Genomic DNA, 72,089 nt, shown 5'->3' on the forward strand with positions numbered 1-72,089 from the left:
TGAAAAGGAAAATATAGTGGTGTTTCATTAAGCTAAATTATTTAAATACAATTAATTAAATGACTAGATAGTAGAGCTAAAAAATAGGGAAATACATGGACATGATCTACTACAAACTCTCCTAGAAGTCACTCACTGCACCACAAAGTAAAATGAAATGCATAAAATAAGGAGAAATAACAGCAATTTCAAATAAATTTCAACAAATTATGTGAATGAGATTATTGGTTGATTGAAGTGATGGTAAAAGGTTGGTAATTATGAGATAGGTGCAAAAGGTAATTTTCGCTGATCTAACAGCTAGTTTTCACTTATATTTGAGTGGTTCTATTGGGTGATGGGATTTCTAGGCAATTTCAACAACAGTGGCCCTGTAATGCCAAATCATCACATAAAATAGATAATTACAGAAGTACATCATGGGGAACAAATCTTTTTAATAATGATTATGTGTATATCGCTAATCTCCATTTACATCTTTAGTAGTTGCTACATTGTCACCTCATAGTCATCTATCTATCTACATAATTTTATTATTCAAAATATAATATGTCTGGTTCTTGTCCTTCTCTCTAGCAGAATTCTAAGTTAACCAATCGTTAAAATCACCAACAAGATCGCAATAGCGAGCACCTGTAATCAGAATGTAATATTTTAAGGAGTAATGAAGTTGTATCTTAAACATTTTTATACACAAGTAGTTTTAAAGCATAAATCCATCCTGATCCCACATCAAAATATTAAAATAGAAGAAGCTCTATATGGTTAAACACGATGCTAAATGATTTCACTGGGCTCGGTAGCGTAAGCCTGTAACCCATTGCTGGGAGTATTAAGGTGACTGAACTTGTGCTTAAACTGAAAAGATGATGTGGGCTTTGCGGGGTTACGTATTATTTCTTGTCCATTTCTGGTACGGAATGGGTTAGACAATTTAACACACCCGTTATTGAAAACGTGTTTGTTATTAAGTGGCTTCTTCAAATGAACCACTAAGCGTAAAGCCTATATCTTGGTTCAAGAACACTTACCTTTTAATGCAATTATATAATTTTATTTTGAGGTATATTGGTTGACCATTGAAGAAGGAGGCGAACAGAACACCATTTCATTCATAAGAATTATAACACGTGTTGTTTTTGTTATAAAGTTAAATTCAATATATAAAAATACGTTACAACAAAATAATGATAATATATCGATTTTTTTATTTATACCTAAAAAGTTGGTAAGTATGAATATGATACTGATATCAAAGGTACCAGTTTTTCAAAATTTGAATGTAGTGGTATGTACAGAAATTATGTTATAAATTAAATATATATATAATATTTATAAGTACATAAATAATGACAAATAAAATTATAAATAACTAAGTTATAATTTTTATTTTTTGGAATTAGATTCATAAATTTTAACAATTTTTTAATATATTAGAAATTCAACTCTTAAATTTTTTATCTTATTTTTAAACGAGTAAATTCATTTTTTCCAAGGAACAGATTTGAAGTTAAAATCTCAAAATATTTTCTTTCTCAGGAGAGATTGTACTCAACTCTCAATGTATCTGTTTTCTTACTTTTATAATTTATTTTTACGTTTTTGTGCTCGAAAAACGATTTTTTGAATTTAAAAAAAATAAAATCTAACATTTAAATCTTTTTGAAAATTTTAGAATAAAATTAAATCAAAACAGGAAATAGTCTAAAAAACCAGTTTGTAACGAAAGAGTCCCTATCTAAATTTTCTTACAAAATTAGGAAAATAAATAAATTATTTGCGTGTAGAACAATGTTGGAGAAATCGAATAATAGCACCTGTTTAGCAATTCAGAAATAAACAAGCTACAACAAGGCCTAATAATTCTTTTTCCCTTTTGTGTAATCAAATAGGCAGCCAAAACAATTGAGCATCAAACAATCAAAAAACAGAGAGCAGGACACCAAGATTTTACGTGGAAAACCCAAAATAGGTAAAACCACGGGACACTTCGGCCACTTAAATCATCCACTATATCAAATGGGTATACAATGTAGTTCAATACAAGCCTAGAGGTAATCTAACAAAAGTTATCAATTGACCTCATCCTAACTTGTCATTCACATACATTATCATCATCACTAAAGATGGTTAACCAAATGGAGAAGAGATAAAGGAAATCAGAAGAAGAACCTGCTGCTGCAATGGAGGAATTGCTGCTTCAATGGAGGAAGAACTGCTGGAAGAGAGAGAGAGAAAAATCAACCCAAAAAAACTGCTGTGTTTTTTTCCCTTAATTAAATATGCCCTAATGGGCTTTATTAATTTGTTAGGCCCAGCTACCAAATGAGCTGACCCAACAAATCTCCCCCGTCAGCGCAACTTCGCGGGCTCCAATAAACCCGCTCTCTCCCGACAATCTTCAAACTTGTCCTTAGGCAAGGATTTCGTAAACATATCGGCACCATTCTCACTTGTATGAATCTTCTCCAAGTTCAGCTCTTTTGCCTCAAGCACATCACGTATCCAATGATATCTCACGTCGATGTGTTTGGATCTCGAATGAAAAGCTGAATTCTTTGAGAGATGAATGGCACTTTGACTGTCGCAAAACAAAGTAAACTTCTCTTGCTTTTGGCCCAACTCTTGTAGGAACTTCTTCATCCATAACACCTCTTTGCATGCCTCGGTAGCTGCAATATACTCAGCTTTTTTAGTAGACAAAGCAACACACTTTTGTAACCTTGACTGCCACGAAATAGCACCGCCTGCAAAGGTAACCAAAAAACCTGATACAGATTTTCTTGAATCAACATCACCTGCCATATCCGAATCTGTAAAACCTTCCAAAATAGGAGTATCACTTCCGAAGCATAAACGTGATTTCGAAGAGCCTCGAAGATATATGAGAATCCACTTAACAGCCAACCAATGTTCTTCTCCAGGGTTGGAGAGGTACTGACTAACAACACCAACTGCGTGTGCTATGTCCGGTCTTGTACATACTATGGCATACATAAGACTACCAACTGCAGAGGCATAAGGTACATTCTTCATTTCATCTTTCTCTTTCTCACTTGTAGGACATTGTTTAGAACTCAACTTAAAATGACCTGCAAGTGGAACTGAAACCGATTTTGCATTTTTCATTGCAAACCTCTCAAGTACCTTCTCAATGTACTTCTCTTGTGATAGCCAAAGTGTTCTGTTCTTTCTGTCTCTTATGATTTCCATGCCTAGGATCTGTTTCACTGAACCCAAATCTTTCATTGCAAAAGACTTGTTCAAATCCCTTTTGAGCTTTTCAATTTTCGCAATATCTTGCCCAACAATCAGCATATCATCAACATAGAGTAGAAGAATAACATAATCATCAACACCGTATCTCTTGATGAAAACACAATGATCAGAAGTGGTCTTACTGTACCCATTTACTTCCATGAAGGAGTCAAATTTCCTGTACCATTGTCTAGGCGCTTGCTTGAGCCCATACAAGCTTTTCCTCAACCTGCAGACAAGATCTTCTTTACCTTTAACTTTGAAACCCTCGGATTGTTCCATATAGATCTCTTCCTCCAAGTCACCATTGAGAAATGCAGTCTTCACATCCAGTTGTTCAATTTCCAAATCTTGACTAGCAGCCAATGCTAACACAACTCTGATGGATGACCTTCACAACCGGTGATAAGATCTCTTCAAAATCAATCCCCTTTTTCTGTCCAAAGCCCTTCACAACCAGTCTAGCTTTATATCGAGGTTGTGAGCTATTCTCTTGGTGCTTCAAATTGAATACCCACTTGTTCTTCAAAGTCTTCTTTCCTTTTGGAATTTTCACCAAGTCATAAGTTTCGTTCTCTTGCAAGGAATTTATCTCTTCTTGCATTGCCACCGACCACTTGTTCTTGTTTTCATGAGACAATGCTTCTTGATAGGTTTCTGGTTCTCCCCCGTCAGTCAACATCACATACTCATTGGGAGGATACCTACTAGAAGGTTGTCTCTGCCTACTAGATCTTCTAATATGCTGATCATCAGGTGGCTCTAGAGAACTATCATCATCTTGTTCAGCTTCCTCTGTTGGCTCAGCATCAACTAAAGGAGTCTCATCAACCTCAACTTGGGCATTCTCCACATCATTGGGCTGTGATTGTGGTGTACGAATCCTATCATTGTCAGGCAATTCATTCTCTGTAGACTTCGGCTTTTCCTTTTTCTCAAAGTCTTCAATGGTCTGATCTTCAAAGAATACCACATCTCTACTTCTATTGAGTTTCTTGTTAACCGGATCCCAACATCGGTACCCAAATTCTCCGTGGCCATACCCAATAAAGATACACTGTCTCGTCTTGCTATCAAGCTTAGCTCTCTCATCTCGAGGAACATGAACAAACACTTTACAACCAAAAACTCTCAAGTGATCATAAGAGACGTCTTTACCTCTCCAAACTCTTTCTGGAACGTCTCCATCTAAAGGACTTGAGGGTGAAAGATTTATCAAATCAACCGCTGTCTTCATTGCCTCTCCCCAAAAGGATTTTGGCAACTTAGCATGAGACAACATACACAAAATTCTCTCATTGATAGACCTATTCATCCTCTCTGCAACTCCATTCTGTTGAGGTGTTTTTGGCACAATCTTCATAAGCTTGATCCCATGACTTTTACAGTATTCCACAAATGGTCCTCTGTATTCGCCACCATTGTCCGAACGAACACATTTCAACTTCTTCCCAGTTTCTCTCTCCACTTCAGCATGAAAAAACTTGAAGTAATTCAATGCTTGATCCTTAGTCTTCAAGCAATATGCCCACACCTTCCTTGAGCAATCATCGATAAAAGTGATGTAATAATGAGCACCACCTAAAGTCAAGGAATCCATAAAACATATGTCTGTGTGAACCATATCTAGGATATTGGGCTTCCTAGATGGAGAGAAACTTTTGAAGGAAACTTTATGTTGCTTACCAACTAAGCAATCTGTGCATGTCTTCAAATCTGTGGACTTTAAGCTTTGAAGATCGATTGTCTTGGAGAGAACTCGCATGCCATTTTGACTTAAGTGACCAAGTCTCTTATGCCAAAGTTGTGCTGAACAATCATTAACTGCATTTGCTTCTCCCCCGTAAGACTTAGTCTCTGTCACATAAAGAGAACCGACCTTCTTTCCTTTAGCTATCACTAAAGATCCCTTAGTGAGTTTCCATTTTCCTTCACCAAAGTAACTATGATAGCCCTCATCATCAAGAATACCAGTAGAGATCAAATTCATCCGAATATCAGGAACATGTCGAACATTCTTCAAAAGTAGCTTGCACGAAGTGTTAGTATCCAAACAGACATCTCCTTTTCCAACAATCTTACACGTAACATGGTTTTCCAACGTCACTGAACCAAATTGTCCACTAGTGTAAGAAGCAAATATATCACAGCGATTGGTGACATGATAAGAAGCACCTGAGTCTACCACCCATTGTGTATCTTGAGAAACAAGGTTGATACTATCATTGTCGTAAACAATATCGATGTCGTTACCACCCACATCTGCAACCTTACTACTTCCATCTTGCTTATTCTCCTTTTGTTCCCGCTTCAAAGATCTGCACTGATACTTCTTGTGTCCTGGCTTGCCACAATGATAACATGTTATCTCTTTTCTCGAGCTGGATGTTCCCCGTGACCTGTCTGAACTGCCACTGCGATTCTTTAGAGTTTTACTTTTACTTCTACCCATTTTCTCAGTCACGAACACCTGACTTGGAGTCGAGAAGCCCTGTTCTTTTCTTCTAGCCTCTTCATTCAGCACGCTCTCTTGCATCATTTTCAAAGTGAGCTTACCTTGTGGAACAGAATTGGTAATTAAAACCACAAGTGTTTCCCAACTATCAGGCATAGAATTAATCAAACACATAGCATGAAGCTCATCATCAAATTTCATTCCTATCGCAGCCAACTCATTTAGAATCCCCTGAAAAGCATTTAGATGCTCAGACATAGAAGACCCATCTTGATATTTCAACGAGCAAAGCTTCCTAAATAGAAATGCTCTGTTTTGAGTGTTGTTCTTCTCATACAACTCACTCAAAATAGTCCACACCTTATAAGCATTAACTTCAGTAGCCACATGCTGATACACACTGTTGTCAACCCATTGCCTAATTTTACCAACTGCCTTTCTGTTCAGCTTCTTCCAATCTCCATCTATCATAGCCTCTGGTTTGCCTTTATCACCCAAAATAGTATCTTCATAATCATAATTACACAATAAGTCCTCCATCCGTGACTTCTAGATTGTGTAATTGGTAGCTGTGAGTTTGATCATCGTTCCATTACTGCTCAACGATTCTTCCATTTGAATTATACAAGAATCACCACCAAACGAACTCAACTCTGATACCACTTGTTGGAGAAATCGAATAATAGCACCTGTTTAGCAATTCAGAAATAAACAAGCTACAACAAGGCCTAACAATTCTTTTTCCCTTTTGTGTAATCAAATAGGCAGCCAAAACAGTTGAGCATCAAACAATCAAAAAACAGAGAGCAGGACACCAAGATTTTACGTGGAAAACCCAAATTAGGTAAAAACCACGGGACACTTCGGCCACTTAAATCATCCACTATATCAAATGGATATACAATGTAGTTCAATACAAGCCTAGAGGTAATCTAACAAAAGTTATCAATTGACATCATCCTAACTTGTCATTCACATACATTATCATCATCACTAAAGATGGTTAACCAAATGGAGAAGAGATAAAGGAAATCAGAAGAAGAACCTGCTGCTGCAATGGAGGAATTGCTGCTTCAATGGAGGAAGAACTGCTGGAAGAGAGAGAGAGAAAAATCAACCCAAAAAAACTGCTGTGTTTTTTTCTCTTAATTAAATATGCCCTAATGGGCTTTATTAATTTGTTAGGCCCAGCTACCAAATGAGCTGACCCAACAAACAATAACACATTTAGAGAAGAGAATTTTTAAAAGTTCGGTGACTAGTTACACAAAAAAAGAAATAAAAACGACAAACCCATTTTCCCAATTTCAAAATTTAAATTTGTATGTTTTCAATATAAAGTTCAACTAATAAATTTAATTCAACCAAAAAACTTTTATTTTTTTTAAATTATATTAGTAGTGAATAACAATCAACAATTTAAATTTACAAAAATTAAACCGTAAATGAAATATACCAAACTCAAATATTCTTCTTAACTTTATTTTTTAAAAACAACCACTACAAAAAAAAACTGTTCATTTGCAACAGGTGCCCCGCAACCATCTTTGCATTAAAAACGGTCTTTAGCATATGTCTTCGCATGATTTCGGAATTTCTCAACCACATTTGCAATAACCGAAAATCATTGCAAATCTAATGTTGCAAATTTACATTGGTGTTTACACTACTGTTTTAACAAAATTTCTACTAAATAGAGATATTGCAGAAAATCCATTTTTTCTGAAACTGTAACCAACCATATAGTTAAAGTATATTTTCCATAAGATTTGCAATATATGTTTTAATAATAAATTTAATGTTTTTCAATTGAAATTCCAATAAATAAATTTATTTAATAATAAAAATATATTCAACATAAACTGCACTATCGTATAAAATTATGAACTGAAATATGTTTCGCAATAACCAATATAACAAATATATAAAAATGAAGCAATAAAATTTGCATCTTTTTATAAAAGTATATTTAACAAATACTGCAATAACTACACATTTTATACGAAAACTTACATTCAATTAAAACTGCATTAACTTATAATATTATGTTACGCAATACTCTTTGCAATAATATATTAAATTTCTTACTGCAATAATCTTCACAATATCTATATTTATAATTTGCATAACAATTACAAATATGTGTGCCATTTGATTTGTATTATTTCATTTGAAATTCTATTTATATTACCCAAATTATATTTTCGTATATTATAGCATTATTATTTGCATTATACATATCTGTAACTTTCTTTGCATTATCACAAATACAATTATATTATTAATAAAACTGCAACTATTCCTGCAATTACCTTATTCAAAACTTGCATTAATATTAACAATAATCTATACAACTTTATTTGCATTATTTGTAATGCACGATCTGCATAATTCTATATAATATATTTGCAAAATTTGCAAAAAACAATACCAGCTTATATTCATCAATGATTCTTGTATCAATTCTTAGTACACCAACATAAACTCATTAAGAATTTGCAAAACACATTTGCAAATAAAATTTATCAACTATTTATGCATGTTCCATAAATATGGCCAAAAATTTAACAAAAACATGCCAAATTTTACATAAAATGGCATTTCTAAATAGCTCCTAATAATGTTAGCTTCAATCCATCCATTCTCCATTTCTGCAAACCTGTATCAATTCAACAAAATGAACGATTAGATTGACTAATTAGTTTATATATTGAATAATATACAATTCTAATTTTCTTACAGCTTTTGAAGACCAAGACCCATCACACTCATCATGGTGCATTCTCCAATAACATTTGACAATATTATACAACACATAAATTGGTTATAAAAGTAAACTATTTGAAAATATAAACATGAATTTAAATAACTTAACAACATTAAAAGAACTCATGTATTGAACATAAAAATTAATTATTTGAAACTTACTAAATATATTTTATAAAACACTAACCTATTAATTATACAACATTAAAAACCTCATATATTGAACATAAAACTAAATTATTTGAAATCTTACTAAATAAATTCCATAAAACACTAACCTATTAATTAGACAATATTAAACATAAAACTAAATCACTTGAAAATATTAAAAAACTCATATATTGAACATAATAGAAAATCATTTGAAAACTTACTAAATAAAACACTAACCCTTCAATGCAAACTTCTTAAATCTACCTATTAAATTTTCAAACCTATAATTCAACATACTTAAAACTATTATTATAACTAACATTAATAGCATTATGATAATAGAATATGAATTTTATTTGAATATCAAACATATTACCAAATTAAAGGTTGAATCACTAACCTTCTTTATCAGTCGTCATGAGTGGGAACCTTTGGGATCGTGTCTTGCCCTTTCTTATTCCATACTTCTAGGAAATTGTCAAAATTTTCATTTAAAGACCGCACTTGAGTTTGAAGAAGAATTTGTCCTGAACTAGTTCAACTTGGTTGGACTCTAATAGTTTAATTCTCTCTTGTTGTTCTACATATTATGCCTTTACATCTCTCCACTTCTTTTTGTTGTGTAATCTCTTTCTCTTTCTCAGAATTTATAACTTATAAAGTAGTAACAGTTTCTTTAAGTGTATTTAACTCAAAAGAAAATTGTGTTCTAGATTGTCCATTTTCGAATACCTGTTTTCGATATAACCTATTCCAAACACACGTCCGCTCTTGGAACACCCTGCTACCTCCATCCACAACTCTGTTTCAGATTTCTGTTCATTTGGATCCAAAGTTTCTTGAGTTTGATGGAGTTGTGTAAAAGATTGTTGCATAATAAAACAAATATAGTTAGTTGTGTATAAAAAATAAAACTCAACCTTTTAATGAACATAAAACATTAGTATTACCACAACATCTGCTGCCTTGTTTCCACTCCATGTACCATCCCTCTTTTTATGTGTCTTCTCAAATGTTTGAAGAAGGGAAGGGTGTCTTCCAAGTTCCTTTGCCTATTATAAATTATAAATGTAGGTGTTAGTAATATAAATTTCAATCAATTAAATACAACTTAAATAAATAAATTACTTAATTACCAATCTTCTTTGATGTTCTATAGCCGAGATTGAACCCCCACAATATGTGACACCACCATATTCTTTGTATTTATATCGATTTCCTCTGGCCTTGGTGCACTTCTGATAATACTTTAGCTCATCAAATTTGATTTTCATTTCGTTACAGTCTTCAATGGTAACATGTGAGGGTTTTTTCATACTGAATTTTACCATAGTAACAAAGTTTCTTATCTTGGCACCACCCTTCTTCTAGAAAAGCTTATTCACATTCGCCTCCTTAATGAGATCCCACTCAAATGTCTCATACAACCAATTATATAAATTAGTTAAAGACTTAGAACAATGAATTGATAATGAAAATCAATTAGAGTAATAAAACAAAACATACCGTGAATTGTTCCCACCAAACGTTCTTCAAAATATCCGGATAGAAAATGCAAAAACATACAAGGGTTAAAAATGAAGTCATTTTATATATCTAAAGTACAATATACACATAACTTAAAATTAATAAACTTACTTCTCTCCAACAATTTCTATGTAGGTTTTTGATGATTTTGAAAGATCGGCTAGGACATATGTGTGAGAAACTAATGTTTCTTTGCTGGTCATGAATCTCTTTGAAACACCACTTCCACGTCCTAGGTAATTGAAAATAGAAATTAGTTGTTGATTTTTGTTCAATGACCCTTCTGTGTTCCTTTGAGGTTGTCTTAGTTTGCAATTTATATTCGATTCAAAATAATACGAAGCAAATGTTGATATTTCTTCACGAATATAGGCATTGCATATGGATGCTTCAATTCTAGAATTGTTTTTCACCTTATTTTTCACACTCTTTAGAAACCTAAATTGAAAAGGGTACAAATTATATAGTATCTGTAATTATTTTGTATAGAGATAATACAAAATATGTATATACCTCTCGAAGGGATACATCTATCTGTGTTGTACTAGACCTCCTATTTTTGCTTCATATGGTAAATATATCAAAAGATGTTCCATTAAATCAAAAAAAGTTGGTGGAAAAATCTTCTCTAGGTTGCATACAATTACTGGAATTTGAGCTTGTAAGTTATCCACTTTGTCTTGGCTCAAAGTTGAACAATTAAGGTCATGCATGAAATTACTTAAATCAGTCAAGGTTCTCCAAACGAATTTAGGTAATACTTTCTTGAATGCAATTGGAAATAACCTTTCTAAAAAAACATGATAATCATGACTTTTGAATCCGATCAACCTAGATTCAGTTATGTCAGTGCATCTTGACAAATTGGAATCATAACCATCTGGGAATTTCAACGTCTTCAGCCATTTACAAATTATGATATTTTTTTCCATTGTCAAGGTATAAGAATCCTTCTTAGGCTTACGAGACATTGTATCAGGATCAACATGTAGATGTGGACGATTGCAAACAACAAACATATCCTTCATAGCGTTAAGGTTATCCTTCGTCTTAGGATTCACATTCATAATGGTATTTATAATGTTTTCAAACACATTCTTTTCAATATTCATAAAATACAAGTTATGTCGAATAAGAAGTTTTGACCAATACGGAAGCTCCGAGAAAATACTTCTCTTAGTCCACTTGTGATGATCACCAAAACCATGAGGATACTCATTGGGAGATTCACTTGCAAGCTTGTAATGTAAGATTTGTTGGTCAAAATGAGCAGCATTGCATTAAATGCGGTGGAAGCTTCCCAAGGCATGAGACAGCCGACCTAGTTTGTCTTTACTTGATTTAATCATTCTTGCGGGTTTGACAGTTACCTGCTCCTAGGGTTTGACAGTTACCCATTAAGGCATGGATAACTGCACACTTGACAGTCTTCTGCTGCCTACAATCTGATCAACAGACTTGTTCAAAATGACAATAACATAGTCTGAACCATTGAGATCTTCCTTCTGCACATTCCCAAAGAGATCTGTTTGCACCAAAATGTCAACTACCTTTATTTCCATATCTTTGATTTTTTCTTTGAATAATCTGCCCGTTGGAAATATACGTTGGTTTATGATTTTTAAGAAGTTGCACCAACCGGAAATCATCGGTTGACGTCCTATCGAAGAGTAGCGACCGATCAAAGATTAAGTTGAGCCGAGCCGATCTTCTAAGAAGATTTGTCAATAGTTTGTGCCGCTTCTAAGGAGATCGGTTTGACCGGCCAATTGAAAATATGACCGTTCCTTGTTTTTTCCTGCACAAAAGGTTGAATTTAATTAAGTTCTTTAGATAGTTAATTACTTATTAATTAACTATCTAATTTATCTAACAATTTCTCCCTTTTTGATTATTTAAGTTAAATATTCAAAGCCCTATAATCGTTGGTCGATTTTAAAATACTTATATTAATTGGTCGTTTAACAGAAAACTGTTTGATTTGAAGATAAAATTTTGTATATCTACCAATTTCTCTCTTTTTAATATTTTTAATTAAAAGTATCAAAACCAATAATTTGAAACTGAAACCGAAAAACTTGAATTTCCAAAATATTTCATAAGTTTCCAAAAATATTCATAATTCAAAATAAATATAAGTAAAATCATAAAGGTTGAGGTTTAGAGACCCCCTTCATCCAGCTCAGTGAAGTAGCGAATTTCGAAACCCTTTCCCGGTGCAAGAGGATCAAAGTTTGTTCGGGAGCCGCTTGCCGGTTGACTAGAGAATCCGCTCGACCGTGGGGGTCTTGTTGGTTGGACAGGAACATGAAAAGAAGGCATTCTTTGACTCTGGACGAAATTTTCAACCGAATCTACACGAGTTCCTCGGCCTGATCTGGCACTTAAGGGGATAGACTGAATTTGTTCTGCGTAGATCGGTTTGCGTTTTCTTGGGTTCAACTGTTCACCATCCTCTTCTTCTTCTTCTTCAAGATTCAAGTTTTCTAAGCCAACGACTGGAGTTAGGACCGGTGGAATAGTTTCTGGTTCGGAACAAGTTGTTTTCGCTGCTTCTTGAGCCCGTTTTCTTTTATTAACTTGTGCCTTTGTCTTCTTAGCGATTGGTGAAGAAGGCTTCTCTCTTCCTTCATCGATTTCCTCTTGTATTAATTCTTGCTAAAGTTTCTGATCCGCATCCGCGTTAGACCGCTCAATTACTTTGGGTTTTGCAAATTCATCGGCTTGAATTATCCGAGCGAGTTCTACATCTTTACGTTCAGCCACTTTGGCTCGAAGAGCCCTTTCGTCTTCATCGGCTTGAAGTTGCCGAGTAGCCTCTTCATCTTTTCTTATTCTTTCTTCGTCGGCAAATTCTTTGGTCTTCGCCAACTCTAATAATTGTACCAATATGGCATGCACCGATTCAAGGGTTTGTGAGGTTAACTCATCAACATGTGTCAGTTTGAGGTCAATGGAAGTAGCCAGATCCCTTAAGTCATCTACCTTGACCTCCATGATTGTCTTTCATGAGGTTATGGATTCTTGAATCGTTTCCTTAATGAAGATCTTCATTTCATCCAAAAGAGGAACCAGTGGTTCAACCGATTGATGTTGTACCAGAGGTTGAGAGTGAACCGGGAACGATACTTCAGTTCCGATCGGTTTAAGAAGACAATCTTCTTTGGATCTGCTTCGGTCGGAATGCTTAGTTGGTGGAGTTTTGACCGATGAATCGATTGATGAAGAAGCTGTTACCCCCATCTCGTTTTTCTTTATTTTCCGGAGATTTAGAATGGGATTCCGGTTGACTGACTTCAGATTGATCCCATGCCGGTCTGGAAGATTGACTGAGCTCAAAGTTGGATTTTTCAGACTGTTTTCCATTCCGGTCATCATCTTTTTCTTTAGCCGAAGGAGGAGTAAGCATTGCAGCATTCCCTTCGATTGCATATTCATACTTTGAAATTTCGGCTAGAAGATCTACTTCAACCGTTTTCAAAGTTTCCAGCACAATTTTATCCACGCCGGTTACATGGCCTGTTACAAGTTATCTTTGATGTATGTTGTTAATGGCCGAGGACAACACTTTCAACTTTGCGTTTGTTTCGACCAAATTTGGTCTAGTTATGACGATTGATACGTAAGATGTTTTGGCGAGATCAAACACAGTTTCTTCTAATGAAATCATCGTCGCTCACTTTCTCTCTTCAGGACATTCTGAGAGCATGTCCTTAAAGTTGACTACCTTCCTTATGTTTTCCCATTCATAGTAGTGGTCGAATAGTACATATACCTTTTCTGTAATCATCTTGAGAAAATTATCCACAACCTTTTTGTCCTCAACATCGGCCATGTGAGAATCCGGAATTTCAGCATCCGGAATTACATTATCATCTGCCTCCTTAAGAGTCGGATTTTGATTAGTTTCGGTTGAAGGGATTTCCTCATTAACCGAATATGTTGAGTCTTTTCTGGTATGATCGCTCTCATGCACCAGAGGTTGTTCGTTCAGTCTTTCTTCTTTGTTTTTCTCGGCCGACTTATCGGCCTCATTCGCAGAACATGCTCGGTCAGTTTCAGCAATTTTACTCGTCACATCGGTTTCAGCAAATCGATTGACCTCATTCACAACATCGTCAATTATTTCTGAAGTTCTCAGTTGTACCTCTAAAGCCGCAGGCCCAACCGGTTTTACAACAGAATCCCTAGGTGCAAGAGTAATAGTGGAATTAGGAGTATTTACCTTAGATTTTGATTGGCCAGTCGCGCTAGCCGTAGACTTGGCACGAGTTAGAGGAAGAATCGGAGAAGGGACTAACTCAGCATGAGTTCGATCATCGACCGGAGTAGGGATGTAAGAGGCCTCGCGGTTATCCGGTATTGAGGTTTCCATTTTCTCGCTGCCAGTTACTTCGCTAGCCGGTTTCTCAAGCACCCGTCTTTTTCCCATCTTGATTGTTTCCTTGGTTTCCTTAACCTTTGGCTTATTAGCCTTTGATTCCTTTTCCTTTGTCACTTTAACCTTACCGGCTCTAACAAGACTCTTCCCAATATTGACCGAATTTAAAATCTTACTCTTGGGCAGAATAATACCTGGACCGATCGGAATATTGAGATGAAGCAGAATCTTTCCGATCTGCATAGCATAGCTCAGATACGGGTCTTTCTTTGTAGATACCATCTCGCACAAGATTTCAAAGAGTATGCCGGGCCAGTTTATTTGATCACCGAGAAGGATGCCGACCATCATTTCGAACTTTGACCGTGTGATGCTACCAAAGTTACCGCCTCAAGCCTAGAGCGACTTGGACACAATATCGTATAGTAGCCGATATTCAAACCTCATATCCCTTTTCTTACCGACGAGATCCACCGGTTCACTGGTGTTAGAAATCATCAACTGGATTTCTGCTGTTGTTTCTTCAGTTAATTGGTCGAGAAGTCGCGCCCCTCTGTTGGAAGACGAAGAGCCTTGGCGAAGACTTCCTTTGATATTTCAACATTTTTACCGCCCACCGCCGAATAAGTTACTTTCTTCTTGATTTTGGCGTTCTCAAAGAACACCGTAATCGCATCATAATACATGATGAATCGACCGTCAAGGAAGAATTCCATTCCCGAATCCTTGAAATAATCCATCAGCTTCTAGACATCAGTCGTTCCGTTTTTCTTGATTTCCTCAAAATCCACCTGCACGATATGAACGATGTGTGCGTTATCACGTCCCATAGTGAAATCTGAAAGATTTAGAGATATTCGTAGAGAGAGAGAGAGTGCAAAAGTAAAGACAAATTTGGGAAAATGAGAAGTTGTGAAAAAAAAAGAGCATATGTCCTTATATATGTGATGAGTGTGGCAGTTGAGTCACTGAACCTTCGCATCTCTTAATAAAAAGGGCGTCAATTTTTCCCTCCAAAAGTTACGGCAGTAACTTTTTGGCGGTAAATTTTGAGCGGTAAATTTGAGTGGTAAATTTGAAGCGGTAGGTTAATAATATTGGTTTCAAGTATTTTGTAGCGGTGTAAATTTGAACCGAATAAAAGAAATGTGTATTTATAAGAGTCATTTAAAAATGAGAACATAATCATTGATCGGTTAAGATAAATAGATGCAGTACAGAAAAACCTAAAACAACCGGTACAGAAAGTGAGCCGGTTTGTTCATGAAATGCAAATACAAAGAAAAATTAATTTAAAGGCCTATCCTCCGCCCTACTGATCTAGTTCTCAACCAATGCCTTGGTGAGGAGGTGGGCCGGGAACATTGGAGATCCCGGTCCAAGATTTGGGTTGATGCTTGTAAGAAGTCGGCTTAGTTGATGAATGTAACCAATCCTTCTTCGAGAGGCCTGAATCATCATCTTCAAGTTGTTGAAGATGATCGAAGACCAGTTGATGGGAGTGTTTCTGCTGCAAGTTGAGATCATCATCTCATAGACCTTCCTAGTGTAGAACTAGTTAAGTATCTGACACAGGATGAATCTTTGGATGATATCATGAAGAAGTTGGATGTGGGGAGCGAGGTTGGATTTGAGTCTGTGGATGTTGACCGGACTCAAAGTGTCAGAGAAGAAGTATAAAAATTCCTTACTTACATGAGAGAGAGGAGGGGGAATATCCGAAAAACCTTCTCCCTGAAAGTGTGCCCGGTTTAAAGAACAGATTTCAAGGATAATCATTTTAAAAACTTGACCGAAATTTCATTAAACCGATGAATCATAAAGCCGATAAATCATAACCGATATTGAAATAAAATAATCGGTATGAACTTGAAATACATAGATTTTAAAGAGGAAAGCAGATAGACCCTAGGACTAATAATGAGATGCCCCAATAGCCTGAATTCTTCTAGTTCTTGCTCTATCTATCCGGTAGATGTATGCTTGGATCCTTTTCTTCGTCAGCAGCTGATTAGTGAAAGTGTGGCTCCTCGACCGAGGTAGACGTTAATGCCAAAGAACAAACCGCATAGCTGAGGAGCAAATCCTCTTTTATTGGAAAATATCATCTTCTTTAGGTTGTTAAAGATGATCCTGGACCAGTTGACCGGAGTGCCTTCGATGATGGTAACCATCATTTCGAAGACCTTCTGGGTGTAGGATTGAGTGTTTGCCTTGGCAAGAATATTCTTACTTAGGATCTCACTCATAATCTGAAATTCATTTTGGAGGGAACTTTTGGCTCCATAAGTGTTGACCGGAGTCATGGAAATAGAAAAGTGATGTTGCATCTCATTGATGACCATCGGTGAGAAGTTGAAGCCAGTGAGACCTTTAATAGGTAGTCCGCAACTAAGTGCGAAGTCTACCTCACTAAAGATGAAGGATTTTCCTTGGACTTCGGCAAGGATGAGATCCTCCCGAATAACCCTAGCGGTGTTGAAAAATTCAGTGATTACATCATAGTCAATGATATATCTATCTTCCAAAGATGGTTTTAAACCGGAACGTTCAATGAACCGAAAAAGGACTTCAATTTCAACATCTTCGGAATGCGAGACCGATTCAAAATCGGCAAGAAGATATTTGTTGGTAAGGAAGTTAGACATTTTTGCTTGAGGATTTTATTTTGTTTGATAGAGAGTGTGATTTAAAATGAGAGTGGATGAGTTATTATATAGCCAAGGAATCGGTTAGAGTATCTAGTTTCATTCTAAATGTAGTTAGATATGAATAATGGTCATTTCCAAGACAACTAATGATGAAAAAGCAAATATGGATTATATTTTCAAGAAATGCTATTTTGGTGAAATGTTAGTCTTTCCTTCAAACGATGATAGACATAAGTCTTCACGTTCTTTGAGGTTAGACTATTTTACTTGTTCGCAGGATTTTGTTCAAACATATATGACAAACATTGTCCAGTTGTCCCATGTTGACTAGAAAATGAAATCACCGGAATAAAATTGTAAATAATCAGCTGGTTTTTTATTGATCGGTTTATCGAAATAGGTTATTCTGTTCTGAAGAGGTACCGCTTTTGCTCAAAGCCGGCAACTGTTCAGTTTATAGAGCAATCCATTTGTTTTATCCGATTCACTTAGACTGCTTGATTTGTTTACAGATATTTCGGTGAAGTGATTTAGCCGACTTCAACAGGAGAAAACTGTCCAATTTTACATACTTGAGTCCTTATTCCTTTATGCACATAACAAATGCATGTACGTGCTTGACCGGTTTTTAAATAAGATGCATACATTTTGAAAGATTGAATTAGTTTTATAAAAATATCGAAAACATGATTTGAGAAGCGCGAGCTTCTCCCTAAGATCATACCCGATTTTTCATGAGAAAATGCGTTTAAGAAATAAGTTGACTGCTATCAGCAAGTTCCAAAATAGTTCTAAAATAAGAGAACTTAGCTTCCTGTAATTGCTTTGTGAAAATGTCGGTCACTTACTATTCGGTGGAAACATATTTCAGCCTGATGTGTTTCTGCTGCACATGCTCCCGAATGAAATGATGCCTAATGTCAATGTGTTTGGTTCTCGAATGCAACACCGGATTGTATGTTATTGTTATTACACTGGTATTGTCACGGAAAATTGGAGATTCATCAACCGTAATGTCGAAGTCCCTCAGTTGCTGTTGAATCTATAGAAGCTGAGCACAACAGCTTCCGGCTGCAAGATACTCTGCTTCCGCTGTTGAGGTTGTAACCGAAGTCTGCTTCTTGCTATACCAGGAAACAAGCTGGTCACCTAAGAACTGGCATGTCCCACTAGTACTCTTACGGTCGATTTTACAACCTGTATAGTCTACATCAGAGTAACTCGTTAGATTGAAACTGGAAACCTTCGGATATCATAGTCTCACATCTTGAGTGCCCTTTAAATATTTTAAGATTCTTTTAGCAGCAGTATAGTGAGATTTTTTAGGATTAGCCTGATATCTCCCGCACACTCCAACCGCAAACAGAATGTCCGGTCGGCTAACTGTCAGGTACAAAAGTGAACCGATAATCCCACGATAGGCAATTAATTCCACTCCTTGACCATCTTCATCTTTATCTAGCTTGATTGATGAACTCATTGGAGTGGAGACTGCGGAACAGTTCTTCATTCCAAACTTCTTTAGCAACTCTTTTGTGTATTTGGATTGATTGATAAATGTTCCTCCTTCGATCTGCCGAACTTGGAGACCTAGAAAGAAACTCAACTCCTCCATCATTCTCATCTCAAATTTTTTCAATAATAATTTTAGAAAATTTATCACATAGCTTAGTGTCGGTTGACCAGAAAATAATATCATCCACATAAATTTGAACAAGTAAGATATGTCCATTTTTCTCAAATTTAAATAGAGTCTTATTTACCGATCCTATAGTGAAATCATGTTTGAACAAATTTTTTGTCAAATTGTCATACCAAGTTCTAAGAGCTTGTTTTAAACTATAAAGAGCTTTATCCAGCTGGTACACAATTTAAAAATGCACTTTCAACATCCATTTGAAAAACTTTAAAATTTTTGAAAGCTGCAAAAGCTAGAAAATTTTTAATGGCTTCAAGTCTGAACACATGAGAAAATGATTCTTCAAAATCAATGTCTTCTTCCTGTTTATAATCTTGGGCCACTAATCTAGCCTTGTTCCTCGTAACCAAACTGTTTTCATTGAGTTTATTTCTGAACATCCATCTTGTTCCGATGACCGATTGATTTTTCGGTCTTGAAACTAAGTTCCAGACTTTATTCCTCTTAAACTGGTTTAATTCTCTTGCATTGATAAAATCCAATCGGGATCTAACAATGCTTCATACACCTTTTTATGAAAGTAGAGTTTTCATATTTTTCCAACAGTTGATGCCTAGTTTGGATGGGTAGTGAAGGGTTACCTATAATAAGCACAGGAGGATGATCTCTGTTCCTTTTAAGATTCGGTCCAGAAATGTCTTCTAAATGACCGATTATCTGATCAAGGTTAGACAGATCGGTAGGCTGAACAATGTCAAGACGACCGATTTTCTCAACAGACAATGAGGTGTCAACTTTCTGTTGTGAGGCAGCTTGATCCGGCTGAATCTCAGCATTAACCGTTTTGTCATAGACAAACCTTCTAAAGACCGGAACCTCATCTTCAATATCAGATTGAATATTTAAGTTTTCTAATCTGTTGTGTAAATCAAAGGTTGATGTATTGTTATTTTCAACCGATTCATTAAAAACAACATGAGAAGATTCTTCAACAGTTAAAGTCTTAGTGTTATACACTCTATATGCTTTACTTACTACAAAATAACCCAATATTATTCCAACAACAAATTTTACATCAAAGGCGGTCAGATATGTTTTGCCATTAATATGAATGTAACACTGACAGCCAAAGATCTTAAGATACCGAATGTTAGGAACTCTATCATGGTATACTTCAAACGGTGTTTTATTGAGCCGTTTGTTAACCATAGACCGGTTTTGTGTATAACATGCAGTGTTGATAGCCTCAGCCCAAAATGTTTTAGCAATACCCGAATCGACTATTAAGGACCTTGCGGCTTCCTTGAGAGTTCAGTTTCTTCTCTTGGTCAGTCCATTTTATTGAGGTGTTCTAGCACTAGAAAACTCGTGTCTAATGCTTGATTCCTCAAGAAATGTAGTCAAACTACTATTTATAAACTCAGTTCCTCTATCACTTCTAATCTTGTTTATGTGTATAGATTTCTCATTCTGTAATCTTTTAAGCAGTTTATTCGGTGTTGCTTGATTTTTAGATACCAAAAATATCACCCAAGTATATGTAGAGTAATCATCAATAACTACTATAGTGTAATGCATACCGCCTAGGCTTGTGACCCTAATCGGTCCATATAGGTCCATGTGAAGCAATTCTAAACATCGGCTATATTGTGTTTTCCCTTTACTTTTAAATGTTGATTTTGTTTGTTTCCCCATTTAACATTTAGAACAAACTTTATTTTTGGCAAATTTCATGTTAGGCATTCCTTGAACTAATTCTTTGCTACAAATGTAATTTATGGATTTGAAGTTCAAATGATTTAGCCTTTTATGCCAAAATCAGTTTTGATCATTCTTAGCTATCATGCAAATCGGGTTATCAACTTTAGTTTTCCAGTCTACTTTGTAAATGTTTCCTAACCTATTTCCGGTTAGTAAAGTGCTACCATGTGGATTCTTGACTAAAAATGCATGTTTATGAAATTCTACAGTGTATCCTACATCTCACATTGGACTAATACTCCACAAATTAAAATGCATGTTTTCAACAAAAGCACATTATTTATAGTCAGGTTTCCATGAACAATCTTACCCTTGCCCACGGCTCTACCTTTAGAGTTGTCCCCGAAAATTATCATTGCACCGACTTCATGAACAATATCGGTCAACAAACTGTTGTTTCCGATCATGTGTCTAGAGCAACCGCTGTCCAAATACCATTCAGAGTTTCCCAGCCGCTTGTTCATCTTAACCTGAAAAATATAAATATATACACCTATTTGGTACCCACATTCATTTGGGTCCGTAGTTGATTAATTCCTTAGGAATCCACACTTTAATTATTCGTATTAGTTTCCTAGTGATGGTCTTAATACTCTTACATGTACCAGGCTTGACATCTCTCTGTCTGCCTCTTTGTACTTCATTATGGTTTGGTGAAATTTGAAAACTTCTTTCTACTCTTCGGTTGGATTCTCTTCTAACCGGCCGAATGGCTTTCCTTCTCTCAAGATGAAGCCATTGTACCGTGTCAGTTGGACATACATATTTTAATTCTTTGGCCAGTTTTGAGTCATGAACTGTTTCGTTATTGGTTGAAGAACTCTTAACAAAGCTTATAAAATGAAGCTTATCCTTACCGAGTTTCAAACCGTTGGAAGGTTTCCGTTTAGTCGATTTACTGTCGTCATAGCCGATACCGAATTTACAGTTGTGTTGTCTTTGATAACTCGACATCTGGCTTACAGATTCACTAGATCTTTTCCAAGCTGCCATCATATAGTTTGATCTTTCATTTTCTTCAATTAACGATTTAACTGTCTCCTTGAGCTTCTCATTCTCACAAGATAGTTCAGTCGGTTCATCGGTCTTAGTTCCACTCGATTCACTGGTGTGGAAGTTCAGCCGGGTTGGTACAAGAGCTGACAAATTCTTGAATTCAATGACCATGTCATTGTGAACAGTAACAAGGTCTTGTCGGGTAAACTCTTCACAAAAAAAATCAAATACCTCTTCTTGATTAACCATGAGGCATGTGATTCCTTCGTCATCGCTATCCGAGTCGGTATGAGGCCACAAGCTCCCACCATCGTCAGTTATCAATGCCTTTTGAATCTCCTTGCCTTCACCGGATTGTTGATGTTCACCCCTCTAGTTGTGATCATCTTGTTTTTTATCATCTCTTCTTGGTTTATGCATTTTGACCGGTAATGACCTAACGCATTGCAGTTATAACATCTAGCGTTCGATTTGTCACTATAGTTATAGTTGTAGTTGTTTGACGGTTGATTTTTTTTCATGAATTTTCCAAATTTCTTTGAAAGAATAGATATCGCATCCTCGCTAAACTGTTCGGCAGTTTTAACCGGTAAATGAACGGCTGGCTCTACTAATGTCACCAGGGCTCTAGTCGCGATTGACGTTGAGGCTTTATCTTCTATTAGGGATCTCATCTCGAATTCGTATGCCTTCAGGTCTTCAAAAACATCATGCAGTTTTATTTTCCTGAGGTTGTTGGACTCTCGCATCACCATGGTCTTTATATCACAAACGCTGGGAAGAGATCTCAACGTCTTGACAATAGTTTCCTTGTTATCGTACTTCTTTCCAAGTGTAGACAACTCATTCACTACACTGGTAAACCAATCACTGAACTCTTTCATGGTTTCATCGGGCCTCATTTTAATATTTTCAAACTTTTGGGTGGCCACCAGTATCTTGTTCTCATTGGTTCTTTCATTTCCTTCATGGAGTTGGATTACTGTCTCCCATACTTCCTTTGCAGTTTTACATTCTCTGACTTTGCCAAATGTGTTTTTGTCCAGGGATTTGAAGATGTGACTCATGCAATGATTATCCAGGTTGTTCCTTCTTTTATCATCGGCCGTCCATTCACTTCTTTCCTTCTCAATCTTTATCGGACCATCAGATAGGATGAACATCATCTCGTCATCCATAGTGATCAGATGCAGATGTATCTGAATCTTCTAATCGGAAAACTCTTCACTTTATAGCATTGGATGCTTCTCACTGTAAGTCATGTTTGCTTAGGGTTGCTTGGGTATTGAGACTAGCTGCTCTAATACCAATTGATAAGAACGGGATCGCCGATAGGGAACCGGGATCCGGCTAACGGAGAACGCTTACACACTCACAACGGTTGACATTAATCCGGTTAGAGATTAATACCAATCTCAACACCACACAAGTTGTCACAAACTTCTTGAATCGGGTTCAAGTGCGGAAGTAATTTGTTTCAACTTGAAGCAACACACACGGATTGGATTAGTAAGGATGAATGGAATGAAGAAGGATCGGTTCGGAATAAAAGGAAGTCGGTTCGGATAGTAAAATGACCGGAGAGAAGAAAGAACACAAGACACAAGAGTTTATGGATGTTCGGAGATAAAACTCTTACGTCACTTCTTCTTCTCAAACAATGAGAAGGATATTCACTAGGAATATTCAAACACACAATACAATCTGTCGAATGATCAAGGCTTATTTACTACTTGAGATTGACTTACAACTCTTCACACAGAATAAGAATTATAATACACTAGATAGTATGTAAATACAATGAACACTTAACACTTCTGAAAGAATGAATCAATTGGTTTCTCACTTGATAGCTCTGTAACTTAATTTTTAAAAACCGTGGTTGTTTCTTTCTTTAGCTTCTCCTTTTATAGTGGAAATATGACAACGATCATATTTCTCTCTCTGATTTGTTGGTCAAAATGAGCAACATTGCATTAAATGCGGTTGAAGCTTCCCAAGGCATGAGACAGCTGGCCTAATTTGTCTTTACTTGACTTTATCATTCTAGCAGTTTTGACAATTACCTGCTCCTAGGAAGTTGCTTTTGGACTTATACCAAAATGGGTAACTGCACACTTGATAGTCTTCTGCTGCCTGTAGTCTGATCAACAGACTTGTATCAAAATGACAATGACACAGTCTGAACTTTAAATATGTTAAGTATAATAAAATTTCTAATTTTTCCTTAACTTAGAATAATTATCACCTTAACTTATTAAAATTCGAAAACAACTATTTTGGAAACTCATGTTCTAAAAATAATTACTCTTAAAATAATTCGTGTATAAATTTTTAAACGATAATAGACTTGGCATTATTAAGAAGATAAACTATAAAATTGAGGGTAAAATGAGTGTCTACAGGAATTAGGACGGTTATACATTGAAAATTTTCTTTTTAACTCCTTTTATGGGACTATGGCGGTTACACATTAAGATTTGTGGTTCCTTTATTGAATTGTGATGGTTACTAGTTAAGACTTGTGGTATTTCACTACTGATGGTTTCACATTATTGAGACTAGTTGTATTTCACTTTCTTTACACGATTACACAAGGCAATTCGAAACAATCTAAGTTGTTTTGAAAGTAACATTTAATGGAAGGTGACATTTACTCGTTGAAATTCTATATGCGATAAACTTTAATTAAAGTATTGTTTCCAAATTGAAGATCACAATCATCTTAACTTTTACAAATTTTAAATAAATCATGACGTTTACACACATTGAAACTCGCAACCGTCTCAACCTCCATCTTTTAAGAAAGAAACATTTATTAAAGCAAATTCTCAACTGTCTCAACTTTAGAAGAAGAAAATTAAATTGACTATTCATTATTAAAATTATACATTAAACATTTATTCTAATATATTTTGTGATTAAGAATATTATTAAAATAATAATATGTGTGTTCACTATAAAATATACATAATTAGGAGCATAATCCAAATATATATTCTTTTAAAATATATACTTCAAACTTAAGTTGTTTAAATAGTAAGAGTGATGCCTAATTTCCAATAAAACCATCTTAAATTTAGGTGGAAGGTTATTACTTTATGTATTGTGTAACTTTTCTTAAAAAGAATGTATTTTAAAATAAATAATATTAAAATAATAAAAAACATTAAATTATTAATTAATCGAACTCGTAATATTTAGTATCTTGGTTAATAATTTTTAAATAACTTTAAATAAGATTTAATTTATGTAGAAAAACTTTATAATTTTATTTTATATTAACTAGAGCAATGAACCAAATACTACTAAGTTAGCACATTTCCAATTGTACTGCCTTTCTTATGAATTCGATCCATCATGGTGATAATTTATTCTACAGAACACAAAAATAAAATAATACTTTATAATATTAAAACTTCATTTAAACTATAACAACCACAAATGTTATTAGAATCTCATAAGAACCTTTGAAATGACTACAACCAAATAAATCATTGAAACCTCAAATATATATAAAACATCAAATAAATTATCCTTCTACATTCTTGAGAAGTTGGAGTAGGCATCCTCGAGTCGTCGGATCCATCTAAAAATATTAATTCTTATTAGGCCCAGAGGAAGACCATAATTTATTAGGATAAAAAATAAATCTAAACTTACACGGAAAGAACTTGTGAATGTACCGTCTCTCAACTTAATCGGAAGATAACCCTTCAAAGCTCCAAGTGCCCTAAAACATTCAATAATTTAAACAAATATATATAAAAATTATATTCAATATAAAATGACAATAAATGTACCTTTGATCCTCAGATAGTCTAAGGTAACATTTAACAATATGCTTGAGTAGACGATCCGAAGGCTGCTCAACCAAGTTGTTCACCATATTATCCAAACGTTGTGCTAATGCCAAAAAACGGTCTTGCGTCGAACAAACATAATTGAGGCCAGCATTATCGAGCAATATCTTTTGGACAATAAACGTCGCAACAGTCTTGGATAACTCTGTACCATAGTCCATTGTATTCAAGCACATTGGCATTATCTCGGATTTAATAAGGTAATTAGTAACCTTAGTATTGTTAAACTATCAAAAATTGAAAAGAAAATTATTAGAAGGTTTTGTAAGAAAATTTAATCTAATTACAGTTAGTTAGTGTACCTTTACCATGGCACCTATCACACCCAAACAAGTGAGCCTCAAATATTCGAAAGACCTTAAATTGCTAGTTGGGCTAAGAAATGGATATAGGAACGATGGGATGTCGGCTGCAATTACAAAATTAAAACACCCATAGTCATTACCCTATTTAATGAGATCGTTATTAGATAAAATCAAACTTGAGAAACATAATAAATAGTTAAATACCATCTATAAATAAATTTCGTGTATCGATGTGTGATGCGACACATTGCAGGAGTGCAAGAACGTTACAAATTCGATTCGATTGATCTGTAGTAAGAGTGGGGGGAGATAAAGCAGGGTAAATAGCTTTGATTTCCTGTAAAAAAGAAATGAGTTTATTTATTGTGAAAAATATTCTCAAACAAAAGAGTTAGTTATAAAAGGAAGGAGAAGAAGTACCTGCAAGAAAACAGCCATAATACCGAAAGAATGCCACAACAATGGACCCAAATCTTGAAACCGTTCCCTCTTCTAAACACACAAACAAGATAAACAAATAACATGGGTCAACTTCGATCAAACTAAACAACACAAGAAATTGGAAAGCAAAAGTTGAAGATGAACCTTGGCCAGCTCAGAAAGGGCGTTTTCTCTAAGATCAGGATTGATAATATCAAATACCAACCTCTCAGCTAATTGCATTTCGCCGGGAATGGTGCTGGTACTGCCGAATGCGGCGTTCACAGAGGAAGAGTGAGGTAAATTGGCCATGGAAGAAGCTGCAAGCAAAAGGGAGACAAACAAATAATATGAACTCTTTCTCTCTCTTTCTCTCTTGATTACTTCAAGCTGCTGGTAATGAAGTTCATGGGTTGGTCTTATATATATACAGAAGAAGAACAGAATACCATTCATAAGTCATAACATGGCCATTTCCCTCTAAAAGGAAAGTGTTTTAAATATATAATAAACTAGTCAAAGGTAAAAATAAAACCATAAAACATGGAAAACATAAATGGAATTAATGAGCACAATGTAGTTTTGGATATGGTGAATTTCATTTATTTGGTATAAAATTTATTTTCTAAATTAGAATATTAATTGTTTTTTTACTATTTAAAACGTGTCACACTCGGTTACATATTATACGTTACATATATATTTTTATATGTTTGTTGGTCCTATTTGTTATTTATTCATATTATATATTATCAATGTAAACATTGTACAATATAATTATATTATATATTATCAATATTATTTATTCATTTTCTCTCTATATTATACATAATATATATATATTAATTTTTTTTATCTCTTGTCATATTTATTTTTGGAAAAACGGTTTATTGTCTTTTATTAATAAACCCAAAAATGGGAAAATGAGTTTCAAAAAACAATGATAGACTTACCCTAACTGTTAGGATTTGTATCTCCCAAATTCGACCTGCTTGAAAACAATCTGTAAAAACACAAGAAAGAAGAACACAAGAACACCAGATTTACTATGAAGAAGGAGAAAGAATACAGAGTTTTTGCCTCACACTTTATCTCTCTAGAATTTTGTCTATCAAATGTTAACCCTTAATAATTACATATTTATAGGGTAAACATTCAGGTAATAAACCTAAATAACTTTGGTCAGGCCCAAGCCCAAAACCAAAAAAGATAAACCCAATAAACTCTAATTAACAATGTAGAGTTTATTATAAGTGTAGGCTCCATAACTCAACAATCTCCCACTTGGAGACAAACTTCATCATCTCTCGATCGGTAGTGGCTTTCCATTCGGTTTCTTAACGAAGAAGACCAACTGAAGTTGCACACAACTTCAGTTTCTCATTTGTCACAGTTTTCGTCAACATATCAGCTGGATTCTCACTCCCGGGAATCTTCTCAAGAGCTAATACTCCATCTTCTAAAGCTGACCGGATGAAATGATAACGAACCTGTATATGCTTCGTCCTGCCATGATAAACATGATTCTTTGCCAAATGAATGGCACTGTGACTGTCGCATCTCAACACACTTCCCTCGTAGTCTTGACCCAATTCTTGCAAAAAAGGTTGTAACCACATCATTTCCTTAGCAACTTCTGTCACAGCAACATACTCTGCCTCACAATTAGAAAGAGCAACAATCTTCTGCAATTTTGAAACCCAACTGATTGCAGTACCTCCCAGAGTATAAATATACCCTGTTGTGCTCTTCCTACTATCAACATCACCACCATTGTCAGCATCAACATATCCTTCCAAACCCATATTAGACTTTCGAAAACACAAAGCGAGACCCGTACTTCCTCTTAAGTATCGTAGAATCCACTTTACTACTTCCCAATGTTGTTTACCCGGGTTGCTCATTAATATGCTAACAACTCCCACTGCATGTGTTATGTCTGGTCTTGTGCAAACCATCGCATACATAATACAACCAATGGCAAAGGCATACGGAACAGTTTCCATGTAATTTTTCTCCTCCTCTGTTGAAGGCAACTGATCTTTAGATAGTCTGAAGTGACTAGCTAAGGGGGTAGTAACTGGTTTTGCATCATACAAGTTGAACCTGCTAAGAACTTTCTTCACATATTCTTCTTGTGAAAGCTTGAGAACTTCTTCATCCTTGAAAATTCTCATCACAAGGATTTGTTTAGCATCACCCAAATCCTTCATTGTAGACTCCCACTTAACTAATTTATCACACTGTTTTGCTTCCTCATAGCATTCAGGTTCACCTTTATCTGTCAACAAGATATAGTTCAGAGATTGAGACCACCTCTCAACTGGTTTTCGATTTCTTGACGATCTTCTCAACTGTATAACCGGTGTTTGCTGATTTACCTCTGGAGCCACGTTCTCAACGATTTCATTTTCAACAACACATTGTTCTTCTTCGACAGTCGGTATATATTCAGCTGAAAAATCTCTTAAATCGACTATACTAGTCTCTTTCAATTTGGAATCACCATTTGATGTCTTCCCAACACAATCTTTGTAGAGAATCTGTTCATTGAAGATAACACTTCTTCTATGAATGATCTTCCGATTTTGATTATCCCAGAAACGATAACCAAACTCGATATCACCATAACCAATGAAAAAACATTTATTAGACTTTGGATCAAGCTTGCTCCTATCACATTCATTAATATGAACATATGATAACAAACCAAACACTTTCAAATAAGAAAGTTTTACCTTTTTATTGCTCCAAGCTTCTTCAGGAATTCTGAATTCAAGAGAAACAGAGGGTCCCCTGTTTATCAAATAGGCAGCAGTATTAATAGCTTCTTCCCAGAAGGTTTTAGGCAGCCCTGCATGCAATCTCATGCTTCTAGCACGCTCGTTTAATGTTCGATTCATTCTTTCAGCTACTCCATTCTCTTAAGGCGTTCGGGGAACAGTCTTCACCATACTGATCCCATTCTCAGCACAATACTCTTTGAAATCTGAATTGATATATTCACCTCCGTTGTCGGATCTTAAGCACTTAACTTTCTGATTTGTTTCATTTTCAACCAAAGCCTTCCACTTCTTGAAAATAGCAAATACTTCAGACTTGTGTGCTTCATAAAGTAAACCTATACTTTTCTTGTTGAATCATCTATAAAAGTCACATAGTAGTATGATCCTCCAATAGAAGAAACAGGTGTAGGTCCCCACACATCAGTGTGTACCAACTCTAGTCTTTCTTTCTTGAGCTCCTTCCCAGTTTTTAAGAAACTCACTCGTTTCTATTTTCCAAGAATGCGGTTTTCACATAACTGATGTTCAACAGACTTCAGTTCTGGAATCTGTCCATTCTTCAAAAGAATTTTCATCCCTTTTTCGCTCATATGGCCCAACCTGCAATGCCATAGCTCATTGTTCTTCGAGTCATCAATTACAGCAGCAACTGTTTCTCTGCAAGTTGAAGTCGTGTATAACGTTCCAGTTTTGTGACCTCGAGCAACAACAATTGCTCCTTTAGTCACCTTCCATGCACCATTTCCACAACTGAAATTGTGACCTTCTTCATCAAGTTGTGTAACAGAAATCAGATTGCGCATTAAACCTGGAATTTGTCTCACCTTATTAATCTTCCAAATAGAACCATTTGCCATCTTCAATTTGATGTCCCCCATGCCAACAATATCCAATGGCTCACCATCTGCAAGATAAACTTTCCCACAGTTTCCAGCCACATAATTCTCCATTAATTCTTTGTGGGCAGTGGTGTGGAAAGACGCTCCCGAGTCCAAAACCCATGAATCTATCGGGCTATCAACAGACAGAAGTAACGCATTAATGACAGATTTTGTAACAACGTTGGCTGCATCATTTTTATCATCACCATTTTTCTTCGGTGCTTTGCAGTTCCTCTTTAAATGACCTTGTTTACCGCAATTCCAACACTCAAATGTCCGCCCAGACTTGAACTGACTCCTCCTGCTCCTTGACATAGATCTGCTCTTACATCGGTTGAAATTTCTATCATTACCTCTTCCCTTGTTTTCCACATTCAGAGTAGAACCTTTGAATGTTTCACCAGAATCAATTTTACGAACCTCTTCAGCAAGAATACGATCTCTAACTTCAACAAATTTCAGTTTAGCATTTCCAACTGAATTACTAATTGCTGCCCTCATAGGTTCCCAGCTATTTGGTAGAGATGCTAACAAAATCAGGGCACTAACTTCATCCCCCAAATCAATCTCAACAGATAGAAATTGATTCACAATTGTATTGAATTCATTCAAATGAGTAGTGACAGAAGTACCATCACCATTCTTAAGTAAAAAAGTCTTTTCATTAAGTGTAGCTTGTTGTTAGCAGATGGTTTCTCATACATATCAGAAAGAGCTTTCATCATACCTATGGTGGTCTTCTCCTTTGCTACATTGTGAGCAACTGTCTTGGCTAGCATCAATCGGACAACTCCCAAAACCTGTCTATCAAGGAGTTTCCATTCAGCTTCATCCATCTTCTCTGGTTTCTCACTCAAAGGAACATGAAGCTTCTTTCCATAGAGATAATCTTCAATCTGCATTCTCCAGAAGGCATAATCTGTCCCATCAAATCTTTCAATCCCATGTCCTATACTGTTCTCACTTGTCATTGTTTCCAATGATCAGATCTAGACCAGCTGCTCTGTTACCACTTGTTAGGATTTGTATCTCCCAAATCCGACCTGCTTGAAAACAATCTGTAAAAACACAAGAAAGAAGAACACAAGAACACAGATTTATAGTGGTTCACTCAAATTGAGCTACATCCACTTCAGCCACCACCAGATTTACTATGAAGAAGGAGAAGGAATACAGAGTTTTTGCCTCACACTTTATCTCTCTAGAATTCTGTCTATCAAATGTAAACCCTTAATAATTATATATTTATAGGGTAAACATTCAGGTAATAAACCTAAATAACTTTGGTCAGGCCCAAGCCCAAAACCAAAAAAAGATAAACTCAATAAACTCTAATTAACAATGTAGAGTTTATTATAAGTGTAGGCTCCACAACTCAACACTAACTTGGTTGAAAACACCAATTGAGTTTCAAACAACTGAATTATAGAAAAAACTAAACAAAAAACATTTAAATTACAAACAAGTCACCAAATAAGAACTATTTGAACTTTCTTTTCCTTGTAATGATTTTATAGGGGATATTATGATTCTATCTCTGATAGATTGTAATATCTCTCTAAGAATTGTGGAATTATTCTCTAGCTATAGATCGTACCAGAATAATATTCTCCTTCCAATACCAATTTTGACATTCATCATATGATAATCTCCTTGTCATTTTTTTATATGTTTTCATATTATATATTATGAAATGATTTATATATTTGTTAATATTTTTATATATTTAATTTGTATATAAATTTTGTTTTTGATAATTTCTAATTAAAATAAAAATTATTTTATATTTGGCTAAATTAGATATATGGTTAAATGAACCGGTAGTACACGAATATAAACAAAATATTATTTATGTATAAATATTTTGGAGAAAAATAATATTATTCAAATTTAATTAATTTTGAATTATTTTTATTTTTAAAAAATTAATTTTAATTAAAATTTATTGTTAATAAACATTTTTAAATTTATAAAATAAATAAAATTACAAAACATCATTCTATGAGTTTAAAATTTAATTTTATTAATTTGAAAAAAACTTAAAAAAAAGATTAAATGTATAAAGATTTCAAATATTAAGTTTTGAATCAAATTACCAAATAAATTATAAAAAATTCAACTTTAATATAATATTACCTAGTTTTGATTTGCTTATTTAAAGAATAAAGTACTAAATAATCAGGTAACTAATTCATTTGCTTTTTTTATATCTACGTTGATTTTGACTATTTAATAAAAAAATGAAAAATGAATAAATTTAATATAAGCAATTGTTTAAAAATATAATTAGGATAAACAATTGGACATATCATAAAAAAATAATAATAAATATATATATATATATATAATTTAAAAAATTAAAAATATGTGATAATTAATAGTTTTCTCTTTAAATTTTAAATATATAGTTTTTTAATTTATTTTTTTATAATAATAATAATTCTCAAATTTAATAGTTTTCTCTTTAAATTTTAAATATATTGCTGAGAAATAGATTACTGACTTTGATAATTTATTTTAAACCATCAAAAAGAGAGAAATTATTCGATCAAATTAGTTAATTAATTTAAGATAATAATTCAAAAATTATAAAATTATTAAGTTTTGAATATTTATTTTAAATAATTAAAAAGAGAAAAATTGTTAAGTAAAAATAGATAATTAATTAATAGTATTAACTATCTATTAAATAAGAACTTAATTATGTTAAATTTTGTACAGATTAAAGAAAAACCAGAAGAAAAAGTTGCTCGGCACTTTATTTCGGTATTTTATCAAAGTTTGATTTTACATAAAATCGGCATTCTAAATAATGGTTTTCTATAAACAAGTAACCGGCATTATGTAAGATCGGTTTTGTAACATATCGGTATTCTACAAAAGCGGAACCAGTATTTTTCCAAATCAGTATTTTAGAGGAATCAACATTTTACAATGTCGGTATTATGTGAAGCGGAACTGGTATTTTCCCAAATAGGTATTTTAGAGGAATCAACATTTTATGATGTCGGTATTATGTGAAGCGAAACCAGTATTTTCTCAAATCGGTATTTTAGAGGAATCGACATTTTACTATGTCCGTATTATGTGAAGCGGAACCGGTATTTTTTCAAATCGGTATTTTAGAGGAATCAACATTTTACAACGTCGGTATTATGTGAAGCGGAACCGATATTTTCCCAAATCGGTATTATAGAGGAATCGACATTTTACGATGTCGGTATTATGTGATGCGAAACCGGTATTTTCCCAAATCGGTATTTTAGAGGAATCGACATTTTACGATGTCGTTATTATGTGAAGCGGAACCGATATTTTCCCAAATTTGTATTTTAGAGGAATCGACATTTTCTAACATCGGTATTTTGCAAAGCACGCGTCCGGTATTTTTTCTTTCCGATATTATATAACTTCGGTTCTATAAGAAGAATACCCGATATCTTATTGAAATTGGTTTTTTAATAGAATCGGTATTCACTTAGAAGCGTTTCGGTACGCTTCTTGATTCTTAAAATATATCAGCCTCGGTACTATATAAACACATTTCCGGTAGCTGTAGATATCAGCTTTATATGGACTCAACAGTATGTTTCTATTTTGGCGTAAGGACTGATGAAGACCTTTTTGGCAGCAGCAGAGATATGATAAAAGAATCAAAAATAAGTCAAAGCTTTTGAGATTTACGCTCCTCGTAAATCATATTCCAATTAATTACACATGGACTCAATTATTGAAGGAGGGGAGAACCTATCATTTGCTAGAATTAGCATTGAGGTGCATCCTAGAAGCACACTGCCGAAAAGTAAGATAGTAGTAGACATAACAGGAAAACATATTGTGATGAAAATCACTTATAAGTGGGGGTCAAACATATGTTCTTTCTGCAATACCTTCCAACATGCAAGCCCAAAATGTGATTTGGTTAAGGAAGAAGATCAGATAATTTATAAAAGTCAAAAAATAAAGATGCAGGTAAATGAAACATATGCGCCTATAATCAAAGAGAAAAATGTAGTTATAGAACATGAAACAAAAGATTTTTAAAAAATATGTACAAGAAGAAAGCAATACGAAGAAGGAGGTGGAACCTCAACATAATCATGATGAAGAGATAGTTGAGGAATCACAATCAAATCAAGTTAAAATGGTTGCATATGAAAAGAAAGAGGAAGATAGTCAGACTAATCAAGAGGAAGATGAGAATTACAAGGTTGATATAGAGGAATCTAAAGTTGTTTAGGATTCCAAAGCTGAAACTGAAGGAAATGAAGACAATCATCTAAAATTAAAGTTGAGAACAACAAGATGAAAAATCCAAAAATCCTGAAAAATAATTCTTTCTATCAAAATAGAACGGGTTCATATAAGGAATGAAATTAAAATGAGAATATTCAGTATTTATCAACCTCTTTAGTTAATCATCTTTCATTGCAAGAGAAAAGGAAAGAGTAGGGACAAGAGGAAGACAACCTATTAATACAACAGGTTGGTATGAAAATAAAAATCCTGATTGGGATAATTAGGATTTAAAACATTTTATTATCTTTGTTTGAAGTATTTGTTTGTATGTTTGATTGCTACTAATTAGATTCTTCAGGGTCGTTTGATTATCATCCTTTAATCATAGCTAGAGTTTGTCTAACTTTGATCCTTGACCCTCCCATTTTTGGGATTTTAATGAAATGGTTTTAACCGTTTTCCCAATAAAAAATATATCGAGTGTAGCTTCCCAATAAGTTATAGATGATTCATTCGTGAATTGAGATTATTGTTGTACATCATATGTGTAGGAACTAAATATACACACTAATTTAAAATATTAAAATATTTATTTTGATTTATTTTAATAAATAAAATCGAAATAATTCACTCCATGGACAAAAACTCAATTAAACAATTAATTAAGATTAATTATTGTGATAATTACATCTAATTAATTAAGGTAATGGCCAAAACAAAAGAAAATTGGGATAAATGTTGTACTCAATTTTATCTTAAAATTATTTTAGAAAAAATCAAGGGATCAAAAATAAATAATTTAGGATAACATTTGGTACCCATTTCATCTCCTAAAATTATTTATTTAACCCGAAAATATGCAAAAAAAAAAAAGATATGAAAAAAATTTGTCATATTTATTTTGATATTTTTTTATTTGAAAAGATCAAAATTAAGACAAAAGAGTGAAAGAAAAATCATTTCAAACAAACCTTTGAGGTTTTAAAATAAAAATAAAATCGTAATCTAGTTTAGCCGAAATTCGGATGGAAAACTACAGCCGCAACCGCGCCCATTGAATCAACGCTGGATTTTCATCCAACGCTCGAGACATGCCCGCGTGGCCCGTTGCAACTGAAGGAATGTGCACCCGCGAAGCAGCGAACCAGCTAACCAAGTGTTAGCTCCTCCAGCCAAAACACGATGGAATGGCTAAAATGCGGATGGATCGCAACGGCTCTTGCCGGAACGCTCTACGATCGTCAAACGCACTCGAAACGACGTCGTTTTGAACCCCGATCATCTTCTTCGTCGCGATCGCCGCAAGGATAAGATCGAATCCAATCTTTAATTTTTCAAAGATGGAACTCAACCGTTAGTTTTTTTATAAATTGAGAGCATTATTAAATATAACAAAAGTGAAAGATCATTAAAATCTTGCATGAGAGTTATAGAAAATCTCAATTTAAAATGAATAATAAAACTCTTAGTGGATTATGATGGAAATGGCCCAGCCTTTTATGACAAATCTTAGCTTGAGATATTGTAGCTAAATAGGCTGATGACTCCTCCTTTAGTGGATCTAGCTCAAATCTTTTCCCGTTCATGCTGACTTTGAACACATTCACCACATTTGCATCTTTGATTAGGCACTTCTTGCCCTTAAAGATCACCTTTAAACCTCTTTCGAGTAGCTGACCAGCACTTAATAAATTTTGATTGATGTCGGGCCCAAATAACACATCTTTAATCAACTTAGTACATGAGAAACTTTCTACCGCCACAGTCCCTTTTCTCTTGACTACAATGTACTCTCAATTGTTAATTTTGACTTTGGAGTTGAATGATGTGTCTATTTCCTTAAAGAGGCCTTGGTCAAATGTCATTTGGTTGGTGCAACCACTACCCACAAGCCATTTATTACTTGAACTATTTTCCGCAAAACAAGTTGCTATAAAGAGCAACTCCTCCTAATTTGCAACTTGACCCACATTTCTTTGTTAAAGGTTCACTTGAGTCACATCCTTCTACTACAAATTACTTTTGCAAATGTTTTGGTGATGTCACATCATATGATACTTCTCACACTGCACATCTAGCCTTCTCCAACATCTATAAGGTGCATGACCTTTCTTCTCACAGTACTTACAAGGAGGAAAGTATGGTTGGGAACCTCTACTTGTGCTTGGGAATTTGAACATGCACTTACCTTCTTGATTCTTCAGTTCTTCTTCTATTTTTCACTTTGGCTTGATTTCACTTTTACTAGCAATGCTCCTTCTATAAACCCTTCATTACTCATCAATCTTCTCTATTTTTGTGCCTAGAAGACACTTAATATTTCTACAAGATTAACTTTTGACAAGTCTTTAGTGTTCTCTAATGAGGAAATGGTAGCCTCAAACATTTCAAGAACAATTATCAACACCTTTTGAACCAATCTGAAATAAAAAAATTTAGTGCCAAACAATCTTACCTTGTTGACAATTGGGAGTAATCTGTTAGAGTACTCCTTGATGGTCTCCGAATCCTTCATCTTCATCATCTCAAATTCCATAATTAAATTAAGGACTTCATCCTTCTTAAACTTTTCATTTCTTTCATACTATTCTTTGAGAAAATTTCAGACCTTATTGGTTACTTTATGGTCATTATCTTGATGAAAATCTTAGTTGACACAGCAAAAAACAGAGTAGCCATTGGCTTCGACTTCCTTGTCTTCTTCTCATTGTGATTCTTTATCTGTGCTAGTGTTGGCCTAGCTTGTAATTCTGACACTACATACTCCTCCTGAACAGCTTCCCAGAGATCATTTGCATCCAGATGAGTCTCCATTCGGACAGCTCAAACAATGTAATTGTTACCATTGAACACAAGTTGTGTTAATGATGTAAAGGGTATATCTGAATCCATAGAAAATGATAAATGTCGTGGTGGGTTTCTGTCACTCACAGGTCCCTCAAGAAGATAGCTCTGATACCAATCTTTTAGTTATTTTAAATTAAGAATACCTTTTAGTGTAGAAAAAGAGATGAAAAGGAAAACATAGTGGTGTTTCATTAAGCTAAAATCATTTAAATACAATTAATTAAATGATTAGATAGTGGAGCTAAAAAATAGGAAAATACATAGACATGATCTACTACAAACTCTCCTACAAATCACTCACTATACCACAAACTAAAATGAAATGCAAAAAAATAAGGAGAAATAATAGCAATTTGAAGTAAACTTCAACAAATTATGTGAATGAGATTATTGTTTGATCGAAGTGATGGTAAAAAGTTGGTAATTATGAGATAGGTGCAAAAGGTGATTTTCGCGGCTAGTTTTCACTTATATTTGATTGGTTCTATTGGCTAATGGGATTTCTAGGCAATTTCGACAATAGTCACCCTGTAATTCCAAATCATCATATAAAATAGATAATTACAAAAGTACATCAGGGGGAACAAAATCTTTTTAATAATGATTCTGTGTATATCGCTAATCTCCATTTACATCTTTAGTAGTTGCTACATTGTCACTTCATAGTCATCTATCTATCTACATAATTTTATTATTCAAAATATAATATGTCTGGTTCTTGTCTTTCTCTCTAGAATTCTCAGTTAACCATTCGTTAAAATCAACAACAAGATCGCAATACCGAGCACCTGTAATCAGAATGTAATATTTTAAAGAGGAATGAAGTTGTATCTTAATCATTTTTATACACAAGTAGTTTTAAAGCATAAATCCATCCTGATCCCACATCAAAATATTAAAATAGAAGAAAGCTCTATATGATTAAACACGGTGCTAAATGATTTTACTGGGTTTAATGTTAAATTTTAAAGTAAAATATAAATAAATAATACTTGGTACTTAACCAAACAAAAAAATGAAAACATGGTTTGGCCACCGTATAAAAAATTAGTGACAATTTAGGTATATATTCCACTTTTTATTTTTAATTTTCTTAATCACCCGCGACAGTAATGGTAAATAGTAGCTAAATACGTTGTTATTATTTTTATACTAGTGTAACTCGGTTGATCGCTCGGTTTGATCGCTGACTTTACCGGATAGGGCTTTATTGGTGGGCCTGCGGGAGGTTTGTTAATTTGTGATGACTTTTCCGGTTAACTACTACTATATTTTTGTTATTATTTTCTAGAATACCTACAAAAAAAAATTAAAAGAATATAATATTGATAATAGATAAATTTATATTCCAATTTAGCCTATTTATTAATTTATCATTTATTTTATATATTTTGAATTTTATAGTCCGGAATTAATTATTTTTGGGTACAATTTATGCAAAATCGTCTCCAAAAATAATTTTTTATTTAAAATATGTGCAATTAACCCTTAAATGAATTTTGGAAAAAATAAAAGGCTCGAAATTTAAAATATATTGGGGTGAAAAATAATTATCTACAGCTATGAGGGAATGAAAATGAAAAACACAAATAAAACTTAAAAATTGAATTGCACTTTAAGAATTGTTAAATCAGATCAAATATATGCTAAATTTTAACAATGATTTTTTTGAAACTGATGTTCAAGAATTGATGCCAAATTTAATTATTTAGGAGTAAACTTAAAAGAAAATATATATTAACACATAACCCATGAAATGCATTTGTCCAAAAGAAAAATAATGTAACAAATTAAATAATAAACAAATAAATTTACAAGATGTAACCTATGATAATAGTAGTGCATGACGTTCTAAATATTAAAAAATAATATTATAACGCGTGTGATACGTCATTTATATAATTAAAAAATAATATTATAAAGCGTGTGATACGTCATTTTTATAATTAAAAAATAATTTGTATTGTAATCTAGAAAATAAATTCTTACCAAATAAAGTAGAATTCACATCATACATATATGACTTCCAATTTTAAATTTGAAGATATTTTTAAATTGAATTTTAATTGGGAAAAGATGACTTATAGATATGCATGATCAAATTACAAATAAATGTAATAATAATAATAAGTAATTTTTGAACATAAACAAACTTTTAGTGGGAAAGGGCACGTGTTATGACTTATGAATGAAATGGATGGTGTTATGTTCTTCTTCTTATGCTGTATATATATATATAAGATGAATCCATTAACTTCATTACCAGCAACTAGAATTCATATTATTATTATTTGTTTGCTTCTTCCATGGCCAATTTACCTCACTCTTCCTCTGTGAACGCCGCATTCGGCAGTACCAACAGATTGGTAAATGATATTATCAAAATCCTCATCTTAGATTATATTAAAAGTTATTAGTTTTTCCATTTTTAATTTAGTGTAAAATTTGACCTATAAAATGATGCATTTCACCAGAGTATGTTGTTTATATGCTTAAGGATGATAAAAGTTTCAAATTTATTAAATTAACTGTAATTAAACGACTGATGTTAAATTTTTGTCACCTCACTTTATTTATTTTTCAAACAATTATTAATTAAATTTATTTATCAAACAAACTCAATATTAATACCTCAAACATCATGACTTCTCTGAATGAATAAAATTGTTTATATGCAAGTCAATCCAACGCAACAATGAGTTGCCAACAATCGTTGGCGGTGGCGATAACGCAGCGTTCTCCGTGACCTCGCCTCTTCCATACCTATTCGGCGGAATGGCGGCGATGCTCGGACTTATCGCTTTCGGTCTGCTGATTCTGGCATGTTCTTACTGGAAACAGTCCGGATACCTGGAAGACGGGAAGAATTCAGGCGATCGTGATCTTGAAATGGGTGAGGCTAAAAGCGACGAGAAACAAAAGATTCCGGTTGAATATGAAGAGAATGTGTTAGTTATAAATGTTGGACAGTTGAAGCCAAGTTGTTTGGCAACCCCAATTCCGAGCAGTTCATCGTCTTTCGGAAGCAATGTTTCTTCCATCGTTTCAGTCAATACAGGTTTGTGAATTAATAATCTTCTTTCATAATTTCGATGAATTGTCGTTAAGTTTGAAGATGTTTTGTGATATTGTCTATGATTTACACGGAGACGCAGATTTCCAGCAAATTAATAAATTTTTGACGGGGAAATAGTTGATCGATGGTTGATTTCTACGGCAATCAAGTTCGAGTATTTGTTTGTGATAAATAATGTCGGGTACAATAATTTAATACCGTCAGTAATTACTGTTATTTTAATTAATTTGAAAACTTTTATCAATGTTCAACCCTAAACCCTAAATCTAAGAAGAGACGCTATATTTCAGATGTGATGTTATCTCTTTTGAATTAAGAAGATTTTGTCATGTTTAATCCTTATTTGGTGTAATATTTAAATATGTAGAATATAGGTTTTCTAGTTTGTACATTAGGAATTTAAGGATCCAAGCAAGATAGTTTTGTGAAAAATCTTATTTTAGAATAGATTTTGTGGAAAATCTTATTTTTTACCAATTAGAAGTGGTTTATAAAATACCAAAATTTACCAGTTCAATTCACACGAGAACGTTTTAAATGGAAGTGAGAATCGTGGCACTAGAGTATCACACTAGCTTCCTACATGAAAAAAATATTGTTGGATATTATTATACAATTTTGTAAAATCAATTATATAGACATTTAAAAATAGCAGTTAATTTTTTTAGTTATTGGCTTGTTTTAACTTATTGTAAAATTTAGGTAAATGATTTTTTAACTCTAAGGAGGACTTTGCGACTACGCTATATTTCAGATATAATGTCTCAATTCGAGCACTTTTGAATTAAGAAGATGCTATCAAAGCTAATAAAAGAAGTTGTTTAATCCTTATACTCCTAGAAATAATTATTGTATGATTAAAATATGTGCGAATTAAAAAAATATAATTGCGAATTAGGGAACTATAATTGTGCAAGTTAAAAAAATATGTGCGAATTAAGATTTTCGTCTCAATTTTGATTTAAAAAAATTCATTGAATAATACTAGTATAATAAATAATTGTTATAAAATGTTTTAATAATATTTATAAGAATATTATTATTATTATTATTATTATTATTATATATAATAATATATAGAGGAATGTAAGCAAGCGATCCTTACCAAGTTGAACCACGGTGTGTTTCTAACTTAGGAATGTAAACAAAATTGTAAATATCGAATTGATGAAAAACGGAAAAACCGACTGAACCGAGTTCTATCCGGTTCATAATTTTCTGTATCAATCCTTACCGGTTAAGTTTAAATAATTAAAAACTAACGATTTAACTGACCAATCGAATATATCTTTATTTCAATATATCTTTAAATATATGTTCTTCTCATCTAGTAATAAAGAATGAATATATATTTTTTAAAATTTTAATATATTTTTTTTAAGTTAAATATTTATTTTATTATTTAATTTATAAAAAGAGTAGACTATTATTCATTATTTAGTTTATTATATTGTATTTATTTGTTATTTTTTCAAATTATATTAAGCACTACCGTTACTATTTGTAATAGACTAGCTAAGCTCAAGTTATATTTTTAGTCAAGTAAAGTTCAGTCAACTTAATACTCCGAGCAATGAGTTACATGTTACGCATATAACAATATTGGAGAAACTGTTGACGAAATCTTCCAAAAAGCAAATGACAGTTTACCAACTAAAATAATATAATTAGGGTTTTTCATTCATCTAGGTTATATCCTTTTCAAGAGACACCTATATACACTAGTAAAAAATATGTAATTACTGAGGAGACTCACATAAGCTATCAAATGCTTTCGGAAATATAATTATAACCGGAGCATCTTTATTCCCTCGTTGATAAATATGAAGGACACCAATGGCTTCATGAATCTCTCGCAGATAAGATTCATTTCTGAGGGCTTTTATCCTCAGCTTTCGGCGAAAATATCTTTTCAAGGGCCCGCGTTTATGTCCTCGATGAAAGGCTTTTAATTTAGGGGCCGCCCCTTTTCTTTCTTTCTTCCTTTCTTCTTCCTCTCTCTTCCGCCTCTCCTTCTCCGATCCCCTTCTTTCTCCATAGATCTTCGCCACAGATCCACAATATATCTCTGTCCATTCTCCCTTAATTCATTCCGCCGCCCGTCCACAATATATCTTTATCGATTCCGCCCGTCCACAACTAGCCTTTGTCGATTCCGACCGTCCTCCCTCCACCGCTCCGGCCACAGATTCTACCGGTCCTCCGATCGGCCGACGACCTTCGCCCAGGTTAGTTTGTTTAGTTAGTTTGTTCTTTCTGAAATCTAACCTAGACCCTAACCTGTAAATTATCAGATTTGAGCATAAATTAATATATTAGGGTTTATGTGTTTGAAGCTTATAAAGTAGTATTATGAAGCAGTCGCAATTAGTATAAAATGTTTGATAGATGATATGCTTAATTGCGATGAGTCACTTGGCATAACATATACCATTTTGATTCCCATTCTGTTTCTACTTTCTCCCTTGCCGTGGACCGTCTTTAAATATCCTCTTGCAACTGATTCAAATTCAATAGCTAACATTGTTAATATTTCTACGTCTTAAGACCAAATAGCTTGCTGCAATTCTTTATTTGTAATATGAAGCTCTCGTTAATTATTTATAAGTATATCCGAGAGCCCTTTAATGATCTCGGTGACAATTATCTCCGAGGGATACCTATGCCCTCGCAAAGATCCTTTTAATATTGACCAATTAGCTTGCTGCAATTCTTTATTTGTAATATGAAGCTCTCGTTAATTATTTATAAGTATATCCGAGAACCCTTTAATGCTCTCGGTGACAATTATCTCCGAGGGATACCTATGCCCTCGTAAAGATCCTTTTATTTTTGACCGAGGAATTCATTACCGAGAATCCACGAGGGCGTTTATCGCTCTCGGTGAGGTCTTTCACCGAAGGTAGAGCGGCTTTCTCAGAGAGTTTATGCCCTCCTTAATAAGCACTTAATAAGCACTTTTTTACTAGTGATATTTTTATCCCACACTTATGAGAACTACACAGTGTGTGTGGTAGAAGTGGGAGAATATGATGTACATTTTAATAATAGTACTTTTAAATGTGTATATTTTACTTTGGCTTGATTTTAAGTCATATATGTTTTTTTTAGAACGATCGGGTTCAATTTCTTATTTGGAGTGCGATTAATCTTCGCGGGTTAAGCACATAGCCCGCAAATCTACTAAATAAATTTAACTAGATGAGCGATACTTGTCGTCTAATGGGCTCGAACCAAGAATCTTAGAGAGGTTGGGGACCTGGGTATCCACCTTCTTTTGTCGCTAGGCTAGACATGTTATTTTTAAAAATTAAAATATATATATTAATTAGTTCGAAATGTTAACTATTAAATTAAAAAAACATATCAGATCGGTGTTTAATTTTATAATTAAAAAATATATTATTGTTTCAACACGTTAACTTTGTTGAATGAAAAAATAATAAAATATTTTTTTTTATAAAATAAATATTTAAATTTACAATTATATATAAGTTAAAAAGAATGAAATTGAAATTATAAAAATACATTAATTGGTTTAAATACCATTAGAATTCTAATTAAAATTTATTTAAATTATCTATCAAACCTAATAATTTGAATTAAATTCTTCGATTCAAATTTCAATTTCAATTTCACTTTCACAGTCACCAAACTTCTTTAAGTTAATCTATGTGCTGATGATTGCGCATGGCAAGACGGATGGTTGTCGAAACTGTCTGAATACCCTCAATACTAATAGAATCGCACAACCCATGTTCCTTCTCTTCTCTTTTTTTCGAATTCCCTAGTTTAAAAATCTGTAGAATCATGATACATTTATGTTATTTCCTATGTTTGGTATTTTTTCTTTAAATAATACAAAATATTTAAAAATACAATGTTACAAAAAAATGAAATAAAGTAAAACGTCTGAAGAACGAAATCACCGAATTGAGATATTGTTTTGATTCATGTGTTAGACACATTTCATCGTCTCCCCTTCTGTTGGAGGTTATCGTAAATGGTTGTCTCCCATGATACAATAAATCTAGTAGCAATTCAACATTAATCTCTACGCAACGAACTTAACAAAGCACATGAATTGATCACCGAGTTTAAATGGAAATACAACGAGTCAAGAACTCGAAAAACACATAGTTGAGTGAAAAAACTCGAAAAAAATATAGTTGAATGAGGAGCTCAAAGAACACTCATGATAAACCAAGAAAAGACTTTTCAAATTCTAGAGAAATAATAAGATTGAAAAATAAATATTTGAAGAGTTCCAATGCGAGGGAATATATATAGCTGAAAATTACATCATCACAATAAAAATAATTTATCAATCTAATAAAAATATAATTCATCCAACGATGGTTATTCCTAGACTTTAAATATTTCTAGACTATAGGCATTCAATCTTATTCGTTGGTTGGTATTCGATCTTATCAATTGACATAAACTTTTACCAAAAAATCACATTTGAATTTGGAGTTTATTTATATTTATTTGGATTAAATTAGGTTTAATTTATTCATCCAAATTCTTATTTCTATTTAATTAATTAAATTTAGTTTAATTCCAACAATCACCGCATTAATGAAAATTGAAAGATTAATTCGATGAAAGGTTCAACAGTTGAATTCTACCTGAGATAGGTATGTGTAACCCTTTGAACATTCTCTTATGAAATCATTTAAATTTCCTAACAGATTAGTATACTTAATGTCCTTGAACTCTTCTACCTTTTGTGTAATAATTTCACACTTTCAAATAAATCTATGAAGTTAACATAGAACCGAATTTTTTGTAATAAAAATAGAAACATAAAAAATATTTTAACACTTGAGTTATCTTATTTGGTTATTACAAATCAATATTTAATAAAATAAATAATATATATATTTTTTTCAAATATAGGAATTGGAATAGAATTACAAGTCTATAGTTTTCCAAATATAGAAATTCAATTGAAATTCAATTCCAATTCTCATTGAATTAAAATTTGAATTCTAATGCATATTCCAATTCCACCCATCCAAACAAATTAGTATATTTAATCAAATAAATATTTATCATCATGTCACATATTTTTTTATAAAAGAAATCAATTCCTATTTATTCTTATTTTAACCATAAAAGGATAAAAACAATTTTTTGGTATAATATTTCAAACATCTTTGGTTGAAGCTTTTTGCACGTTAGTTAACAATTGCACGTTTGTATTTGATGATTTCGGCACATATACCATATCGTTTCTCAAATCAATTAATAAATACAAATTAAACAAGGTCTTATTATTCAAATTTAAACAAAGTAGGTCCTCCTCTACTAGTGACGCATAATTATGAATCTCCTTTTATTGTTAAAAATCTAAGCTAAATAATCCTTTAAAATTTTTATTTTCCAATTTTAATCTTTCTACCATTATTAAAATCTTTTATTTTTTTACTCAATTATGTCAATAAATTAATATATTATATTTAAAAATAATATATTAACACCATAGTCAAATGGTAGTAAATAAATTTTATCTCTTTGGTCCGCAATCATTATATTATATTCTTACTCATTATTGACGATTAATTAATTTTAATATATTTATAATTAATTATTTTGAAGTTGAAACTATAATTAATTATTTTAAAGTTAAAACTATATATTTCAATTATAATATATATATATATATATATATATATATATATAATAACGTATAAAATATATATAATAACGTATAAAATATAAACTCTCAACAATCATACACATCATCACATTAGTTAATTTCTATTTCCTAATTTATCTTAATTCTTTTCTCTTTTCTAATATATATATATATATATATATATATATATATATTTATCTCTCCTAATATATATTTATCTTTTACAAATATTTATAATATATATAATAATAGAGTAATGATATATACAGCATCCTTATACAACAACTTCACATGGCACCTACCTTATATGGAAAGAAAGAGAAAATATATCTTAAAAAATACAAGAGAGGGAAAATATTTTTTCTTCTTTTTCAAATGAGGTAGGTGTTATGTGAATGTGCTGTATAAGTGTGCTGTATATACCATTACTCATAATAATCTTCAAATTCTCTTTAATAATAATTACTAATTTATCTCTCATGGCATATATGTATATAATTAATTTTATATAAATATTTATTTATTTAATATTGTCGCATTATTATATATATTTATATATACATATATATAATTTCTCTATTAACTCTTATATTTTTATTTTTATTAATATATTTTCACTAGTAAAAAATGCCCTATAAACGATCGGTACTAATCAATTCCCACTCGGAATAAGCCCATACCAATTGGTTGTATTTCAATCAGTCTCAATCGATAGAACATTTCTTTGTGTTAACTTATTAGGTAACTCCAATAGGCTACGACGATTGGTTTTTTAACCAATTGATGCTACTAAGTGAGTCTATAGCGATTTGTTTACCAACCAATTGGGGCTATTTAGTGAGGCTATAACGATTAGTTATTAAACTAACCAATCAGACTTGATAGACATTTTTTTTAAATCATTACTTATAATTGTATTCTCGTATAAAGATACTTATATATACATTTTAACAATGCATCTATCATTTTAATAATATTTGAAAGTTTGCTAAAGATAACATCGTCATGGCTATGATTTTTTTTAATAAATTCCAATCTGCAGTAACTGAAACTAGCTAGGACTTGAAAAATGAAAATCAACATCATTTTTCACTAAACCTCTAACTGATACATTTACAATGAACTCCTTCTTTAACTTCTTGTTTATATAAAATGCATCTTGCAAGACTCTCAATCTACAACCAAATATAAACAGATAGAAGAGGAAACTATAGTACCATACACTTACAAATTAATTATCATCATCATAACAAGTTTAAACTTTTTCAATTTCAATTTTAATTTTTATTCAACCAAAACTCTACTACTAATAATTAAAGCACAATCTTTGTAGCTCAACAACTATGAATGTTTGCAAAACTAAATGCAGGATGATGCTCCTATTTCATGGAGGAAAAATAAAGAAACACTTTTTAATTTTGAGTACTTATGAAAAACCAATCTATTCGAGGTGAGTGGGTATCAACAACTTGTTTTGTCTTTGTCTAGTTGTCTTGTTTTGCAGATCAATCATCTTCTATAATCTTATTGGTGTATGTAACAACTCAAAGATATGGGGATGAACACAACCTCGTTGGACTTTCAGCAACTTTAAAAGTTATAGAGAAAAATAGAGTATCTTTCCCAATTACTAAAGATGCATTGTTGAAATGATGAGAATGAAAAGGGTTGGAGAAGATTTCAGCAAATGTCCATGATATATATTTTTTAAATTTTAGATAGCATCTAATTTGGAGGAAATTCTAGTAAATGAGCATACATATATTGGATCCAACTGTATAAAGTTGAAAAAATAATCTGAAGACTTGAACCTATTGAGTAAGTCAAAAGAAATGGCACAAATATGGTTCAAGTTCTGTAATATACCTACACAGATGTACAATTCTAAAGCCCTTAGTAATTTTGAAGTTTATTGGATAGACCATTATACATTGACCCAATTACTGAAGGGGTGGGGGGTAAACAAATATCATTTTCTAAAATTAACATTGAGGTTCATCATAGAAGCACACTGCCGAAAAGTATGATAGTAGTAGATTAAAAAGGAAAACCTACTGTGATGAAAATCACTTATATGTGGAGGTCAGACAAATGCTCTTTATTCAATATCTTCCAACATTCAAGCTCAAAATGTGATTTGGCTAAGGAAAAGATCAGATAATTTATAAAATTCAAAAAATAAATATGCAGTAAAATGAAACAGAGGTGCCTATAATCAAAGAGAAAAATGTGGTTAAAGGACATGAAACAAAAGATTTAAAAAAATGTATAAGAAGAAAGTAATACGAAGAAGGCGGTAGAACCTCAACCTAATCATGTTGAAGAGATAGTTGAGGAATCGCAATCAAATCAAGTTGAAGTGATTGCAGATAAAAATAAAGAAGAAGACACTCAAACTAATCAAGAAAAAGAAGAGAATTTTAAGGTTGATATAGAGGAATCCAAAGTTGTTGAGGATTTCTAAACTGAAGCTGAAAGAAATGAAGACAATGATCTAGAAATTTAAGTTGAGAACAACAAGGTGAATAACCTGGAAATCCTGAAAAATAATTCTTTCTATCAAATTAGAACGGGTTCATATAAAGAATGAAATCAAAATAAGAATAAACAGTATTTATCAACCTCTTCAGTTCATCTCTTTTAATTGCAAGAGGAAGGGAAAAAGTAGGAACCAGAGGAAGAAGAAGACAACCTATTAATACAACATGCTAGTATGGAAATAAAAATCATGATTGTGATAATTAGGATTTGATATAGTTTATTATACTTGTTTGTAATCTTTGTTTGTATGTTTGATTCTTACTATTTAGGTTCTCTTGGGTCGTTTGATTGTCATACTTTAATTATAACTAGGGTTTATCTAGTTTTAATCCTCGACCCTCCAATTTTTCCAAAAAAATTATATGGTGTGTAGCTTCCCAATAAGTAATAGATGATTCATTCGTGAATTGAGATTATTATTGTACATCATATGTGTAGGCACTAAAATATATGCCCAAATTTATAATATTAAAATATTTATTTTGATTTATTTTAAAAAAATCGAAATAATTACCCAATGATCAAAAACCCAATTAAACAATTAATTAAGATTAATTATTATGATAATTAAATATAATTAATTAAAGTAATGGCCAAAACAAAAAATAAAATTATTTGGGATAAATGTTGTACTCAATTTTATCTTAATATAATTTTAGAAAAATCAAGGGATCAAAAATAAATAATTTAGGATGAAATTTGGTAACCATTTCATCTCCAAAAATTATTTATTTAACCCTAAAATATGCACACACAAAAAATTGAAAAATATTTTTCATATTTATTTTGATATTTGGTGTATTTAAAAATATTAAAATTAAGACAAAAGTGTGAAAGAAAAATAAATTTGAAACAAACCTTTAAGGTTTTAAAATAAAAATAAAATCATAATCTGGTGTAGCCGTAATTCGGATGGAAAGCTATAGCCGCAACTGCGCCTATTGGATCAGCACTGGATTTTCATCCAACACCCGCGATGTGCCCGCGTGGCCCGTTGCAACCAAAGGACTGTGCACCCGCAAAACAGCAAACCAGCTAACCGAGTATTAGCTCCGCCAGCCAAAACGCGACGAAACGACTAAAATGCAGATGGATTGCAACGACGCTTGACGGAACGCTCTGCGATCGTCAAACACGCTTGAAACGACGTTGTTTTGAGCCCTGATCATCTTCTTCGTCGCGATCGCCGCATGGATAAGATCGAATCCCATCTTTGCTTTTTCAAAGATGGAACTCATCCGTTAGTTTTTTTTTATAAATTGAGAGTATTGTTAAATATAACAAAAGTGAATCATCATTAAAATCTTCCTTGAGAGTTATACCAAATCTTAATTTAATATGAATAGTAAACTCTTAGTGGATTATGATGGAAATGGTCTAGCCTTTTATGAGAAATCTTAGCTTGATATATTGTAGGTTAATAGGCTGATGGCTCCTCCTTTAGTGGATTTAGCTCAAAACTTTTCCCTTTCATGTTGACTTTGAACACATTCACCACATTTGCATCTTTGATTAGACACTTCTTCCCTTTAAGATCACCTTTAAACATCATTCGAGTAGCTGACCAACACTTAAAAATTTTTGATTGATGTTGGTAACAAATAACACATCTTCAATCAACTTAGTACATGAGAAACTATCTACCGCCACAGTCCCTTTTCCCGACTATAATGTACTCTCAATTGCCAATTTTGACTTTGGAGTTGAATGATGTGTCTAATTCCTTAAAAAAGCCTTGGTCAAATGTCATTTGGTTGGTGCAATCACTATCCACAAGCCATTTATTACTTGAACTATTTTTCGCAAAACAAGTTTCCACTAAGAACAACTCCTCCTAATTTGCAACTTGAGCTACATTTCTTTGCTGAAGGTTCACTTGAGTCACATCTTTTTACTACAGATTACTTTTGCAAATCTTTTGGTGATGTCACATCATATGACACTTCTCACACTGCACATTTAGTCTTCTCCAACATCTAAAAGGTGCATGACTTTCTTCTCACAAGTACTTACAAGGAGGAAAATCTGGTACATCACGGGGAACAAAATCTTTTTAATAATGATTCTGTGTATATCGTTAATCTCCATTTACATCTTTAGTAGTTGCTACATTGTCACTTCATAGTCATCTATCTATCTACATAATTTTATTATTCAAAATATAATGTCTGGTTCTTCTCTTTCTCTCTAGCAGAATTCTCGGTTAACCATTCGTTAAAATCACCAACAAGATCGCAATAGCGAGCACCTGTAATCGAATGTAACATTTTAAAGAGTAATGAAGTTGTATCTCTATCATTTTTATACATAAGTAGTTTTAAAGCATAAATCCATCCTGATCCCACATCAAAATATTAAAATAGAAGAAAGCTCTATATGATTAAACACGGTGCTAAATGATTTCACTGGGCTTGGTAGCGTAAGCCTGTAACCCATTGCTGGGAGTATTAAGGTGACTGAACTTGTGCTTAAACTGAAAAGATGATGTGGGCTTTGCGGAGTTACGTATTATTTCTTGTCCATTTCTGGTACGGAATGGGTTAGACAATTTAACACACCCGTTATTTAAAACGTGTTTGTTTTCAAAGGAGACACAAAGCGTAAAGCCTATATCTTGGTTCAAGAACACTTACCTTTTAATGCAATTATATAATTTTATTGGCCATTGAAGCTGCAAGCAAACAAATAATATGATTTTTTTTTCTTGAAGCTATTGGCCATTGAAGAACTCAGAAGAAGGAGGCGAACAGAACACCATTTCATTCATAAGAATTATAACACGTGTTGTTTCTGTTATAAAGTTAAATTCAATATATAAAAATACGTTACAACAAAATAATGATAATATATCGATTTTTTTATTTATACCTAAAAAGTTGGTAAGTATGAATATGATACTGATATCAAAGGTACCAGTTTTTCAAAATTTGAATGTAGTGGTATGTACAGAAATTATGTTATAAATTAAATATATATATAATATTTATAAGTACAGAAATAATGACAAATAAAATTATAAATAACTAAGTTATAATTTTTATTTTTTGGAATTAGATTCATAAATTTTAACAATTTTTTAATATATTAGAAATTCAACTCTTAAATTTTTTATCTTATTTTTAAACGAGTAAATTCATTTTTTCCAAGGAACAGATTTGAAGCTAAAATCTCAAAATATTGTCTTTCTCAGGAGAGATTGTACTCAACTCTCAATGTATCTGTTTTCTTACTTTTATAATTTATTTTTACGTTTTTGTGCTCGAAAAACGATTTTTTGAATTTAAAAAAATAAAATCTAACATTTAAATCTTTTTGAAAATTTTAGAATAAAATTAAATCAAAACAGGAAATAGTTTAAAAAACCAGTTTGTGACGAAAGAGTCCCTATCTAAATTTTCTTACAAAATTAGGAAAATAAATAAATTATTTGCGCGTAGAACAATAACACATTTAGAGAAGAGAATTTTTAAAAGTTCGGTGACTAGTTACACAAAAAAAAGAAATAAAAACGACAAACCCATTTTCCCAATTTCAAAATTTAAATTTGTATGTTTTCAATATAAAGTTCAACTAATAAATTTAATTCAACCAAAAAACTTTTATTTTTTTTAAATTATATTAGTAGTGAATAACAATGAACAATTTAAATTTACAAAAATTAAACCGTAAATGAAATATACCAAACTCAAATATTCTTCTTAACTTTATTTTTTAAAAACAACCACTACAAAAAAAAAACTGTTCATTTGCAACAGGTGCCCCGCAACCATCTTTGCATTAAAAACGGTCTTTAGCATATGTCTTCGCATGATTTCGGAATTTCTCAACCACATTTGCAATAACCGGAAAACATTGCAAATCTCATGTTGCAAATTTACATTGGTGTTTACACTAACTGTTTTAACAAAATTTCTACTAAATAGAGATATTGCAGAAAATCCATTTTTTCTGAAACTGTAACCAACCATATAGTTAAAGTATATTTTCCATAAGATTTGCTATATATGTTTTAATAATAAATTTAATGTTTTTCAATTGAAATTCCAATAAATAAATTTATTGAATAATAAAAATATATTCAACATAAACTGCACTATCGTATAAAATTATGAACTGAAATATGTTTCGCAATAACCAATATAACAAATATATGAAAATGATGCAATAAAATTTGCATCTTTTTATAAAAGTATATTTAACAAATACTGCAATAACTACACATTTTATATGGAAACTTACATTCAATTAAAACTGCATTAACTTATAATATTATGTTACGCAATACTCTTTGCAATAATATATTAAATTTCTTACTGCAATAATCTTCACAATATCTATATTTATAATTTGCATAACAATTACAAATATTATGCCATTTGATTTGTATTATTTCATTTGAAATTCTATTTATATTACCCAAATTATATTTTCGTATATTATAGCATTATTATTTGCATTATACATATCTGTAACTTTCTTCGCATTATCATAAATACAATTATATTATTAATAAAACTGCAACTATTCCTGCAATTACCTTATTCAAAACTTGCATTAATATTAACAATAATCTATACAACTTCATTTGCATTATTTGTAATGCACGATCTGCATAATTCTAAATAATATATTTTCAAAATTTGCAAAAAACAAAATCAGCTTATATTCATCAATGATTCCTGTATCAATTCTTAGTACACCAACATAAACTCATTAAGAATTTGCAAAACACATTTGCAAATTAAATTTATCAACTACTTATGCATGTTCCATAAATATGGCCAAAAATTTAACAAAAACATGCCAAATTTTACATAAAATGGCATTTCTAAATAGCTCCTAATAATGCTAGCTTCAATCCATCCATTCTCCATTTCTGCAAACCTGTATCAATTCAACAAAATGAACGATTAGATTGACTAATTAGTTTATATATTGAACAATATACAATTCTAATTTTCTTACAGCTTTTGAAGCCCAAGACCCATCACACTCATCATGGTGCATTCTCCAATAACATTTGACAACATTATACAACACATAAATTGGTTATAAAAGTAAACTATTTGAAAACATAAACATGAATTTAAATCACTTAACAACATTAAAGAACTCATGTATTGAACATAAAAATTAATTATTTGAAACTTACTAAATATATTTTATAAAACACTAACCTATAAATTAGACAACATTAAAAACCTCATATATTGAACATAAAACTAAATTATTTGAAATCTTACTAAATAAACTCCATAAAACACTAACCTATTAATTAGACAATATTAAACATAAAACTAAATCACTTGAAAATATTAAAAAACTCATATATTGAACATAATAGAAAATCATTTAAAAACTTACTAAATAAAACACTAACCTTCAATGCAAACTTCTTAAATCTACCTATTAAATTTTCAAACCTATAATTCAACATACTTAAATCTATTATTATAACTAACATTAATAGCATTATGATAATAGCATATGAATTTTATTTGAATATCAAACATATTACCAAATTAAAAGTTGAATCACTAACCTTCTTTATCAGTCGTCCTGAGTGGGAACCTTTGGGATCGTGTCTTGCCCTTTCTTATTCCATACTTCTAGGAAATTGTCAAAATTTTCATTTAAAGACTGCACTTGAGTTTGAAGAAGAACTTTGTCCTGAACTAGTTCAACTTGGTTGGACTCTAATAGTTTAATTCTCTCTTGTTGTTCTACATATTCTGCCTTTACATCTCTCAACTTCTTCTTTTTGTAGTGTAATCTCTTTCTCTTTCTCAGAATTTATAACTTATAAAGTAGTAACAGTTTCTTTAAGTGTATTTAACTCTAAAGAAAATTGTGTGCTGGATTGTCCATTTTCGAATACCTATTTTCGATATAACCTATTCCAAACACACGTCCGCTCTTGGAACACCATGCTACCTCCATCCACAACTCTGTTTCAGATTTCTGTTCATTTGGATCCAAAGTTTCTTGAGTTTGATGGAGTTGTGTAAAAGATTGTTGCATAATAAAACAAATATAGTTAGTTGTGTATAAAAAATAAAACTCAACCTTTTAATGAACATAAAACATTAATATTACCACAACATTTGCTGCCCTGTTTCCACTCCATGTACCATCCCTCTTTTTATGTGTCTTCTCAAATGTTTGAAGAAGGGAAGGGTGTCTTCCAAGTTCCTTTGCCTATTATAAATTATAAATGTGTGTGTTAGTAATATAAAATTCAATCAATTAAATAAAACTCAAATAAATAAATTACTTAATTACCAATCTTCTTTGATGTTCTATAGCCGAGATTGAACCCCCACAATATGTGACACCACCATATTCTTTGTACTTATATCGATTTCCTTTGGCCTTGGTGCACTTCTGATAATACTTTGGCTCATCAAATTTGATTTTCATTTCGTTACAGTCTTCAATGGTAACATGTGAGGGTTTTTTCATACCGAATTTTATCATAGTAACAAAGTTTCTTATCTTGGCACCACCCTTCTTCTAGAAAAGTTTATTCACATCCGCCTCCTTAATGAGATCCCACTCAAATGTCTCATACAACCAATTATATAAATTAGTTAAAGACTTAGAACAATTAATTGATAATGAAAATCAATTAGAGTAATAAAACAAAACATACCGTGAATTGTTCCCACCAAACGTTCTTCAAAATATCCGGATAGAATCTTCAAAAACATACAAGGGTTAAAAATGAAGTCATTTTATATATCTAAAGTACAATATACACATAACTTAAAATTAATAAACTTACTTCTCTCCAACAATTTCTATGTAGGTTTTTGATGATTTTGAAAGATCGGCTAGGACATATGTGTGAGCAACTAATGTTTCTTTGTTGGTCATGAATCTCTTTGAAACACCACTTCCACGTCCTAGGTAATTGAAAATAGAAATTAGTTGTTGATTTTTGTTCATTGACCCTTTTGTGTTCCTTTGAGGTTGTCTTAGTTTGTAATTTACATTCGATTCAAAATAATACGAAGCAAATGTTGATATTTCTTCACGAATATAGGCATTGCATATGGATGCTTCAATTCTAGAATTGTTTTTCACCTTATTTTTCACACTCTTTAGAAACCTAAATTGAAAAGGGTACAAATTATATAGTATCTGTAATTATTTTGTACAGAGATAATACAAAATATGTATATACCTCTCGAAGGGATACATCTATCTGTGTTGTACTAGACCTCCTATTTTTGCTTCATATGGTAAATATATCAAAAGATGTTAAATCAAAAAAAGTTGGTGGAAAAATCTTCTCTAGGTTGCATACAATTACTTGAATTTGAGCTTGTAAGTTATCCACATTGTCTTGGCTCAAAGTTGAACAATTAAGGTCATGCATGAAATTACTTAAATCAGTCAAGGTTCTCCAAACGAATTTAGGTAATACTTTCTTGAATGCAATTGGAAATAACCTTTCTAAAAAAACATGATAATCATGACTTTTGAATCCGATCAACCTAGATTCAGTTATGTCAATGCATCTTGACAAATTGGAATCATAACCATCTGGGAATTTCAACGTCTTCAGCCATTTACAAATTATGATATTTTTTCCATCGTCAAGGTATAAGAATCCTTCTTAGGCTTACGAGACATTGTATCAGGATCAACATGTAGCTCTGGACGATTGCAAACAAGAAACATATCCTTCATAGCGTTAAGGTTATCCTTCGTCTTAGGCTTCACATTCATAATGGTATTTATAATGTTTTCAAACACATTCTTTTCAATATGCATAAAATACAAGTTATGTCGAATAAGAAGTTTTGACCAATATGGAAGCTCCGAGAAAATACTTCTCTTAGTCCATTTGTGATGATCACCAAAACCATGAGGATACTCATTGAGAGATTCACTTGCAAGCTTGTAATGTGAGATTTGTTGGTCAAAATGAGCAGCATTGCATTAAATGCGGTTGAAGCTTCCCAAGGCATGAGACATCCGACCTAGTTTGTCTTTACTTGATTTAATCATTCTTGCGGGTTTGACAGTTACCTGCTCCTAAGGTTTGACAGTTACCCATTAAGGCATGGGTAATTGCACACTTGACAGTCTTCTGCTGCCTACAATCTGATCAACAGACTTGTATCAAAATGACAATAACATAGTCTGAACCATTGAGATCTTCCTTCTGCACATTCCCAAAGAGATCTGTTTGCACCAAAATGTCAACTACCTTTATTTCCATATCTTTGATTTTTTCTTTGAATAATCTGCCCGTTGGAAATATACGTTGGTTTATAATTTTCAAGAAGTTGCACCAACCGGACATCATCGGTTGACCGGTCCTACCGAAGAGTAGCAATCGATCAAAGATTAAGTTGAGCCGAGCCGATCTTCTAAGAAGATCTGTCAATAGTTTGTGCCGCTTCTAAGGAGATCGGTTTGACCGGCCAATTGAAAATATGACTGTTCCTTGTTTTTTCTTGCACAAAAGGTTGAATTTAATTAAGTTCTTTAGATAGTTAATTACTTATTAATTAACTATCTAATTTATCTAACAATTTCTCCCTTTTTGATTATTTAAGTTAAATATTCAAAGCCCTATAATCGTTGGTCGGTTTTAAAATACTTATATTAATTGGTCGTTTAACAGAAAACTGTTTGATTTGAAGATAAAATTTTGTATATCTACCAATTTCTCTCTTTTTAATATTTTTTAATTATAAGTATCAAAACCAATAATTTGAAACTGAAACCGAAAAACTTGAATTTCCAAAATATTTCATGAGTTTCCAAAAATATTCATAATTCATAATAAATATAAGTAAAATCATAGAGGTTGAGGTTTAGAGGCCCCCTTGATCCAGCTCAGTGAAGTAGCGAATTTCGAAACCCTTTCCTGGTGCAAGAGGATCAAAGTTTGTTCGGGAGCTGCTTTCCGGTTGACTAGAGAATCCTCTCGACCATGGGGGTCTTGTTGGTTGGACAGGAACATGAAAAGAAGGCATTCTTTGACTCTGGACGAAATTTTCAACCGAATCTGCACGAGTTCCTCGGCCTGATCTGGCACTTAAGGGGATAGACTGAATTGGTTCTGCGTAGATCGATTTGCGTTTTCTTGGGTTCAACTGTTCACCATCCTCTTCTTCTTCTTCTTCTAGATTCAAGTTTTCTAAGCCAACGGCTGGAGTTAGGACCAGTGGAATAGTTTCTGGTTTGGTACAAGTTATTTTCGCTGCTTCTTGAGCCCGTTTTCTTTTATTAACTTGTGCCTTTGTCTTCTTAGCGATTGGTGAAGAAGACTTTTCTCTTCCTTCATCAATTTCCTCTTGTATTAATTCTTGCTGAAGTTTCTGAGCCGCATCCGCGTTAGACCGCTCAATTACTTTGGTTTTTGCAAATTCATCGGCTTGAATTATCCGAGCGAATTCTGCATCTTTACGTTCAGCCACTTTGGCTCGAAGAGCCATTTCGTCTTCATCCGCTTGAAGTTGCCGAGTAGCCTCTTCATCTTTTCTTATTCTTTCTTCGTCGGCAAATTCTTTGGTCTTCGCCAACTCAAATAATTGTACCAATATGGCATGCACCAATTCAAGGGTTTGTGAGGTTAACTCATCAACATGTGTCAGTTTGAGGTCAATGGAAGTAGCCAGATCCCTTAAGTCATCTACCTTGACCTCCATGGATGTCTTTCATGAGGTTATGGATTCTTGAATCGTTTCCTTAATAAAGATCTTCATTTCATCCAAAAGAGGAACCACCGGTTCAACCGATTGATGTTGTACCAGAGGTTGAGAGTGAACCGGGAACAATACTTCAGTTCTGATCGGTTTAAGAAGACAATCTTCTTTGGATCTGCTTCGGTCGGAATGCTTAGTTGGTGGAGTTTTGACCGATGAATCGATTGATGAAGAAGCTGTTACCCCCATCTCGTTTTTCTTTATTTTCCGGAGATTTAGAATGGGATTCCTGTTGACTTACTTCAGATTGATCCCATGCCGGTCTGGAAGATTGACTGAGCTCAAAGTTGGATTTTTCAGACTGTTTTCCATTCTGGTCAGCATCTTTTTCTTTAGCCGAAGGAGGGGTAATCATTGCAGCATTCCCTTCGATTGCATATTCATACTTTGAAATTTCGGCTAGAAGATCTACTTCAACCGTTTTCAATGTTTCCAGCACAATTTTATCCACACCGGTTACATGGCCTGTTACAAGTTATCTTCGATGTATGTTGTTAATGGCCGAGGACAACACTTTCAACTTTGCGTTTGTTTCGACCAGCTTTGGTCTAGTTATGACGATTGATACGTAAGATGTTTTGGCGAGATCAAACACAGTTTCTTCTAATGAAATCACCGTCGCTCACTTGCTCTCATCAGGACATTCTGAGAGCATGTCCTTAAAGTTGACTACCTTCCTTATGTTTGCCCATTCATAGTAGTGGTCGAATAGTACATATACCTTTTCTGCAATCATCTTGAGAACATTATCCACAACCTTTTTGTCCTTAACATCGGCCATGTGAGAATCCGAAATTTCAGCATCCGGAATTGCATTATCATCTGCCTCCTCAAGAGTCGGATTTTGATTAGTTTCGGTTAAAGGGATTTCCTCATTAACCGAATATGTTGAGTCTTTTCCGGTATGATCGCTCTCATGCACCAGAGGTTGTTCGTTCAGTCTTTCTTCTTTGTTTTGCTCAGCCGACTTATCGGCCTCATTCGCAGAACCTGCTCGGTCAGTTTCAGCAATTTTACTCGTCTCATCGGTTTCAGCAAATCGATTGACCTCATTCACAACATCGTCAATTATTTCTGAAGTTCTCAGTTGTACCTCTAAAGCCGCAGGCCCAACCGGTTTTACAACAGAATCCCTAGGTGCAAGAGTAATAGTGGAATTAGGAGTATTTACCTTAGGGAAGGAGATTTCCTTAGATTTTGATTGGCCAGTCGCGCTAGCCGTAGACTTGGCACGAGTTAGAGGAAGAATCGGAGAAGGAACTGACTCAGCATGAGTTCGATCATCGACCGGAGTAGGGATGTAAGAGGCCTCGCGGTTATCCGGTATGGAGGTTTCCATTTTCTCGCTGTCAGTTAATTCGCTAGCCGGTTTCTCAAGCACCCGTCTTTTTCCCTTCTTGATTGTTTCCTTGGTTTCCTTAACCTTTGGCTTATTAGCCTTTGATTCCTTTTCCTTTGTCACTTTAACCTTACCGTCTCTAACAAGACTCTTCCCAATATTGACCGAATTTAAAATCTTACTCTTGGGCAGAATAATACCTGGACCGATCGGAATATCGAGATGAAGCAGAATCTTTCCGATCTGCATAGCATAGCTCAGAGACGGGTCTTTCTTTGTAGATACCATCTCGCACAAGATTTCAAAGAGTATGTCGGGCCAGTTTATTTGATCACCGAGAAGGATGCCGACCATCATTTCAAACTTTGACCGTGTGATGCTACCAAAGTTACCGCCTCAAGCCTAGAGCGACTTGGACACAATATCGCATAGTAGCCGATATTCAAACCTCATATCACTTTTCTTACCGACGAGATCCACCGGTTCACTGGTGTTAGAAATCATCAACTGGATTTCTGCTTTTGTTTCTTCAGTTAATTGGTCGAGAAGTCGCGCCCCTCCGTTGGAAGACGAAGAGCCTTGGCGAAGACTTCCTCTGATATTTCAACATTTTTACCGCCCACCGCCGAATAAATTACTTTCTTCTTGATTTTGGCGTTCTCAAAGAACACCGTAATCGCATCATAATACATGATGAACCGACCGTCAAGGAAGAATTCCATCCCAGAATCCTTGAAATAATCCATCAGCTTCTGGACATCAGCCGTTCCGTTTTTCTTGATTTCCTCAAAATCCACCCGCACGATATGAACGATGAGTGCGTTATCACGTCCCATAGTGAAATCTGAAAGATTTAGAGATATTCGTAGAGAGAAAGAGTGCAAAAGTAGAGACAAATTTGGGAAAATGAGAAGTTGTGAATAAAAAAAGAGCATATGTCCTTATATATGTGATGAGTGTGGCAGTTGAGTCACTGAACCTTCGCATCTCTTAATAAAAAGGGCGTCAATTTTTCCCTTCAAAAGTTACGGCGGTAACTTTTTGGCGGTAAATTTTGAGCGGTAATTTTGAGCGGTAAATTTGAAGCGTCAAATTTGAAGCGGTAGGTTAATAATATTGGTTTCAAGTATTTTGTAGCGGTGTAAATTTGAACCGAATAAAAGAAATGTGTATTTATAAGAGTCATTTAAAAATGAGAACATAATCATTGATCGGTTAAGATAAATAGATGCAATACAGAAAAACCTAAAACAACCGGTATAGAAAGTGAGCCGGTTTGTTCATGAAATGCAAATACAAAGAAAAATTAATTTAAAGGCCTATCCTCCGCCCTACTGATCTAGTTCTCAACCAATGCCTTGGTGAGGAGATGGGCCGGGAACATTGGAGATCCCGGTCCAAGATTTGGGTTGATGCTTGTAAGAAGTCGGCTTAGTTGATGAATGTAACCGATCCTTCTTCGAGAGGCCTGAATCATCATCTTCATGTTGTTGAAGATAATCGAAGACCAGTTGATGGGAGTGTTTCTGCTGCAAGTTGAGATCATCATCTCATAGACCTTCCTAGTGTAGAACTGGTTAAGTATCTGACACAGGATGAATCTTTGGATGATATCATGAAGAAGTTGGATGTGGGGAGCGAGGTTGGATTTGAGTCCGTGGATATTGACCGGACTCAAAGTGTCAGAGATGAAGTATGAAAATTACTTACTTACATGAGAGAGAGGAGGGGGAATATCCAAAAAACCTTCGGTTGGTTGATCGAAGAAACCGGAAAAATTTTCTTCATAGATTTGGAATAAGAAGCTTCCTCTTACATAGAAAAAAGACCGAACCATTTCCAGAACGGTGGTATGATTGATGAAGTTGGCGACATCTCTTTCCAGAAGAGAATTAGGGCCTTCCAAGAATTTTCGCAAGCCGATATCAATGAGAGATTCAAAATCAATCTCTTTTGTTTTGCTATCTTCAGATGATCGCACTGAATCGGAATTGTTGACAAGGGATGTTCGAGACATGTTGAAGATCTAAAGTAGAAGAGATTGAGTTTTAGAGAGATACTCAAAGCGAGAATATTGTAGTTTGGAATGAAGTGAGTTGCTCTTTAAATAGGGGGTCAGTTTCAAAAGAATTTAATATTTTTATTTAATAGAGAATCCTTCTGTTATGAAAAGTCTTGTCTTATTTCCCAAAAAGGTTACTTTTTGAGCCTTGAGAAGGAGGTACTTTTTCTGAAGAATATATTGGGAATGTGCAAAAAATGGCTGATGGGTCAAATTTCAAAACGCATGTTTGAGAATATTTTGAAAATAGCTTAATATCTTTTTAAAAAATAATGACCGATTTTGAACATGACCGATTTTTTAAAATGACCGATTTTGGTAAGAGAAACAGTAGATTCTCCCTGAAAGTGTGCCCGGTTTAAAGAACAGATTTCAAGGATAATCATTTTAAAAACTTGACCGAAATTTCATTAAACCGATGAATCATAAAGCCGATAAATCATAACCGATATTGAAATAAAATAATCGGTATGAACTTGAAATACATAGATTTTAAAGAGGAAAGCAGATAGACCCTAGGACTAATAATGAGATGCCCCAATAGCCGGAATTCTTCTAGTTCTTGCTCTATCTATCCGGTAGATGTATGCATGGATCCTTTCCTTCGTCAGCAGCTGATTAGTGAAAGTGTGGCTCCTCGACCGAGGTAGACGTCAATGCCAAAGAACAAACCGCATAGCTGAGGAGCAAATCCTCTTTTATTGGAAAATATCATCTTCTTTAGGTTGTTAAAGATGATCCTGGACCAGTTGACCGGAGTGCCTTCGATGATGGTAACCATCATTTCGAAGACCTTCTGGGTGTAGGATTGAGTGTTTGCCTTGGCAATAATATTCTTACTTAGGATCTCACTCAGAATCTGAAATTCATTTTGGAGGGAACTTTTGGCTCCATAAGTGTTGACCGGAGTCATGGAAATAGAAAAGTGATGTTGCATCTCATTGATGACCATCGGTGAGAAGTTGAAGCCAGTGAGACCTTCAGTAGGTAGTCCGCAACTAAGTGCGAAGTCTACCTCACTAAAGATGAAAGATTTGCCTTGGACTTCGGCAAGGATGAGATCCTCCCGAATAACCCTAGCGGTGTTGAAAAATTCAGTGATTACATCATAGTCAATGATATATCTATCTTCCAAAAATGGTTTTAAACCGGAACGTTCAATGAACCGAAAAAGGACTTCAATTTCAACATCTTCAGAATGCGAGACCGATTCAAAATCGGCAAGAAGAATTTTGTTGGTAAGGAAGTTAGACATTTTTGCTTGAGGATTTTATTTTGTTTGATAGAGAGTGTGATTTAAAATGAGAGTGGATGAGTTATTATATAGCCAAGGAATCAGTCAGAGTATCTAGTTTCATTCCAAACCATTTTCATTGAGTTTATTTCTGAACATCCATATTATTTCGATGACCGGTTGATTTTTCGGTCTTGGAACTAAGTGCCAGACTTTATTCCTCTCAAACTGGTTTAATTCTCTTGCATTGATAAAATCCAATCGGGATCTAACAATGCTTCATACACCTTTTTAAGAAAATAGAGTTTTCATATTTTTCCAACAGTTGATGCCTAGTTTGGATGGGTAGTGAGGGGTTACGTATGATAAGCACAGGAGGATGATCTCTGTTCCTTTTAAGATTCGGTCCAGAAATGTCTTCTAAATGACCGGTTATCTGATCAAGGTTAGACAGATCAGTAGGCTGAACAATGTCAAGACGACCGATTTTCTCAACAGACACTGAGGTGTCAACTGTCTGTTGTGAGGCAGCTTGATCCGGCTGAATCTCATCATTAACCTTTTTGTCATAGACAAACCTTCTAAAGACCGGAACCTCATCTTCAATATCAGATTGAATATTTAAGTTTTCTAATCTGTTGTGTAAATCAAAGGATGATGTATTGTTATTTTCAACCGATTCATCAAAAACAACATGAGAAGATGCTTCAACAGTTAAAGTCTTAGTGTTATACACTCTATATGCTTTACTCACTACAAAATAACCCAACATTATTCCAACATCAAATTTTGCATCAAAAGCGGTCAGATATGTTTTGCCATTAATATGAATGTAACACTGACAGCCAAAGATCTTAAGATACCGAATGTTAGTAACTCTATCATGGTATACTTCAAACGGTGTTTTATTGAGCCGTTTGTTAACCATAGACCGGTTTTGTGTATAACATGCAGTGTTGATAGCCTCAGCCCAAAATGTTTTAGCAATACCCGAATCGACTATCATGGACTTTGCGGCTTCCTTGAGAGTTCGGTTTCTTCTCTTGGTCAGTCCATTTTGTTGAGGTGTTCTAGCACTAGAAAACTCGTGCCTAATGCTTGATTCCTCAAGAAATGTAGTCAAAGTACTATTTGTAAACTCAGTTCCTCTATTACTTCTAATCTTGTTTATGTGTATAGATTTCCTATTCTGTAATCTTTTAAGCAGTTTAATCAAATTCGGTGTTGCTTGATTTTTAGATATCAAAAATATCACCCAAGTATATGTAGAGTAATCATCAATAACTACTATAGTGTAATGCATACCGCCTAGGCTTTTGACCCTAATCGGTCCATATAGGTCCATGTGAAGCAATTCTAAACATCGGCTAGATTGTGTTTTCCCTTTACTTTTAAATGTTGATTTTGTTTGTTTCCCCATTTAATATTTAGAACAAACTTTATTTTTGGCAAATTTCATGTTAGGCATTCCTTGAACTAATTCTTTGGTACAAATGTAATTTATGGATTTGAAGTTCAAATGATTTAGCCTTTTATGCCAAAGTCAGTTTTGATCATTCTTAGCTATCATGCAAATCGGGTTATCAACTTTAGTTTTCCAGTCTACTTTGTAAATGTTTCCTAACCTATTTCCGGTTAGTAAAGTGCTACCATGTGGATTCTTGACTAAACATGCATGTTTATGAAATTCTACAGTGTATCCTACATCTCACATTTGACTAATACTCTGCAAATTAAAATGCATGTTTTCAACAAGAAGCACATTATTTATAGTCAGGTTGCCATGAACAATCTTACCCTTTCCCACGGCTCTACCTTTAGAGTTGTCCCCGAAAATTATCATTGCACCGACTTCATGAACAATATCGGTCAACAAACTGTTGTTTCCGATCATGTGTCTAGAGCAACCGCTGTCCAAATACCATTTAGAGTTTCCCAGCCGCTTGTTCATCTTAACCTGAAAAATATAAATATATACACCTATTTGGTACCCACATTCATTTGGGTCCGCAGTTGATTAGTTCCTTAGGAATCCACACTTTAATTATTCGTATTATTTTCCTAGTGATGGTCTTAATACTCTTACATGTACCAGGCTTGACATCTCTCTGTCTGCCTCTTTGTACTTCATTATGGTTTGGTGAAATTTGAAAACTTCTTTCTACTCTTCGGTTGGATTCTCTTCTAACCGGCCGAATGGCTTTCCTTCTCTCAAGATGAAGCCATTGTACCGTGTCAGTTGGACATACATATTTTAATTCTTTGGCTAGTTTTGAGTCATGAACTGCTTCGTTATTGGTTGAAAAACTCTTAACAAAGCTTATGAAATGAAGCTTGTCCTTACTGAGTTTCAAACCGTTGGAAGGTTTCCGTTTAGCCGATTTACTGTCGTCATAGCCGATACCGAATTTACAGTTGTGTTGTCTTTGATAACTCGACATCTGGCTTACAGATTCACTAGATCTTTTCCAAGCTGCCATCATATATTTTGATCTTTCATTTTCTTTAATTAACGATTTAACTGTCTCCTTGAGCTTCTCATTCTCACAAGATAGTTCAGTCGGTTCATCGGTCTTAGTTCCACTCGATTCACCGGTGTGGAAGTTCAGCCGGGTTGGTACAAGAGCTGACAAATTCTTGAATTCAATGACCATGTCATTGTGAATAGTAACAAGGTCTTGTCGGGTAAACTCTTCACAAAAAAAATCAAATACCTCTTCTTGATTAACCATGAGGCATGTGATTCCTTCGTCATCGCTATCCGAGTTGGTATGAGCCCACAAGCTCCCACCATCGTCAGCTATCAATGCCTTTTGAATCTCCTTGCCTTCACCGGATTGTTGATGTTCACCCCTCTGGTTGTGATCATCTTGTTTTTTATCATCTCTTCTTGGTTTTCTGCATTTTGACCGGTAATGACCTAACGCATTGCAGTTATAACATCTAGCGTTCGATTTGTCACTATAGTTATAGTTGTAGTTGTTTGACGGTTGATTTTTTTTCATGAATTTTCCAAATTTCTTTGAAAGAATAGATATCGCATCCTCGCTAAACTGTTCGGCAGTTTTAACCGGTAAATGAACGGCTGGCTCTACTAATGTCACCAGGGCTCTAGTCGTGATTGACGTTGAGGCTTCATCTTCTATTAGGGATCTCATCTTGAATTCGTATGCCTTCAGGTCTTCAAAAACAACATGCAGTTTCATTTTCCTGAGGTTGTTGGACTCTCGCATCACCATGGTCTTTATATCACAAACGCTGAGAAGAGATCTCAACGCCTTGACAATAGTTTCCTTGTTATCGTACTTCTTTCCAAGTGTAGACAACTCATTCACTACACTAGTAAACCAATCACTGAACTCTTTCATGGTTTCATCGGGCCTCATCTTAATATTTTCAAACTTTTGGGTGGCCACCAGTATCTTGTTCTCATTGGTTCTTTCATTTCCTTCATGGAGTTGGATTACTGTCTCCCATACTTCCTTTGCAGTTTTACATTCTATGACTTTGCCAAATGTGTTTTTGTCCAGGGATTTGAAGATGTGACTCATGCAATGATTATCCAGGTTGTTCCTTCTTTTATCATCGGCCGTCCATTCACTTCTTTCCTTCTCAATCTTTATCGGACCATCAGATAGGATGTATCTGAATCTTCTAATCGGCAAACTCTTCACTTTATAGCATTGGATGTTTCTCACTGTAAGTCATGTTTGCTTAGGGTTGCTTGGGTATTGAGACTAGCTGCTCTAATACCAATTGATAAGAACGGGATCGCCGATAGGGGACCGGGATCCGGCTAACGGAGAACGCTTACACACTCACAACGGTTGACACTAATTCGGTTAGAGATTAATACCAATCTCAACACCACACAAGTTGTCACAAACTTCTTGAACCGGGTTCAAGTGCGGAAGTAGTTTGTTTCAACTTGAAGCAACACACACGGATTGGATTAGTAAGGATGAATGGAATGAATAAGGATCGGTTCGGAATAAAAGGAAGTCGGTTCGGATAGTAAAATGACCGGAGAGAAGAAAGAACACAAGACACAAGAGTTTATGGATGTTCGGAGATAAAACTCTTACGTCACTTCTTCTTCTCAAACAATGAGAAGGATATTCACTAGGAATATTCAAACACACAATACAATATGTCGAATGATCAAGGCTTATTTAGTACTTGATATTGACTTACAACTCTTCACACGGAATAAGAATTATAATACACTAGATAGTATGTAAATACAATGAACACTTAACACTTCTGAAAGAATGAATCAATTGGTTTCTCACTTGATAGCTCTGTAACTTAATTTTTAAAAACCGTGGTTGTTTCTTTCTTTAGCTTCTTCTTTTATAGTGGAAATATGACAACGGTCATATTTCTCTCTTTGATTTGTTGGTCAAAATGAGCAACATTGCATTAAATGCGGTTGAAGCTTCCCAAGGCATGAGACAACCGGCCTAATTTGTCTTTACTTGACTTTATCATTCAAGCAGTTTTGACAATTACCTGCTCCTAGGAAGTTGCTTTTGGACTTATACCAAAATGGGTAACTGCATACTTGACAATCTTCTGCTGCCTGTAGTCTGATCAACAGACTTGTATCAAAATGCCAATGACACAGTCTGAACTTTAAATATGTTAAGTATAATAAAATTTCTAATTTTTCCTTAACTTAGAATAATTATCACCTTAACTTATTAAAATTCGAAAACAACTATTTTGGAAACTCATGTTCTAAAAATAATTACTCTTAAAATAATTCGTGTATAAATTTTAAAACGATAATAGACTTGGGATTATTAAGAAGATAAACTATAAAATTGAGGGTAAAATGAGTGTCTACAGGAATTATGACGGTTATACATTGAAAATTTTCTTTTTAACTCCTTTTACGGGACTATGGCGGTTACACATTAAGATTTGTGGTTCCTTTATTGAATTGTGATGGTTACTAGTTAAGACTTGTGGTATTTCACTACTGATGGTTTCACATTGAGACTAGTTGTATTTCACTTTCTTTACACGATTACACAAGGCAATTCGAAACAATCTAAGTTGTTTTGAAAGTAAAATTTAATGGAAGGTGACATTTACTCGTTGAAATTCTATATGCGATAAACTTTAATTAAAGTATTGTTTCCAAATTGATGATCACAATCATCTTAACTTTTACAAATTTTAACTAAATCATGACGTTTACACACATTGAAACTCGCAACCGTCTCAACCTCCATCTTTTAAGAAAGAAACATTTATTAAAGCAAATTCTCAACTGTCTCAACTTTAGATGAAGAAAATTAAATTGACTATTCATTATTAAAATTATACATTAAACATTTATTCTAATATATTTTGTGATTAAGAATATTATTAAAATAATAATATGTGTGTTCACTATAAAATATACATAATTAGGAGCATAATCCAAACATATATTCTTTTAAAATATATACTTCAAACTTAAGTTGTTTAAATAGTAAGAGTGGTGTCTAATTTCCAATAAAACCATCTTAAGTTTAGGTGGAAGGTTATTACTTTATGTATTGTGTAACTTTTCTTAAAAAGAATGTATTTTAAAATAAATAATATTAAAATAATAAAAAAATTAAATTATTAATTAATCGAACTCGTAATATTTAGTATCTTGGTTAATAATTTTTAAATAACTTTAAATAAGATTTAATTTATGTAGAAAAACTTTATAATTTTATTTTATATTAACTAGAGCAATGAACCAAATACTACTAAGTTAGCACATTTCCAATTGTACTGCCTTTCTTATGAATTCGATCCATCATGGTGATAATTTATTCTACAGAACACAAAAATAAAATAATACTTTATAATATTAAAACTTAATTTAAACTATAACAACCACAAATGTTATTAGAATCAAATGTTATTAGAATCTCATAAGAACCTTTGAAATGACTACAACCAAATAAATCATTGAAACCTCAAATATATATAAAACATCAAATAAATTATCCTTCAACATTCTTGAGAAGTTGGAGTAGGCATCCTCGAGTCGTTGGATCCATCTAACAATATTCATTCTTATTAGACGCAGTCCGCAGAGGAAGACATTATATACATTTAAAACCATAATTTATTAGGATAAAAAATAAATCTAAACTTACATAGAAAGAACTTGTGAATGTACTGTTTCTCAGCTTAATCGGAAGATAACTCTTCAAAGCTCCAAGCGCCCTGAAACATTCAATAATTTAAACAAATATATATGAAGTTTATATTCAATATAGAATGACAATAAATGTACCTTTGATCCTCAGATAGTCTAAGGTAACATTTAACAATATGCTTGAGCAGACGATCCGAAGGCTGCTCAACCAAGTTGTTCACCATATTATCCAAACGTTGGGCTAATGCCAAAAAACGATCTTGCGTCGCACAAACATAATTGAGGCCAGCATTATCGAGCAAAATCTTTTGCACGATAAACGTCGCAACAGTCTTCGATAACTCTGTACCATAGTCCATTGTATTCAAGCACATTGGCATTATCTCGGATTTAATAAGGTAATTAATAACCTTAGAATTATTAACCTATCAAAAATTGAAAAGAAAATTATTAGAAGGTTTTGTAAGAAAATTTTATCTAATTACAGTTTGTTAGTGTACCTTTACCATGGCACCTATCACACCCAAACAAGTGAGCCTCAAATATTCGAAAGACCTTAAATTGCTAGTTGGGCTAAGAAATGGATATAGGAACGAAGGAATGTCGGCTGCAATTTCAAAATTAAAACACCCATAGTCATTACCCTATTTAATGAGATCGTTATTAGATATATAGAATCAAACTTGAGAAACATAATAAATACCATCTATAAATAAATTTTGTGTATCGATGTGTGATGCGACGCATTGCAGGAGTGCAAGAACGTTACATATTCGATTCGATTGATCTGGAGTAAGAGTGGGGGGAGATAAAGCAGGGTAAATAGCTTTGATTTCCTGTAAAAAAGAAATGAGTTTATTTATTGTGAAAAATATTCTCAAACAAAAGAGTTATGAAAGGAAGGAGAAGAAGTACCTGCAAGAAAACAGCCATAATACCGAAAGAATGCCACAACAATGGACCCAAATCTTGAAACCGTTCCCTCTTCTAAACACACAAACTAGATAAACAAATAACATGGGTCAATTTCGATCAAACTAAACAACACAAGAAATTGGAAAACAAAAGTTAAAGAAGAACCTTGGCCAGCTCAGAAAGGGCGTTTTCTCTAAGATCAGGATTGATAATATCAAATACCAACCTCTCAGCTAATTGCATTTCGCCGGGAATGGTGCTGGTACTGCCGAATGCGGCATTCACAGAGGAAGAGTGAGGTAAATTGGCCATGGAAGAAGCAAACAATTAATAATATGAACTCTTTCTCTCTCTCTCTTGATTACTTCAAGCTGCTGGTAATGAAGTTCATGGGTTCGTCTTATATATATATATATATATATATATATATATATATATATATATATATATATATATATATATATATATATATATATATATATATATATATATATATATATACAGAAGAAGATGAAGAAGAACAGAACACTATTCATAAGTCATAACACGTGCCATTTCCCTCTAAAAGGAAAGTGTTTTAAATATGTAATAAACTAGTCAAAAGTATAAATAAAACCATAAAACATGGAAACATAAATGGAATTAATGAGCACAATGTAGTTTTGGATACGGTGAATTTCATTTATTTGGTATAAAAATTATTTTTTAAATTATAATATTATTTTTTTTTTGACTATTTAAAACGTGTCACACGCGATTACATGTCATACGTTACATATATATTTTTATATATTTGTTGGTCTTATTTGTTATTTTATTTTACAATTCTAAATAATATAATATGAAAGGTTATTTGATATGAGAATAGTTAATTAAAATTTGAATTATGAATTTAAAAATAATAATAATAAAACTATTGACGAATTTAAAAATTAGATTTTCAAATTTTGAACCAAACAAATTAATTAAAATATTTTTTCTTTTAGAAATAATTAAACTCAGTGAATGCTATATTACTATTATTTTTAAAAGATTTAGACACATACAATTATAATAGCTAATAATTATTTTTTTAAGAAGTAACTAAGAAAACTATAAATGGTTAGTTTTTAATTAGTTAAGTACTTAGTAGCAACTGCAAGAGTGTACTAATAATCCCTAAAGTTCTCAAGTACTTAGTAGCAAATGCAAGAGTGTACTAATAATCCCTAAAGTTCTCAAGTTTCTTATAGTTTTTTAATTTATTGTTTTATAATAATAATAATTCTAAAATCTATTTCTCAATCATTTAAACCTTAAACTAATTAGTTAAATATATTTTTAAATCTTAAAGTTATTTTGATTTTATTTATAATTTATTTTTATGAAACATTTTTTTATTCTTTTTATTTCAATCTTTTTATTTAATAATATATTAATATAAATATATATAATTATTAATTGTTTATTAAATAATTATATTATTTGTTATTTTTATTTAATAAAAACAATGTTATAGAATAATATTTTGTATAAAATTATACATATATAAGACCAATATAAATTAAAATAACAAATTTGTATGAAAAATTTAAAATATGTCGAAATATTTGTTTTTTGGTTTTTATTATTTGATAATATATATTACATATTTATTATATTTTATGGATAATATTTTTTGTATAACTATATATAAATAATTCATAATTTTAAAATATGAATATTAAATAAAAAATGAAGTTAAATATATTTGATAGAAAAATAATATTAATAATTTTTAAAAATAAATTGTTCTAATTTCTATTTAAAAACTATTAATATTAGTTCCTTTTACATAATAATAATTGTTATTTTTCAAACATGATTACTCAAAATTCTAATTTGTTTTATCTCACCAACCATATATTTTCATATTTATTCATAAATTTAATAACTTTTCATATCTTACTTTCACTTTAGTCAAACCAACTCATCAAATTTACATATTTTAATCCCCAATAAAAATATTTCCCACGAAACATTTTGAACATTTTTTTATTAAAATTGAATTTGTTTTTAACCATGAACAAATTGTTTAACTGAATTAATCATGAATAAATAATCATAAATTTTAAACAACATATTAAAATAAGCATTCTCATAAATAAAATAAATAAATAACAATAATTGTTAATAAAAAAAATGAAGGGACAATGAGTAATAGAATATTTTGAGAAATAAATAAATAAATGAAAGAATGGATTAAGTATGTAACCCGCAAAGACAATTAACCAGACGAATAACTTGTCACCTAATTGATTCAAACCAGAAACTTAGAGTTAGTATTTACCTCTTATTACAGTTACACTAGAAGAAGGGATATCGTATTAGGATATTATTAGGGAATAATGAGTATTATGATTAATTTTAGATACAAAATATCAAAAACATTATTTGTTGACCTAAAAGATATTATAAAAGCACTCTATTTTGGCACGACCCCTGGTTCGAAAACCAAC

At 32.9% G+C, this 72,089-nt stretch overlaps 2 protein-coding genes across 2 annotated transcripts; both read right to left on the reverse strand.

The window, feature by feature from the left end:
- Positions 1-18,233: 18,233 nt before the first annotated feature.
- Positions 18,234-22,765, reverse strand: LOC124943296. Its single transcript, XM_047483831.1, has 5 exons — positions 22,208-22,765; positions 21,336-21,959; positions 20,902-21,061; positions 19,472-19,711; positions 18,234-18,388 (listed from the first exon to the last, which is right to left on the reverse strand). Exons 1-5 carry the CDS (start codon positions 22,763-22,765, stop codon positions 18,234-18,236), a joined length of 1,737 nt encoding a protein of 578 aa, XP_047339787.1.
- Positions 22,766-25,119: 2,354 nt separating this feature from the next.
- On the reverse strand, positions 25,120-36,895 carry LOC124943297 (CCR4-NOT transcription complex subunit 9-like). The gene is made up of 9 exons (XM_047483832.1): positions 36,702-36,895; positions 33,558-33,634; positions 26,341-26,495; positions 26,176-26,247; positions 25,960-26,092; positions 25,753-25,859; positions 25,391-25,677; positions 25,251-25,320; positions 25,120-25,176 (listed from the first exon to the last, which is right to left on the reverse strand). The coding sequence occupies exons 1-9, from the start codon at positions 36,893-36,895 to the stop codon at positions 25,120-25,122; spliced, it is 1,152 nt and encodes a 383-aa protein (XP_047339788.1).
- Positions 36,896-72,089: the final 35,194 nt, after the last annotated feature.

The sequence above is a fragment of the Impatiens glandulifera genome, chromosome 6 (genome assembly GCF_907164915.1).
Source record: "Impatiens glandulifera chromosome 6, dImpGla2.1, whole genome shotgun sequence".
NCBI classification, from domain to species: Eukaryota; Viridiplantae; Streptophyta; class Magnoliopsida; order Ericales; family Balsaminaceae; genus Impatiens; species Impatiens glandulifera.

Bases quoted from the DNA above. Each gene is read 5' to 3' on its own strand.
- LOC124943296 (XM_047483831.1), bottom strand. From the start codon at position 22,765: ATGGATGACGAGATGATGTTCATCCTATCTGATGGTCCGATAAAGATT. The intron at 21,062-21,335 runs GTACAATGGCTT...TATATTTTTCAG, and splicing joins ATGTATGTCCAACTGACACG to GTTAAGATGAACAAGCGGCT. The intron at 18,389-19,471 runs GTAACCCTTCAC...TAGACTATACAG, and splicing joins TCCTCCTGTGCTTATTATAG to GTTGTAAAATCGACCGTAAG.
- LOC124943297 (XM_047483832.1), bottom strand. From the start codon at position 36,895: ATGGAGACTCATCTGGATGCAAATGATCTCTGGGAAGCTGTTCAGGAG. The intron at 26,496-33,557 runs GTAATTAATTGG...TTTTGCTTGCAG, and splicing joins TTCAATAATTGAGTCCATGT to CTTCTTCCATGGCCAATTTA. The intron at 25,678-25,752 runs GTACACTAACTA...AATTTTTGATAG, and splicing joins TGATAGGTGCCATGGTAAAG to TTTAACAATACTAAGGTTAC.